The following is a 72,089-nucleotide window of genomic DNA, read 5'->3' on the forward strand; positions in this document are numbered from 1 at the left end:
ATTTCCTGAAAAGCTTATAACAGTGGCATAAGATTATCTAGAAGAGTGGAAAGAAATTTGTAAAAGTTTTATTAGTGGTCATCCAGATTGGTATGTACATATGCATAAGGAGAAAGTTAGGCATATAACTATGATCAATCAAGAGTCCTTTAGATTATCCTCTATCTCCCCACACAGATTGACTTCTTCATACAAAATTATTCTGACATTTTGAGAAATTCAAATGTTAGCTTTAAATGAGTTTGAAGATTTTAGGTATAACATGATATTAATAGCAGAAGAAGAAGAAATGTATATTTATAGCAAGACAAAAGTCTGTCATCAACCCTACTAGAAGCATCAGAATTTCAAAGGAGAAACATTAAATATGTATTACAAGATAAAAGAAGATAAAGAAAGAGAGGCATAGTTAGTAGAAGGATATAAACAATACTGGAACAATTTGACAAAAAAAGAGCTGCACAACATCAATAACATGAAGGAAGCATAAACAACTGGCATCAAATTAGCAAAAGACGAAAAGTAGCATAAGTAGTATCATGCAAAATAATGTATTTCAACCAAACAAAAATGTCAATATCATTGTAGACCCCACTATAATAATGATATAATGGCATAAAAGTAAATAAAGACAAAAAGTTTGACCCATTAAGAACTTTTCACGCTGAAAATGTCCTTAAGATTAAATTTGAATAGCATTAGGAGTATTTCATTAAGACTCATATATATATGGCTTTTTAGGCAAAATGGTCTCTGAGATTTACATAACACATCACTTTGGTTCTTGAGATTGAAAATCAATAGAAATAGTCCCTGAGATTGTTCACCATTCATTATTTTGGTCATTCTGTTAAAAACTCCGTTAAGTATCCAGGAACTCTTGACCGGAAGTTTAGGCAATTTTCAAAGTTTCGTAACTCAATCGTTTTTTAACCAAATTCAATCCATAATATATCAAAATGAAGATAGTCAAGTGTAGAATAAGATTATACCTATTTGGAAGCCCAATGTTTACCGGATATGGCTAGAAAATAGCCTGAAAGGTGATTGGTCGACTAGAAAACTGGAAAACTCGCCGGAAACTGGGTAAAATTTAAACGTTCATAACTTCTTCAATACTCAACAAAATCAAGTAATTCAAAAATGAAAATCATACTTCTCAATGAGACGAAGAGAATGGTACCTTTTTGACAGCTAATTCGTCATGGTTTGGCAGAAAAATGGCTCGAAAGTGGCTAACTTGAGACCAAGACAGCCACTTTTGAGCCATTTTCAGACCAAACTACGGCTTACATGGTTTTGTTTGGCCATCTTTATGTCTCTCGATACAGCTATTGAGTAGAATGGTTCTGTGTAGTGAAAAGGTTAATTTTCACAACAGTTGGGTGTCATGGGAAAACCAGAACAAAAATTATGCATGATATGAAAGAAAAAAAAAATATGACATTGATACCGAAAAAACGGGAGAAGAGCAAAAGTAACAGGGAGGGGGATGGATTTATAACAAAAAGAATTGTCCGTTGGCTGCGTTTCAAGAGACAAGATTCCGGAAAATGAGACATGAATTCCCCTGCATTTGCTGTGCTGCAAGGAACTTCTGCATAGCTTGGAGGGCAAGTTCACCAGCCCCAGCTTCAATGGCAACGACTGCAATGCTTGGGCACCTTAAGGAGAGTACAGAAATAACAGCCATAATCTGAACCATATGGGAAAGAATCAACGTGAAGATTAAGCAAAAGAACAAATGTTTGTATCAACAGCACATCACAATTAGAACTAGATGTTCGCAAAATCATTTCAACATTATTCTCTTCAAGGATCTCGTCAACAATAAATATTTTGTTCAGCATTCTTCCAAATTATACTTCAAACAACCACTCAATCTCATTAAACCCATCCAATCAACTTAGATTGACACCATTAAAACCTAACATGCATTGGAAAACAGGGACTGGAATTAACAGTTGAAGCATTCAGAAGAGTAAACAGCCAACATCTAAGGGCTTATTTGGAAGTGAAAGCACTTTTGGTGAAAGTGTTTTTGGGTTCCAAAAGCACTTGAAGTGCTTCCTGCAAGAAGTACAAGATTCACTTGCATCAAAAGTGCTTTCAGTAATTTTAAAAGCACTTCCAACCCTAACAAATACTGGCAGATGAACCGAGAATTTCACTTGAAAGGAAACCTTAGTCAGCTGATGTGTTCAAAGGTATGCAAATTCAATATGAAAGAATCATTGTTCCTCACCTCTTGTAGGACAGAAGAGTCATAATAAAACCTAGATGACAGCTTAATTAGCCTATCCATACCCTTGTTCTCAACAATGGCATTCTTATTTGCGTCACTTCCTGCCAACTAAAACACAATAATGCACGAGTAAATGACAACTAATGTAGCACTAAAATGTTTCATCAGAAAGTAGCACCAGTAATTCTCTATGTAGCACGAGTAAATGACAACTAATGTATTTAGTAAATGACAACTAATGTATTTACTCACAATAATTGTGGTCCAAGAGTTCTATATAAGACTTAATAAAAGTCAAATTTTAAAACCTTCAATTTTGGATTAAAGCTTAATAGAAAACAAATTCACCTCAAAATTGATAGACGTGATTTAGACCTTGCAGAGCAAAGAACAGCAAACTTTAGCAACAGTTTTGTTGCCTTGTTCACTACTGTTATCAATACATAGGAGAACTGCATCAATTCCACCATTTTGGGCAACGGATGTACATATTTCATCATGTAGAAAATCGAAGACCAATAAATAACAGAATTAGAATAAGAAAATATTCAGCGTACAATAGACACATTACTTGTTAGTAAATTTCCATATCTTTGAGACACATTTGCCTCAGTCACAAGTCATAACAATAAAAGAATAAAAAGGACTTTTCCCATATAGTGAGAGAATAATGAATTGATTAATTGTCTTTAACTAAGTCTAACTTACCTGAACATTAAACTATGAAGGCCAAATAGTTATTATTAAAACATCAACACTTAATTTGTATCCCATCAGATTACAAAATTCTTGCATTGACAGCGACAGCCTTTAAAGCAATGCTTGCTGAAACAAGACTAGATGAGCTAAGCCCCACTCGTATTGATTCAACCAGAGCTCCAACAATTTCAATCTTGGCAAATTTTCGCGCATAACCATAAACCTGAAATCTGCAGTTACAGCATTATTCTTCAAGGAATCTAATTTAAACTGTTTGGACCCGATTTTACACTATCAGCTCGTGCAATGAAGGCCGTTGATGAACATAGTTCTCAACCGTTGGATGGCAGCATTGCTAAGATAATTGGAGGATATATTGTGGTTTTAATCATGATATTATCTTTTAATGATGAATTATCTTGATATTTTCTTGTACAAGATGAGGTGCAAATTATATCTTCAACTTGAAAGTGAGTAGTACAGTTCAATTTGATTTGGGGTTCTTGGAATTTAAAAGTGTGGTGGATTAGAGCATCAGAGTATTTTATCAAGAGTCCTAATACATTGCGGCATTGGTTGGGAAAATGGATATTGGTTGGCAGAGAGATTACATTCATAAAGATGAGGATGCCAAATTGGAGTTGGTCAGCCACGTGTGCTTGGCTATATGAAAAAAGAAATTGATTGATGCAGTAACCAAGGCTCTCATGCATGTATTGGAATCTACCAAGAGTCTCATGCATATTGGAACCATCAAATATATTTAATTGAGTTTTAGAGCAACACAAATAGTTAAGTAGTCATTTAAGAACATTTTAAATATTTTTGGGGTAGACCAAAAGTCCAATTCGGACTAGAGTTTCATGGTGTTGTATTCCTTATAAATATATGTACTAAACCCTTGAGAAAGGGGACTTGAATGAATTAAAATATATTTTGTTTTGTGCAATTGAAGTGAGTGATTTCTCCTTCTAAAATCAAGCATTTGGTTTGGTCGTGTGAGCGAATCCACGATTAGCGACTTGAGTGAGCTCCGTTGCCCCTAGTTGAGCGAATCCCAAATTATCTATTCCCTTCTCCTCGATACCCTTGGTTCTGTCCTGCATCAAGTGGTATCAGAGCAAGTTTTCCGCTGCAGTTAGAAGATTATGGCTGATATTTTTCATCCGTTTGAACATCAAATGGTTGAAGAGATTAGCTTGGTTATTGGAATTCTCCACCAGTTTATGACAAGTATGTTGATGACGACATGGAAGAGATTAAGAGGATGCATCAACATCTCACCAATCAAATTTCTCGCATCAAAAATCGACGACGAGGCGTTGTGGTTTCCGAAGGGGAGGGAGGCATTTGTTTGCAATGTGTTGACCATTTTCATGATTACGCTCTGTGGTTTGAGTCCATTGAAGAAGGAGATTATTGTTCAGCAGTTTACAATGAATTGGCACAAGATACAGTTTGTGGAGCCAAAAATATTCACTAGGCGACACGTGGACTTTTGGACAAAAGAGGACAAAAATACCCTCGAGGCATACCGGGTTTCCTACACGCGAGCAGTAAAGAATCATTTTTTCAACCAAGTCAATAGTGCCCAAAATAGGTATCAACTTAAAACCTAATTTATTCATATATTTCCCATTTCATTATTTAGCTAATCAATTAGCTAAATAATATACTTATTCCTTTCATATTTCATAAAATCATAATAATTGACTAATTAAGGGATTAATTACCTAATCAATCCCTTAATTGTCAATTTGAAACATCCACTCAAACCTAAAAACACAAGAGGGCCGGCTATCCCATTCAAAACCTAATCCATTACCTTTTTTCTACCTTTTCCCACCATTTCTTCCTTTTTATTAGCCAATTATACAAAAAACCACCAAAACATTCATTTTATGTTTAATAGCCAAATAAATTGGCTAATTAAACCTAAAAACCCTAGCCACCTCCTATCCCTATAAATATACTCCCATTCTCACCAAAAAGCTAATTCCAACACTTTGGCAAAAATCCCAAAATTCTCTAAACACTCATTCTCTCTAAATTCTAACTTTGGCATCGGAGGTTCTTCGGCCAAAGCCCCCCCATTCATCGTGGGCGCGTAAGGCTCTTGGCCTTAACCTAAGGTGTTAATTGTTTTGTAGGTGCAAAATCGTCCAAGATCGAGGAGGAAGAAATTTGCATCCACAAATTGGTGCTTTCATTGAGAGTTGAAATCCATACTCGTAGAAGACTCTCGCACAAAAAGGTTTTTTTTTTTCTTTATTTTCTAGTCCATTTGAATATTTTTCATACGTTCTTATTATTAGAATTTTTTACTTGCAAAGGTTCTTTGATAAAACGTATAAGCAAAATATAATGGCTAGAAATTTAAAAATTTCCACAAGTGAAAATTCTAATGTTCAAGAAATGGGATTACGGAGATCCGTGAGGCTAAATGCGACAACAAGGGGAGCGGCATCATCATCACGAGCTTCCACCATGGGAACCACCGTGGTGGCTACCTCGGTAGCCACCCGCGGCGAGGTCCATGGTGCCTTCACCACGGCCACCATGGGAACCACCGCGGTGGCTACTTCGGTAGCCACTCGTGGCGAGGTCCATGGAGCCTTCACCACGACCCGGAGATCCGTGAGGCAAAATGCGACAATAAGGGGAGCGGCATCACCACAACGAGTTTCCACCATGGGAACCACCGCGGTGGCTACCTCGGTAGCCACCCACGGCGAGGTCCATGGTGCCTTCACCACGGCCACCATGGGAACCACTGCGGTGGCTACTTCGGTAGCCACTCGTGGCGAGGTCTATGGAGCCTTCACCACGGCCCGAGCCGTGCCATCCAAGGCTCACGGTACCAAGACCACAATCCAAGCCGTGCCATCCAAGTTTACGTGGACCCAGCCTGCTCTCGTGACCCAGCCTGCTCCCGACGAGCAGCCCACTCTCGTGGTCCAGCCTGCTCCCGCTAAGCAACTTGCTCTCGCGGCCTAGCCTGCTCCCGCCAAGCAACTTGCTCTCATAGCCCAGCCTGCTCCTGCCAAGCAGCTTGCTCTCGTGACCCAGCCTGCTCCCGACGAGCAGCCCACTCCCGTGGTCCAGCCTGTTTCCATCAAGCAGCCCAGTCCCGTGGCCCAGCCTGCTCCTGCCAAGCAGCCTGTTCTCGTGACCCAACCTGCTCCCGACGAGCAGCCTACTCTCGTGGTCCAGCCTGCTTCCGTCAAGCAGCCGACTCCTATGGCCCAACCTGCTTCCGTCGAGCAGCCCATTCCCGTGGCCCAGCCTGCTCCTGCCAAGCAGCCTGCTTTCATGACCCAGCCTGCTCCCGACGAGCAGCCCACTCTCACTGCCTATCCTGCTCCAGTGGCTTTCCAAGCAGCCCAAGTCGGCCCAAGACTATCTCAACCATCCGGACCTACCATCGAACCGGGGGCATTCTCACCACATTTTTTCGCGAGTTTGACATTTCCCAACTCAAATCTCGCGCTCGAAGTCTACCACCCTTTCACTGCCCAAGGAGGCGCATTCCTTCCAAGCTCTTCCAATCCAAATGGCGAACAACACTTGTCTCGACAAGTCATAGAGTTGACGAGCGCCCTTGCACAACAGACAACCTTGGTGAATCAACTTTTGCAACACATTGGGATCTAACGTGCCCCGGACGAGGTATCCCGAAGTAGGACAAGGGCAGACGGACATTTCCAGCAGCGTCTCGGCAAGCAGCCACGAGCCGAACGTTTGGGCAGTGTACATTCCCGTCTTAGAGCGTGAATGAGCATGCACTCTCGACTAGGCCCACGGAGGAGCATACATTCACGGTTGGGGTTATACTCCGATAGTCAACATGAACAACCTTCCGGGAAAAATGTCTATTCGCAGCTAAGCCCACAAGGAGCGTCCTCCACCTCACATCAGAGTAGGCAGCACGACGGACGGAGAGAAGCAGTCACTCAATCCAGCTCAAGTTCAACCAGCAGCATGCGAAGAACTCGCTCGCCTACTAGGAACGCATCAAATGCACTGCATCCGCGGCATAGACGAGCCAAACACATGGAAGAGCAGCCTAGACCAGCAAGTCATGACTGGGGGCAGCCGAGAGCTCCGCTACCCCAACAAAGGCAAATTCAGGAAGAAGTAGAGAGACTCTTGACCAAGCGATTGCATGATTTCCAACGCAACGAGGTCACCGACGAAGCACTACGACGGAACATAACCAACATAAGCAGGTCACCCTTCACGGAGGAGATTGAGCAGGCATAGCCTCCACGCGAGTTCAGCATGCCACATTTCACATCTTTCAAAGGGGATGAAGACCCGGAGAGACACTTAAAGCGCTACCGAAGCGCAATGATCCTTTATCGAAACAACGATGAGCTCATGTGCAAGATATTTGCCACCACTCTACAAGGCGAGGCGCAAGATTGGTTCTACACCCTGCCGCCACAATCCATCCGGAATTTCTACAAACTTTCTTTGGTTTTCACCAAAGAATATTCATCCTATCGCTCGATAAAAAAGAAGTCTGATCATTTGTTCAACGTCAAGAAGAACCCAAAAGAGTCGCTTCGCGACTATGTGAGGAGGTTCAAAGTAGAGAAGGCAAAAATAGTCGGATGCAACGACTCGATAGCTAGAGCAGCCTTCCAAAAAGGACTTCCAGCAGACCACCCGCTATTCGGAAAATTGATCATGAAAGAAGATCTAACTCTAGCAGACTCTTTTGCTTTGGCAGAGAAGTATGCACTTTGGGATGAGGCTCGCCAATGCACATTCAAGGACTTGAAGAAGTACCCGACATCACCTCCCTAGAAGCAGCAGAGGACTTATTCACATGTTTGACGGTATCTAAAGTAGCAATAAGCTTTACCATCATGCGAGAAGAGATGAGGGCCCGACTACCTGTATTCCACAGTTACCTGTATTCTACAGTTCAAAAGCTCTCCTCGATGTTATTAAAAATTCAAAAGCTAACTTTGGCGATAGTTGTTGCAACCCAGAAGCACAAGTTTTACTTTCAAACGCATGCAATCATCCTCATGACGTACTATTCTGCCCAATCCAGACGCGCGACGATAAAGGCGTAGACCTTGGCGGATGTAAAGTTTTCTGACGAACGCAACATTGGAAGGACACACTCGAAAGCAAGTTTTGTCCTCATCACCCTAAAAGATTCTACATATGAGCAACATGTACCGGTAGTTGAGTACCATTTCTTGCTGCGCATCACACGGCCCTAGCTGACCCTTGCTCAATGATTCAACTCTAGAGTGGCCCAATACCGACAGTTGAGCATCTCCTGCTGCGTATGACATGGCCCCATCTCCACAGCTCCCTACTGCGCCTTCACGCCGAGCCTAGGTGACGCAATAGAGCGACCCAACGATGCCTCAGAAGTAGCTGAGCACATTCTAGCTGCGCCTACTCCACCCGATGGAGACTTCTGGCATTTGCATGTCGACGGTGCAGAAAAGCCTTCATCACTGCCGGCAGAGAAGGCTCTAAAAAGATGGATCCCATCTGAGAAGGTCCGTACAAGATCAGCAGAGTATGGGGCAAGAGCAATTACACCCTCACCACCATGAAGCGGCAAAAAGATTGAAAAGCAATGGATAGCCTACAATCTGAAGAAGTACCATGTGTGACCTCCCGCTACATCAAAACCCGAAGACTCAATAAGCTCGACAGGCACCACCTCACAAGCTAAGGACTATCCAGTTGTTATGCAGTTCTTACCTTACAACTAAAGTTTTCGTTCGTTTCACTCGTTTTTCAATGAAGAATTTAGAAGTAATCACAACTTGGCTTGGCTGCATGCTTACAACAACTAATCACTCCTGCACTTCAAAAGAAGACTGCGCCCTTCTTAGGGACTCATCGCAGGAATTGCGCCCCCCGAGGGACCAACCATGCTCTCCAGTGCGAGAGGGTAAACCAATTCTCTGACACCCATATGGGTCAGCTCTCCAAGACGGGAGGATAAACTTTACACTCCGAATATCCAGACGTGGATGAACCTGGCTGCCCTAGTATAACTAGATGCACGATGGCTTGCGCCGGGATTCCTAGAAGTAGCCGCAATGGTCTTTTTCAAGGCTTAGCTAACTGAAGGATTTTGGGTCTCTTGGCCTAATCCGTGGGGAACCGGGCCTTAAAGACGGAGAGGGCACATTACGCAGTACATCCGATGGACGGCTGCCCTGGAATCCTAAAGCTGCTACCAAGTGCACTAAGGTAGCCTACGGATTTCGGAAGACTGCCTACGGCTTGCCCTTCGAGCAGTAAAGCCGCACTAGACTTATACAACCGCACATTCTTGTGAAAGGTTAAACAAGCTAGCGCGCATATACGAAGTTTTATCCACTGCCGACATGCTACGTAGTCGATAAGCTTCACCTCTGCCAAGCGCGGAACAACCTACACCAAGTCCTAAAGTGTTGTGATACTTGCTACGCAACCTACGGAATTGAAGAAAGTCAAAGTTAACAGCCTAGTGGTTACGCGGACTTGTCTGCTTCTGTAAGTAAGGCATCCGGCTGCCAACCCTATGGCTAACAACTTTGCAAAGTTCTACACCAACACCTACGGCTGCATAGGCTACGCGAGTTTGTCTGCTTATAAAAAAAGTAGCATGCCTGCCACTGGTCTATCAAGTCTAAAGGTTAGGGCATGAACAAAAGAAGTGAAGATGAAGAAAAACGAAGGAAAACATGTTTATAAACAACTAGCAAAGGTTGAAGGAGTTCAAGCAAAACAAAAGCTACAAGGAAAAACAAAGAAAATCCTAAAGGCTACCTAAAATACTACAATACAGCAGCTTGGACATTCCACGACTACTCGGTCGCCACACCTTCAATAGCCGTAACGCTCTTAGCAGCGGCATCATCCGGCGCTTCACCCCCGGCTGCCCCAGTCTGGGCACTAACTTCTCCAACTACTTCACCAATGGAAGCCTTAAAAGTAAAAGCAAGCAAGTCTTCCGGAGAAATAGAGAAGCTCATCCACTCTCTTCTTAGCATAAGTAGCGAAACGAAGCTCAGAAATTGCAAGCTTAAGATCTTGAATCTGAGGCGAATCAATCTCAGCAGCAAATGGAGCAGGCTTTGGCGCCACTTTAGCAGCAGAGTCCACCTTACCACTCTTCATAATAGCAAGTCTCTACAAAGGTGAACCGGACTTGGCTCCCAAAGAACGTCCTGGTACAGACTTCGGCACTGGGGGCATGATAAAACCTTTACGCTGAGTAATCTTATCCACAATTGTACTAGCCATTCTCAACATGGAAGACGCCACATGCTCAGATCTAGCAGCCTTACATTTCTTCCCATTGGAAAATCATGTCAATCACATACCTCTCGGTAGCAAGCGGACCCTCATGAGCAGCAGAAGAAGTCTTCAGTTTTTTCTTAACTGGCATCTCATGAGCAGGCGGGGAAGATCTTTTCTTTCCATCTTCATTCATAGTAAGCTCCACGACAGCGATCAGACGAGCCAATGCATCCGCCTTGATCCTCTTTACCTCCTCTTTCTGGAGCAGCCCACCTTTCTTTCAGCAAAGAGGACTAAGCAGCCAACCACATTCATGGTACTCAGCAGGGGAGCTCAACCCAGCATTCCAGCAGGCAGGAGGCCTGCATGCCCAACATTCCAGCAGCCTATGAGACCCGCAATCTCCTTATTTCTCTCAATCACCAGCCTGGCCCGAGTCAAGTCCAAGAGCCCAAAGGACATGAGCCATGCGGCTCGCCTAGCACTGTGCCCCAGCGCCACAATCCGCGACCCTAGTTGCACAAGCTGCCTTTTGGCTCAAGCCAAGCCAAGCTGCCCAAGCAGTGGTCCCTGCCACAACATCTCCTCGGCCCATGCCGAGCCAACTCCTGGCCCCTGCCAGCCGATGTGCCGCACCACCTCGACGGCTGCCCCGCAATAGCACTATCCAAGAATAAGGCAAGAAAAATTAAATTTTTCTTACATCGGTGCGGCACGAAGAAGACGAAGAAAGCAACGAAAGACGGTCCTTTGCACGGGCAAGATGTAGAAGATTGCTAGAGGAGGGGGAACAAATATCCTCTAAGCTATCTCTCTCTTGTAGGGTAGAATAAATCGCTCTCCAAAGTTGATTTAATAACCCACTTAAGGTGGACTTAAATAGGCTTTGAGAGAAATTTATTTCCCTTTCCTAGAAGGATCTAATTTCCTATTAAAGAGAGAATCAACATCAAAATAGGAAGCAGTCTTAAGTTTCCTAAAGCAAGAAGATCTCTACACCTGCTGCCCTTTTTTGCGAGCAGCCCAACAGGTGTGGGGGCATTTGTGGAGCCAAAAATATTCACTAGGCGACACGTGGACTTTTGGACAAAAGAGGACAAAAATACCCTCGAGGCATACCGGGTTTCCTACACGCGAGCAGTAGAGAATCATTTTTTCAACCAAGTCAAAAGTGCCCAAAATAGGTATCAACTTAAAACCTAATTTATTCATATATTTCCCATTTCATTATTTAGCTAATCAATTAGCTAAATAATATACTTATTCCTTTCATATTTCATAAAATCATAATAATTGACTAATTAAGGGATTAATTACCTAATCAATCCCTTAATTGTCAATTTGAAACATCCACTCAAACCTAAAAACACAAGAGGGCCGGCTATCCCATTCAAAACCTAATCCATTACCTTTTTTCTACCTTTTCCCACCATTTCTTCCTTTTTATTAGCCAATTATACAAAAAACCACCAAAACATTCATTTTATGTTTAATAGCCAAATAAATTGGCTAATTAAACCTAAAAACCCTAGCCACCTCCTATCCCTATAAATATACTCTCATTCTCACCAAAAAGCTAATTCCAACACTTTGGCAAAAATCTCAAAATTCTCTAAACACTCATTCTCTCTAAATTCTAACTTTGGCATCGGAGGTTTCTTCGGCCAAAGCCCCCCCCATTCATCGTGGGCGCGTGAGGCTCTTGGCCTTAACCTAAGGTGTTAATTGTTTTGTAGGTGCAAAATCGTCCAAGATCGAGGAGGAAGAAATTTGCATCCACACAGTTAGTTTGAAGTATCTTAGTTCAAATTATGGGTGTGAAAATATTGAGGCTTCGTGTTTGATTCATTTGAGTATGCCTCCCTTATTTGATCGTTGCTTGAGTAATTGTGAAATTTGTGATGGGTTTAGCTTGAGTAATAACAAAAGTTTCGGTGGGAGAGAAGAAGGGTTTTCATCTCACGAATCTTTGAAGGAAGTCGGTGACGTTGCTGAAGTGGGAGATATCAAATTTCAAGATATTGTTGATGTGAAAGAAGATACTAATGAATACATTGATTTTATTGGTTTTGATATTTTTAATTGGAAGGCTTCTCAAGTTTTAGTTGATTTAGTCAATCAAATGAAGATTGATATCAGTTGGATTGCAAGATTTTTCATGGATCATGAATGTAGCACTTCAAGAATAAGAAAATATTCCAAGTACTTATTCATGTGGAAAGCCAAAAATCAATTTCAAGATTATAACGGAGTCAACAAAGATTTAAACTCGAGGACGAGTTTCTTCAGAGAAGAGGAGAATGATGCAGTAACCAAAGCTCTCATGCATGTATTGGAATCTACCAAGAGTCTCATGCATATTGGAACCATCAAATATATTTAATTGAGTTTTAGAGCAACACAAATAGTTAAGTAGTCATTTAAGAACATTTTAAATATTTTTGGGGTAGAGCAAAAGTCCAATTCGGACTAGAGTTTCATGGTGTTGTATTCCTTATAAATACATGAACTAAACCCTTGAGAAGGACTTGAATGAATTAAAATATATTTTGCTTTGTGCAATTGAAGTGAGTGATTTCTCCTTCTAAAATCAAGCATTTGGCTTGGTCGTGTGAGCGAATCTACGATTACCGACGTGAGTGAGCTCCGTTGCCCCTGGTTGAGCGAATCCCAAGTTATCTATTCCCTTCTCCTCGATACCCTTGGTTTTGTCCTGCATCATTGATGACCTCCACGTGTGCTTAGATTTGGTCAACCATGCATGCTATAGTCGTAATCATTTTTTGGTTAATGTTCTTAGTCACTAGGAAGTTGCTGATAGGATTAGGTTTTTGGTTTGTTATTATCCATTTAAAAGTGGGTGATAAATGACGGATAGTCGTACGAAGGATAGATGACATGCAGATTACTCTTTCTCTTCCAAGAGGTTGAGTTGCAGTTGAATTCTACAAAATACCATCAGGCTGCGAGTAGATATGCAGCCACTATAAATACAAGAGGTCGTGGAACACAAAAGGGACCTCCAACTCAAAAAACAAATTGCCATGCGCAAACCCTCGCTCTATGCGAAACCTCTCAAACACCTTGAGATTTTTATTTTCTTTTTCGCCAGCACATCTTCAGTTTGGATAAACAGCACTGTTGTCATAGAATCAGTCAACTGCGGAGCACCTTCAATTTGGATAAACAGCACTACGTTGAGGCCGACTGGTTATCTATCCAAGTCTCAGTCGAGAAGGATTTTCGAATCCTTATTGGCAGAGGTCATCTCATTAGCCTTCTCGGCGAAGTGAGGTGTTACAAGTTACTACATTCGGCACATTGAAAGCCAAATTTGATATTGAACTTCGCAGAACTAGCAGCCTTGTCTTCAGGCTCTAGAACCCGAAGGTCGAGACGTGTTCCTTCCTCGGCCGCAGTCATAAGATTAAGAAGTCAGCAGTGCGCTCAATGCAACATCAACTCATTTTTCTCACCGGCTGAGCTCGGCCGACGAGTTAGCACGCCCCGCATACAACCGAAGGACGTAGTTAGCTTACTAATTACTTGGCCTACACGCTACGTAGGCTTGGTAGTTTTTAGGGTCAACAAAAACACTTGAATGAAAAGGTTCCCATAACTAAAGAAGCTGTTGGATATCCAATCATGAATTATGACTCACTCAACTCATGAACTTTCTTGCGAAGCCAAAACCCGATTATCATCAGGTGTTAAAGAGAACCTGTATAGCATCGTACAAACTCTCAATGCTGACCCCCTTTTTACACTCAATACTCGTAGAATAAGCTCATCAATCTTCAACTCCATGAATAGCTCTTTTATGACTTCATTTACTTGTTGCAGCCGCAACAACAACAGCAAAACCATTACTTAAAATGTCAATATTCTCAAATCCATTAGTTAAGATACCCACCAATATGCTTGGTCCACCTCTTATCCTAAATGCTTCTCTACTTTGCAAATCTACAACAAAACGCCAGAAAACTACTCACAACTACTCCGTAAGACTTAGAAAGACTTCACGAGAAACCAAATAAGCAAGATAGATTGTCCATCGTACCATGTTGCAATGAAGCCAATGCCCTCAAAGCCAAAACAACAGCTTGTTCGCACCTGACTTGAATCTTAAGACATATCGAACAAACGATTTCAACCTCCATTTCTAGAAGCTATTGCTGCATTCCCAGAACCTTTGGAATTACACAGCTCAGTAAATTTAACGAGTAAATCCACAAGTTCATCTTCTGTTTGACGGTTTTGACTGCAATTCAACTGACTCAATCTATCCAAACATTGTAACACAGGATTGTCCTTCACACTACCGTCTTCAGGGACACAGTCACTATCCCTGGCAAACACAAGAACTAAAATTTATAAAATAAAACGAAACAAATACTGCATTTATTAAATGGGTTCTCTTTGGCTTTCGAGAAAATGCAGGAAAATCAAGATTTCACTCAATCTCTCTATTTTCTTTTACTTTTTCTACAATTTTGCGAGAACCAAAACGAATCGTATTGAGGTAAGAAAGGAGTACCGGAGAGATCGAAGCCCTGGAGAGTTATGTTTGGATGGCGTCTTCGAGGGCTTCGGCGCGCTCCATGCTGAGATTGTCCATGTTCTCCTTCACCACCTCGTCAAAGGCTTCCTGCAAGATTGTACGAGCGGCTTTCAATTTTTTTAATAATTTTCAAATGGCCACATCTGCAATGAAAGGTAGGGTTTGGACCTGAAAAGAAGATGAAGCTCTTTTCAGGGCTTATAGATGGGTCTCGGAAGATAGTGTGAGGAGGAGTTCTCAAACAAGTGAGGAACGTCCAAAAAGTACTATGAGTTCTACGAAGGCACCACCCCACCAAATTCCCAAAACCACAAGAGTTGTTCTTCAAGATGGAAAAAACATCTTCAGCCAAGTTTGAATAATTAATTACTTTTGAGCAAATAATAAGACTTGGTATGCAATAAATTTTTGAGAGAATATAGTTGATAAGTCTAGCAGTGACATTAAGTATTGATCATGTCATTTATTTAATTCTTGTTGTTCTTTCTAGTGATGTTTTACAATGCAACCAAAGATTTGAATTCTTTTTGGAGGATTTGAGGTTGTTTTGGTCTCACCATCATGTTCATCACTAGGATCTTAGCATATGTGTCGTAAGGCTTTCCACATTAGTTTGAGTAAATGTGAATCTACATATGGAAATCAAGCAATCTGAGTTTGATACCGATAACACTACTATTACTAGTTTGAGTTTAATATTTTGTTATCACACTCATGAGTTTAATATATTGGTATATATCACACTCATGAGTCTAATGTATTGAACTCATGCATTCAATATATTGTTATCACACTGACTTTTTCAGGCTTACCGTGGAAGGCCTAATTAACACTGTAAAAATATTTGATTTCTTATGTTATACACCTCAAGATTATGATATCGATATAATCATTAATCAAGGCTCAAGATTATAAGTATATCTAAAGACATGAGGACGTTGGTGTAGGTAACCCTAAGGAGTACGCGCGTTGTTGCGTACCTTGGATGAGTAAGGTACCGTAGTGCCATTCCATATTATTGTAGTTGACTCATATGCACATTCGAATAGTAGTAGTCCAGCCAATATCCGACTGCCAGCATGCCATAAGCCGTTCTCAGCATTATATTATGACCTAAAATTTAGAGAGAGAGAGAGAGGGTGCGATTGAGAGAAGAGTAGGACTTGAGAAGTTGTGTGTTGGTATTTTTCATGCCTAGTGTCTTTAGTTATAGTAATAAAAGGGAGAGAATCACGTGTTCTCCAAGTAATACAAAGTCAAATAAGAAAAATCATTTAGACCCCAAAGAATTCCTAACTTATCTATACTTAAGATTTACACACACAATGTTAAATATTAATTACAGTACTCTCCCCTTGAGTGTACATGTAAATGCTCAAGCAGTAGACACAATAGGTCTTCAGGAAAATATGGAAGCAGTTGATGAAGTCTTCTCACAGACACTGATGTACGAATGCGAGTCTCAAAATAAACGGAAGAATGCATAACGAGTAAAACTAAAATGCCTTCAGGAAGCAAGTAAAACAAACACAACATAATGATTAGCCAAGGATATGTGCCTCTTTAAAACCTTGTTAGATAGCAACAACCCAGTGGAAAAAATTCTCCTAATCCAAGGGGAAAAGGGTACATTAAGATTAAGTGAGTATACTTCTGAATATTCCTCCTGAGTTTGACAAAACTTTCAAATGAAAACTACAAATATTACAAATCAAACAATTTACGCATACATTACCTTTGACAAGTTTTTAGAAAGTAGACTTTGGCAGTGACTTGGTGAAAAAGTCAACTAGGTTGTCTTCAAATAGGATTTGCTTGACTTAAATCTTCTAATGCTCATGCTGCTAAGATGTAGATGCAGTATGATGGTCTTGACTTCTTAGATGTATCATGTTATCATACGGTCAATACATGCGGTGTTGTGTTCATAGGTCGTCGTTGGGACTAAACAATTGATGAAAACCGCAAGTGCTTTGCATATGCTCCCATGCACACGTGTGGCATCCTGTATGGTGATGAGCTCGAAGACGTCGCAACTAAGAGGTTGGATGGACCTAAATTTGTTGTTGTCCTGTATGGTAACGATCTCGAAGACATCACAACTAAGAGGTTGGATGGACCTAAATTCGTTGTCAGAGGGGTGATTTCGATATGAAGTTAGTGTGTTTAGTAGAATATTCATCCATAAAACCAACTTCTCCACATGTATACGGTATACCTAATCACGTGCTAAATTGAATCCATGTATACAAGAAACATGATTCAATTAACTCATATTCAAGAACAATAATATTATCCAGAACAAAAACAACCAAATTTAAATCCAAGAACATAAAAAATTGTTCACAAAGGAAAATCATAACTAAAGAATTCATAAATCAAAATCATAAATCAAAATCATAACTCAAAATCATTAACAATTCAACAAAGAAAAGAGGAACCCAGTTAATGAGATAGCGCATTAGACCAAGTGAAACCCATGTTTTAGGCCATTGGGTGTTGAAGCTTACCCAAAGCCAATTTCGTGCGGCTATTACCCAAAACCAATTTGATGTGAGTGATTATGGCGGTGGACAACAATTATTTACCTTTTAGCAGGAAACTACCGTTCGGATTTCTAAAATCTCGTTGGAAAATTTTAAAGGTCAGGGTGTCCTTTGATTCACCTTAAAATGCACTGAAATCCAACATGCAATACCTGAATATTTCTCATGGGAGTGAGAGGAGTCGTTTCCAATTCGTGGCAAGGTCTAGTTCGACGACGATCTGCTGAAATTGCATTGTCAGAAGTGGGTCCGAAACCCTAACCCTGCTTACTAGAAAACGTCTATGAAATTCACAAAATTGGTGTGAGATTTTGACTAAGTAGAGCAACAAGGATCAATTGGTGGTGGTTTCGTGGACTACAGTCGCTGAAAACGACGAACTTGTTGCTGGCCACAGTGGTGAGTCGCATTTGAGGAGGAGCGAGAGGAAAGAGTGAAAAGGGAGAAGGAAGAAAAGGAAAGAAGAGAATAAAGAAAATATAGTATATATAAGATGGGGTTTCAAGGACACAGTCGGCATTAGGGTAAAAATGCAAGAACAATATCAAAAGCACATTGTGCTAATTAGTAACTCATTTAGATGTAATTTTAAAATGATTAAAAGCGTTTTTAGAGAAAATGATTTTAGATTTCAAAAATACTTAAAGTATTTTCTGCAAGAAGCATTAATTATATGCTTCTTCCAAGAAATACTTTAAGGGATTTTCTAAAATTTACTTACATTTTTATAAAGAATTAATTTTAAAAATATTTTCACTAAAAACATTTTCAGTTATTTTAAAAATATATTCAAATGAATTATAACAGTAAACTAGTTCATGTTGAGATTAGTTTGGATTGAATTTCCAATTGATGTTGCTTTCCGGCCAGCATGATCATTATGTGAGAGTGAAAAATATCAATTGAAATTACATCTAGTGTCAGCTTTTGTCTTTAAATTATTACGAAGTGTTCTACTTTGCTCCTTGAATTGGGAAAAGGATCCTTGTGGATCTTAAGGATTATATGATTTTGACTGTTCATTGTATATCGTACAGTCAGTTTTTATTAGGTACTATTTATATTTAATTTTAAATTTTAATTTTGAAATGATTTTTGACTACACAATGTAAAATGAACAATCACGATCACAGAATTCTTAAAATCCCCATAAAACAGATTCAGCGAGGATCATTTTCCCTTGAATTGTAAATCTTGTTACACTTTGTCCCTAAATTCGATTATTTAATTTGAGTAGCAGTACCCCTTGAATTCTATAGGCTTTGTTTTCCTTTTATCTTCTAAACTTTCAATTTAGTTTTGGTCCCTCCGTTCTAATGTCAATGTTCTGGTCTGTTTGAGGATTATTTTTGTCCACCTTACACAGTACGTCTTTGGATTTTTTGTAGATGTGTTGAGCTTCTTCCTCTTAAATTTTTCTCCTTACACGCAATGAAGTTAACGAAAAATTGTAACAATTGACGGTTGAGGAGAAGTGGACACTGAATTGAAAACTTAGTGAACTCAAAACAAATTAAAAGTTTAGTAGGGTTCGAAATCATAGTGAAAGTTTGAAAGAAAAAATAGAATAATGACCTAAATTCAAGGAACAATATTGCTATAGTTTTCTTCAAAATCCAAGTTCAACATGTTCTGCCCTTAAAGGATATATGAGTTAAATAAAGGTAAGTGATTTTTTTTTTCAAATGAATTTGGATATGATTTCAGAAGGAATTCAATATAATTTCAGAAGGAATTGATGATGGTTACAGGAGGAGTTAGATTCAAGGACATGAACTCAAAGCTTAAGTAGTTATTCATGCATGGTGGTGGTCCTGGTGGACTCAGTGGTAGTGGTTGTTTGCAGAAGGGGTTTCTAATTTCCTGGCTCACCATCAACATTAATGTTCATCATTTTCTTCAGTAGGACAGCAGTCTTTAATTAACTTGATGGGGTAAGGCTGCGTAGAGGTCAGAGCTCCGAACTGCAAAACTAGTCTAAAATCAACTTCAATGAGGTTGGTTATGACTGTGGAGAACCAGTGTACTTCAAGACGCTTTATTTCAGAATTTAAAAGTAAAAATTATTATCTAGGATGTTTTGGATTTAACAGATCTTTAAGTAGAGAGGGGTTTATCGCTCAGTTGATTAACAATATTCATTCATACGCTTGAGGTTTCAAGTTTGATTCTCCTATCCTCCAATACTGCTTGTAAAATAATAGGTCTCAAAAAATTTCACAGGAGAGATTTTAGAAAATAAAAAAATGAATCCAAATACTCACTATTCCATTATGAAGAAACAAAATTTGTTAATTTTTCCGATTGTTAAAAAGACATTATATAGAAATGTCTTTTACTTATTCGAATAATGATTCATATTAAGTACAAATAATTTGAACATTGAATTTCGTCGGTGGTTGAACATTAGAGACATTTTTGTTTTTTAGTGGACAACATTAGTACTATATTTTTTCCTTACAAGTGCATGAAATTTGTTTATGCGTAGTTAAAGTGGGTCTTAAGTTTGAGTAATATCAAAGGTGAGGATTGTATATTTGCAGTAAATTCAATACCTAATCGTGATTAGCCCACTACGATAGAGTATTTTGTTGTGCCACTACTGGTGCTTTGTAATATCCTATTGCTTGTCAACATATAAAAAATACAAATAATTAGTTATAATATAATGGGATGAATAATAATTCCTTAAACCTAAAGAAACTTTGTGTTTGTTTTAATACTTAAGTTTTTATTAGGGAACCAAACTTAATACTTTTGAAGTAGCTCAAATGGTTGAGTTGGAGAGACTTACATTTTGATATGCCACCTTAGCTTCTCAGGTTATTAATAGAATTTTATGTGATTAATTGGATACACGACATTTTATTATTGACCCAAAATGCCACAAGGCATTTTTAAGAATGTTTATAAGTCCGCCAAATTTGGATAAATGAAGAAATACTTCCCCATGTAAGTGGCCAACCATTTACCATAGTAGTGGAAAAGTGTTGAACCATTGTATGACGGCATAGGTTCAAACTTCGTCAATGACTAATCTAACATCTAATCTAACAAAATCTATCGTTTGACTTAAAAAACAATAAAATAAAAATAAAAATAAAAATAAAAATAAAAATAAAAAAACCTTCCCCATGGGGTTTGATTGTAATGGATTCCAATATTTTCCTGTGGACCAATCTCCCTTGGCATTGGTTAAAGATATGCTTCATAAATATTGGATAATATTTGGGCTATGACTAGTCAAAATACCATATGCTTATTATTTTCAATCCCCAAAATGGAATATCAACACCATATAACTTATTTCTTCTAATTTCCCTAACCTCTAAACCTTCCCTTCTTACTTGGACATAGGTACCTTGAATCTTATGATTTATCCACTCCAACCTAATCCTAAACATAGGTACCATGTCAGAATATACCAGTCGAATATAGAGAGATCGCAGAAGTAGGAGAAGATGAGATACCATGTAGAAAGCAGAGATTGAAGAATTGCAAATGAAGGCTCAAGAGTAACAGGAAGCACGTAGAGAGAGAGAGAGAGAGAAGTATGAAACTTAAAGACTCAGGTTTTTCACTTTGATTGCATACCCTTCAACTCAGGAATGCTTGTATTTATAATGCCAAACAGATTACATCATAGGGTTTGAAAACCCTATTTACAAGGAGCTTTGAAATTCAAAAGATACAAACAGAAATCAGCAAATTACAAATATTTGAATAATACATCCTATAAACAAGGAAGACAAAACAGATAAGTTATAAACACAGTTGAACTCCTCAAAGCACGTTGGCAGTAACTACATTTTGACTTCGTCTAACAGCTTTCTGCAAGCTGACAGGTTGTGGAACAACTGGAAGCTTGGACATAAGGAACTTAAACTGCGACAAAGACAACCCTTTAGTGAAAATATCAGCATGCTGGTCCTGGGAACAAACATAATTAACCAACAACTGACCAATATGACTTTCTCACGAACATAATGATAGTCAACCTCCAGATGCTTGGTTCTTGAGTGAAATACCGAATTAGAAGCAAGTGGGATAGATGAAACGTTGTCACACTAGATCGTGGGCTACACCATATGCAAGTGCAAGTCCTTATACAAAGACCTTAATCAGGATAATTCAGCGGCAGTATAAGCTAACTGGCTATACTCCATTTCTGCGCTGGATCTTGAAACTGTCTTTTGCTTATTCGAACTCCATGATACAATATTCGAACCCAAATAAATACAAAAGCCACCTGTGGAATGACGTGTATTAGGATTACCGGCATAATCGGCATCAGAATATGCAGTTAACATGGCAGTTCCAGGTTTGTACAATAAACCATAATTATGCGTGGCCTTCAAGTAACGGAGAATTCTCTTGACTGTCATCCAATGAGTGTTCTTCAGGGAGTGCATAAATTGACATGCCTGATTGACGGCATAAGATAAATCAATGATGCGATGAAATTTAAGCACTCAAATTAAACCCTCTTGTTGTCAAATTGTAGTATCAATGCAAGTAGGGATCGTTCTAAACCGGGGATTAGGAGGGCTTGCTAAAACCTTTAAACTGACTCAAAAACATAAAAACAAAATTAAAAACGTTTGAATAGACTCAAGGGACTCAAAACAGATTCTAAAGATTCAAAACAACTTAAAAACACTCAAAACTGCCTAAAAACACAAACTGGGCAGATTTGGACTCTAAATCAACTATGGACGAATTTAATGCTTTGGCTTGAATCAAAACACTCAAAAACACAAACAAAACAGAAATTTAACACTTTGAAACAAGAAAGTAAAATGGGGATTTTGGTTTTGATGAATTTGAAACAAACAAACAAGTTATAAAACTAGGCAGATTGTAAGACAAATTTGAGGAATACAATGATGGATGGATTAGTTAGAGATCCATTCTTCACACATGACACACTTGTACATGAATCGATTTCCAATTGCTTTTCAATAAACTATTATGCTCAACACCCCAAATTAACCGTGATGCACAAATTAACCCTTAGATTTTCCTTTACTCATTGAATTGGATGAATGCATGCGACAACCCAAATCATTCTCTAAAAGTCCCCTATATGAATGCATAATAGAGATACAATCAGAGATCATTACGTTCAATGAAAATCATAAGTGTTGACAAGACAATTATAACTATGAATGCATGATACAATTGCCAAGAATTCAATTAACGTGATTGTGATAAACAACCTTCACTACTCATGAATATAAACTTGTAACGATTAGGTGAAACTCATTTATATTCTAGCATCTAATTCATGCATGAAAATTAAGTATGCATCCTTAATAAACATACAAGAATCAGTTATGAATAAAATAGATAATTGAATTGCAATCACAACTTATCAAATCACAATTGGAAGAAATCAATTCATATCTCAAGCATGTTCATGGCTTTAAACTTCCCCCTAACTAAATGGGGGTTTAGCCACTCATAATTGCAACAAAATCAGAAAATGAATTTAACATTGGAAACAAAAGAAAGAAAACACCTAAACGCTCCAATGATCCAAGTTGACAGCACGCACGTCCAAGCACTTTTCTTTCCTTCCTTTGCTACGGCACAAGGTGTTGGTGAGTGTTTGAAGGTTTGTTTGTATGGAGGAATGGATGTAAATATGAATGGATGTGTTTGGATGAAGGTTGTATTGAAATGGGAGTGAATGATCTAAAAAAATATATGAACCCATTTATGTTACACACACTTCCTTTTATAGAGGAAGTGCAAGGCAAAGCATGGGTAAAATGGAGTAGTGTTGAAATGATTCAAAGGTGAAAGTGGAGTAATGATGCAAAGCATGGGTAAAAGGGAGTGGTGTTGAAATGATTCAAAGATGAAAGTGAAGTAATGATGCAAAGCATGGGTAAAATGGAGTGGTGTTGAAATGATTCAAAGGTGAAAGTGAAGTAATCATGCAAAACATTGGTAAAATGGAGTGGTGTTGAAATGATTCAAAGGTCAAAGTGGAGTAACGATGCAAAGCATGGGTAAAATGGAGTGGTGTTGAAATGATTCAAAGGTGAAAGTGGAGTAATGATGCAACGCATGGGTAAAATGGAGTGGTGATGAAATGATTCCAAGTAATAATGCATGAAATCTGAAATGATGGAGGGAACAAGGAATGGTGTAGCAATTAAGTGCAAGGAGGGAACATGGATGATGATAAGGTAATCTTGACTCATGTTTCTTCTTTGGTTCCTGAGCTCTTTGTCATTTTTACATTAATTCTTCTTTCTTTTTAACACATTCCAAGCCTCTTTAGTCTTCAATTTCGTCCATCCACCTTGCTCCATGCATGTGCTATCCATTCCAAGCCCAAAACTGCTCCAAAATGCACCAAAATGCACCTCATTGCTTTATAAGGCCTATGGACCTACAAACACACGAAAATAGCTTAAAATACATAATTAACTAAGAAATAACAACATAAATGCATGAGAACAAGCTAACTCAATCGCATAAATATGGTCCTATCAAATTCCCCCACACTTAGCTTTTGCTAGTCCTCGAGCAAAACAAAACAACGGAACGAACAAAACATAACCTATACCTACATTTGCCTCAGGAATTTTCAATAAAACATGACATGCCAAATATCACCACTCACATATATTTAAGCGATCCTTACCCTCGAGCATACTTGATCATAGTCACCATTTACTAGCTCACATTTAATCAATTAAAACAGCATTTCGAATGTAGTAACATGCCTTAGAGAATTCCCTCAATTTCTTACAAGATACTCTCTATTTTCACACACATTTTCTGACTACACACCCTACACTAGTATATATGAAAAGATTAATGTAAACACGAAAGACTAGGACTCACATATGTTATAACAAAGAAAGCAATTTTCTGGAGTTATTAAGCATGTTTAGATATGATCTCATTAATGGAATGCTACTACTTAGATACGAGAACCTGTGACACCATATGCTCATACCAATTTCGAACTCCACAAATTGAAACACACAACACTCAAGATTGAAGTCAAGGGTTGCAACAGGGCTTGGGGGTAATGGCTAATAAAGAAAGGATAGGAATAACAAACGTTCTTAAAGCGATAGCAAGCAAATCAATGAAATAGACACTTGGAATTCACTTTAGAATGCAGAATCAACTTTTAAATACAAAGGGAAGATTTATGCAACACTTAGGGCCGAATTCAATGTTTTGGATCCTTTTTTAACAAACTTTTTTTTTCTTTTTTTTTCTACCCGTGCCTTATTAAGGACTTTGGCACACACACACACAAGAATCACTTCCCCCACCCTTGCTTTTTGCAATGCAGTGATAAAAAAAAAAGTTCATTTTAAGTCATGCTTTACTATGCTTCAAGAACGAGGGTATGGATGGTCCTAAAACTAGGCTAGGTAAGGATAGTGTGGATTAACAAAGAACATAGGCTTAACAAAGCTCAACGGGGTTAAAATTAAACACATAATGAAATAGGGGCACGACAATTTGGCTTTGGTGGTCACTACACAACTTCATCTTGAATATGTGTTATGCAAATCAATAGCATGCTTTGAATGAAATAGGCATGAGTTCTAGCATTTGGAACTAAATGATGAAACGCCTTCTAAGTAGCAACCAAGCAAAGAGTAATGAGATCATGCAACGACATTAGGAAACAATGATGCACAGATTATTAACTCTCCAAATAAACATTTAGGCTTAAGTCTCACAAGGTTGTAGCGTTCATTTGAGTTTCTTCCTTCTAGCATGTTACAAAAACTGATTTTTCCTTTATGATTGCTGTGAATTCATAAATTATAACCACAACCAAGCATACACCAAAGAGTAAATCAAATTTTTATCCATGTTTATAACTCTCTTTAACAGTCATGTAATTAAAAACCAAATCCTCATCATTGTGTTGGAAGGTACCCTAAGACACAAATAAACACACAAAAACAACTCTTTTTGGGTTTTTCAAAGCAATTTTTCAAATTTTTATGAGATTTTCGGATTTTTATATCAAAACACACTAAAACACTCCAAAACAGCTTAAAAACACTTAAAAAAACAGCAAGGAACAACACTAGAAGTAATGGGTGATAAATTTCTACGAATTTCATGCAAAACAATAGTTACCCACCCACACTTAAATCAAACATTTTCCTCAATGTTTTAAGCATAAACTCACACAAAAACAAGCAAACAAACAAACAACGAATAAACATGACAAGTATAGCAAAGTAAAAACCAGACAGAGTAGAGTTTAAGAACGCAAATCTGGTTTTGGAAATAGATGATCTTGTTGACTTTCCATAGCGTTGATCTTGAACTGGTTTGGAATTCTGAGCGAGAAATATGAGAGTTCACTGATTTAATTGTGCAGTCTGCATTCTTCTCTGCTTGATTCTTCTACACGGCGGGCATGCACAAGGTAGAGGTGTTGGTCTGTTTCTTTCTTCAATCTTTCCAAGTGCCCACCTCTTGCTTTCTTTCTCCTTGTCCCTAGCTGAGGATGAATTGGTAAATTGTCTCCACATGCTTCAAGGTATCATTTTCACTTCCCTTATCTGTTCCCTAGGCAGATGTGGTAGACGAAGAGGAAGCATAAGATGATGAAGATGAGTACTCAAGAGCAAGGCTAGGTAAGCAATCAAGAAGGGGTTCCAGGCAGTCAGTTCCAGATCGGAAGATTGATACCAAGTGCTGGCTGATTGCTCTCTTTCTCCTTGTCCTAAAACAAAGACAAGGAGAAGGACAGGGAGAAAGCATGATATGAGATACTCTTACTTTCAACCTTCATGATATGAAATACTTTTGCTTTGGATGAGTTGTTTGCAAAGGTACCCCAAGGAATTAGGAACACTGAGTGACTCGAGAGGGTGTGTTGGAAAGGCATTTTCTGAGAAGAATGGGGGTTATGTATGTCTGCCTTGCAATTCAGGGTGAAGGATGACATTTATAGGAATTAATAACCGGTACTACTCTTTCACTCTTGTCAGCAACCGTTGGATGATTTAATAGTAAACTTCACGTGCTTTCTACTTCATAAGAGATCTTCGACAGATTGCCCGTAATTTTCGTAAAGCTAACTCTGCAAGTGAGAGATGTTGACACGTCGGGAAAAGCAGATGGTTGGAATCGGCGCTTCGACAAACTGCCCGTGATTTCCGCAAAGCTTACTCTGCATGTGACAGATGTTGACACGTCTGCAAAAGCAGATGGTTGGAATCGGCGCTTCGACAAACTGCCCGTGATTTCCGCAAAGCTTACTCTGCATGTGACAGATGTTGACACGTCTGCAAAAGCAGATGCCTCTCCAATATCTAGAATTGCCTTTTTGATCTCTGAAATCCCGTCGAGTTGCATGTGACAAGTGCGGACAAATTTGGAAAAGAAGATTGGCCGTGGTTTCTGAGCAAGCTCAACTTTTGAGAAAGCTAGCGCCTCTTTGATTTTTTTTAGTTGGCCTCTTCGATTTCTGAGCTTGCCTCTTCGATCTCTGAAATCCCATCGAGTGCTGATTTTTATAGAGGTATGCAGGACGTTCAAAGCACACTTGAATTTTTGCCTGTAAAAACTCTCTTCTTGCACTTCTACGATCTTGACTTGTTCGACCTCTTCTTTCTTTAACACCTGTGAAAATGTCTGGCCCCTCCGACCGTCGTTTTGACTTGAACCTTGGTGAAGAGGCAGTCCCGCCTTCTCCAGACAACATATGGCACCCATCCTTCATATCCCCTACTGGTCCCCTTACCGTTGGGGATTCGGTGATGAAGAATGATATGACAGCTGCGGTGGTGGCCAGGAACCTTGTCATTCCCAAAGATAATAGACTACTTGCCAAACGGTCTGATGAGTTGGCTGTAAAGGATTCTCTGGCTCTCAGTGTGTAGTGCGCAGGTTCCGTGTCTAATATGGCCCAACGCCTATTTGCCCGAACCCGTCAAGTTGAATCATTGGCGGTTGAAGTGATGAGTCTCAAGCAGGAGATTAGAGGGCTTAAGCATGAAAATAAACAATTGCACATGCTCGCACATAATTATGCTACAAACATGAAGAGGAAGATTGACCAGATGCAGGAATCTGATGGTCAGATTTTACTTGATCATCAGCGGTTTGTGGGTTTGTTCCAACAGCATTTGCCTTCGTCTTCTGGGGCTACACCGCGTACTGAAGCTCCAAATGATCAACCTCCGCTGCCTCCTTCTTCTGGGGCTCCGCCGACTACTGAGACTTCTCCTAAGCAGCCTTTGTGAAGGCTCCCTCTTGTAATTTCCTGCTTAATGTTCCTCTTTTTTTTCATGAAAATGAATGTAAGAATATCTTGCATATCTGTCAATGTTTCAAAAATAAACCCACACCCAAAAATAATTAAATAAACAACAAAAATAAAAAATGACAATCATGGCAAAATAGAAATGCAGAAAAGGGAAGGTTTTTAGAAACGCAAAACTGATTGTAGAGCGATTCATAGATCTTCATTTTTTGAATACATGGGTTGCCTCCCAAGAAATGTTTTCTTTAACGTCTTGCAGCCGGACGATACCTCCCGTCACATTCCCCTAGGTTCCATGGAAGTGATCTTCGAATGGAAGGTGATACTTGAAGTGATCCGACAATGGTGTAAATTCTAGTGTGGGTGCCTGAATCATCAAAATCAGCAAGTTAGTGGAAAACGTATGTAAAATTGGAGAAAATGACTTACTTGCTTTGTCCGACAAGAACTCAATGACAAACACCACTTTTTTGAAAGTTTCAGGGATATTGGACTTGGCCAGATTGAATGTGATGGTTGGGACTTGTCCCGTGTCATAAAATTCAACTTCTTTAGGAATGGTTGTCTCAAGCACATCCTCTTTGATGCATTCTACATCTTTTCCAGCCACTACTTTCTCTTGAATCATTCTTCTTGGTGTACAAAGTCCTTTGAACATTTCAACACAATTTGGAACTTGATTTGTTGCACCAAGAATTGGAATATCATTTTGCACCTTTGGGAAGGCTTCCACGATGTCTTTTTCACTCTCTTCTTTCTTGGGAATAAAAAACCTACGAGGAAAAGGGACGTTCGGAGGAATAACATTAGAATGAAATGAAATTAGGACATCCTTTCTTGTGGTGGGTGGTTTAGAGGGCTTAAGGGGCTGCGGCAAGGGTTGTTCTACCCTTTTCGTGTGTATATCTTCTTCCTCCTCCTCAATCAGCAGCTCCCCATCCACTTTTAGGCTATGTTTGGATGTTTTTAGGTTAGCTCCAACCTCCATAGCACTTCTCAAAGTGATAGCATCATGGATTTCAAAATCTTCCTTCGAATTTTCAATAGTTGAGTTGAGGAGTTCACTCTGCTCTTGAATTTGTGCCATGAACTCCATAATCTTCCCAGTTTGCTTCTCCAATTCACTCGTCTTCTTGGCTTGATTTTGTATCTCTTTGTTTTGATTTTCTACTTTCCGGCATATATTCTTCTTGTTGTGAGCCCTGCACCAAAGAGTTTAATTCATTAAGAATTTGATTGTAATCTATTGACGAGTCTGAGTTTGATTGGGCATATTGTATATGAGGTTGTGGTGGCTGCATAGGTCCTGAATAGAACTCCTCATATGGCTGCCAATATCCTTCATGTTGAACTTGTTGAGCTTCCCACCACATAGAGTTTGAATGATCACTCCAATCTCTTTGTGGGCATTGATTGGCTTGATATCCTTGCCTATAAGACGCACCAAATGTAGGGACACTTTGCATTGTGGTCCTTTCGGCATACTGTGACATTTGAGAAGTAAGATTTGCCAATTGAGTTTGAATGCTAGCAAAATCCATGTCTTACTTCACTAGTACCTAAAATCAAAGAAAGAAAACTAAATCAAATATCAAAAGTAAAAAAAAAAAAATAATAAATAAATAAATAAAATAAAATAAAATAAAATAAAACACAAATAGAAACAAAGTCAGTAACTAAAAACAAAAGACACGAAAATAAACAAAAAGAAATAACAAGGGATTAGCAAAGTTGATAATCCCCGGCAACGGTGCCAAAATTTGATGCGATAAAATTTAAGCACTCAAATTAAACCCTCTTGTTGTCAAATTGTAGTATCAATGCAAGTAAGGTTCTTTCTAAACCGGGGATGAGGAGGGCTTGCTAAAACCTTTAAACTAACTCAAAAACGTAAAAACAAAATTAAAAATGTTTGAATAGACTCAAGGGACTCAAAACAGATTCTAAAGATTCAAAACAACTTAAAAACACTCAAAACTGCCTAAAAACACAAACTGGGCAGATTTGGACTCTAAATCAACTATGGACGAATTTAGTGTTTTGGCTTGAATCAAAACACTAAAAAACACAAACAAAACTGAAATTTAACACTTTGAAACAAGAAAGTAAAATGGGGATTTTGGTTTTGATGAATTTGAAACAAACAAACAAGTTATAAAACTAGGCAGATAGTAAGACAAATTTAAGGAATACGATGATGGATGGATTAGTTAGAGGCCCATTCTTCACACATGACACACTTGTACATGAATCGATTTCTGATTGCTTTTCAATAAACTATTATGCTCAACACCCCAAATTAACCGTGATGCATAAATTAACCCTCAGATTTTCCTTTACTCATTGAATTGGATGAATGCATGCGACAACCCAAATCATTCTCTAAAAGTCCCCTGTATGAATGCATAATAGAGATACAATCAGAGATCATTACGTTCAATGAAAATCATAAGTGTTGACGAGACAATTATAACTATGAATGCATGATACAATTGCCAAGAATTCAATTAACGCGATTGTGATAAACAACCTTCACTACTCACGAATATAAACTTGTAACGATTAGGTGAAACTCATTTATATTCTAGCATCTAATTCATGCATGAAAATTAAGTATGCATCCTTAATAAACATACAAGAATCAGTTATGAATAAAATAGATAATTGAATTGCAATCACAACTTATCAAATCACAATTGGAAGAAATCAATTCATATCTCAAGCATGTTCATGGCTTCAAACTTCCCCCTAACTAAATGGGGGTTTAGCCACTCATAATTGCAACAAAATCAGAAAATGAATTTAACATTGGAAACAAAAGAAAGAAAACACCTAAACGCTCCAATGATCCAAGTTGACAGCACGCACGTCCAAGCACTTTTCTTTCCTTCCTTTGCTACGGCACAAGGTGTTGGTGAGTGTTTGAAGGTTTGTTTGTATGGAGGAATGGATGTAAATATGAATGGATGTGTTTGGATGAAGGTTGTATTGAAATGGGAGTGAATGATCTAAAAAATTATATGAACCCATTTATGTTACACACACTTCCTTTTATAGAGGAAGTGCAAGGCAAAGCATGGGTAAAATGGAGTAGTGTTGAAATGTTTCAAAGGTGAAAGTGGAGTAATGATGCAAAGCATGGGTAAAATGGAGTGGTGTTGAAATGATTCAAAGGTGAAAGTGAAGTAATGGAGTGGTGTTGAAATGATTCAAAGGTGAAAGTGAAGTAATGATGCAAAGCATGGGTAAAATGGAGTGGTGTTGAAATGATTCAAAGGTGAAAGTGGAGTAATGATGCAAAGCATGGGTAAAATTGAGTGGTGTTGAAATGATTCAAAGGTGAAAGTGAAGTAATGATGCAAAGCATGGGTAAAATGGAGTGGTGTTGAAATGATTCAAAGGTCAAAGTGGAGTAATGATGCAAAGCATGGGTAAAATGGAGTGGTGTTGAAATGATTCAAAGGTGAAAGTGGAGTAATGATGCAAAGCATGGGTAAAATGGAGTGGTGATGAAATGATTCAAAGTAATGATGCATGAAATCTGAAATGATGGAGGGAACAAGGAATGGTGTAGCAATTAAGTGCAAGAAGGGAACATGGATGATGATAAGGTAATCTTGACTCATGTTTCTTCTTTGGTTCCTGAGCTCTTTGTCATTTTTACATTAATTCTTCTTTCTTTTTAACACATTCCAAGCCTCTTTAGTCTTCAATTTCGTCCATCCACCTTGCTCCATGCATGTGCTATCCATTCCAAGCCCAAAACTGCTTCAAAATGCACCAAAATGCACCTTATTGCTTTATAAGGCCTATGGACCTACAAACACACGAAAATAGCTTAAAATACATAATTAACTAAGAAATAACAACATAAATGCGTGAGAACAAGCTAACTCGGTCGCATAAATATGCTCCTATCAATCAAGCCAGGTAATTGTTAGATATTGTAGTGCACCGACAACACTACGGTAAATTTCTGGATTTTCATATGGATCACTAATATAGGCACTCAGCTTTTGACCAAAGGAAACATGAGTTGAAATTGGCTTTGCCTCTGTGAATTTTGTATGGGTTAGTAAATCCAAGGCATACTTAGACTGACTAAGATGCATGGAATCACCATTATACTTGACCTCAATACCCAAAAAATAACTTAGTGGCCCCAAATCCTTCATTGAAAACAAGCTGCCAAGTTTCTAAATCAAATGAGCCATTTGACGAGGGCTGTTCCCAGTGATTAAAATGTCATCTACATAGATCAGCAGAATAAGATACACACTTCGTTGATTAAAAACAAATAAACTGTAATCACATGTACACTATTTGAATCCCAGTTGAAGTAAGAAATCTGAGAAACGTGAACCAAGCCCTAGGTGCTTGTTTTAAACCATAAATGGAACGTTGCAACTTACAAGCATGATTGGGAAACTGCTTATCAACAAACCCCAAGGGTTGATGCATGAAAACCTGTTCATGCAGATAGCCATGCAAGAACGCATTTTGAACATCTAGTTGCCTCACATGCCACTTCTTCGATACTGCTAGGCTAAGAACAAGTTTGATGGTGCCATGCTTAAGTACAGGACTAAAGGTCTTAGTGTAATCCACACTAGCCTTTTGATGAAAGCCATTAGCCACTAATCAAGCTTTATGACGCTCAATAATGCCATTTGATCGTTTCTTTAGTTTGAACACCCACTTATTTGTAAGCAAATTCATATTATGATGATATGGAACTAGAGTCCAGGTTCCACACCATTGTAAAGCATTAAATTCATGCACCATAGAATCCCTCTACTCCGGATGCTTAACAGCCTGACTAAAACAGGTAGGTTCAATAGGAGAGTTATCAATCGTAACATAGGTTCTATATGATGTCCAGTGGCATTGGGAATATTTGTAGGCCCTGGCAATGGTTCTGGACTTACTAATGCTTGCTCATTTGATGTTGGTAGGAATCCTATGGGCAATATAGGTTCTATATGTGGGATGGGATTAGTTATTGTAGGAGACGTATGGGTCACATTAGGAGAAGTAATAGTATTAAGTTGGGAGTCTTGGGGATTTAAGGAATTAAAGGCAGAAGAGGTCTCTTGGTCCATAGGTATATTAGTTGGACTAGGATTGGATGATGGAGGCAATGGATGAAATGTAAAAAGTAATTGAGGTAAATGATTGTTAACCAGTGATTCAACACTTTCAGAAGAATATGTGAGTCCTTGGAAAGGGAAGAAGTCCTCATCGAATAAGACGTGGCGAGACAAATAAACTCGTCTCGTGGACGAATCCAAGCATTTGTATCCTTGATGGTTCAGTGATGGGTGAAGATGTCATTGCCGAGAGACGTTTGGCAAGAATTCTACCTTCAAAGGCAACATTCATGCACTAGTAGCAGTCAACTGCAGGATGCCCAGGTTTGCCGCAAACAATTCTATCACCACAAGAAAAAAACCTTTCTCCATTGCCTGAAACATTGCGCTGATAATTGTTGTTACGGGGGTTGTGGCCTCTTCGAGCAGCGCCACGATTTGATGGAGAAGTACCTCGTCCTCCACCACGAGAACGACCACTACCACAGCCTCTCAAAGCAACGAACGCATTAACAGTAGCACCATCCACCAAAGGAACAGTTTGATCCATCATTCTTCTTTCTATAGTTAGTAGGAGTGATTCAAGAGTGGGATACAATATAGGATTATCACGGGCTTATGCAGCACTCACAGTCATCTCAAAAGCTGGTCCAAGATTATTCAACACAATTTGGACAAGTTCTTTATCATTCATAGGTTGCCCAGCAAGAGCAAGTTCTTCATCATTCATGCGATCTAGTTAATCCGCCACAGATAGATCACCCTTTTTGGTCTGCAACAACTCATTTCTCAAAAACAAAATTCTATTTGAGAAGTGGATGCATACCTTTGCTTGAGAACTTCCCAGGTAGCTTGAGCAGTTCATTTACTTGCCACCAAAGACAAGACAGAAGTAGTCAGAGATCCATTTATCCAACTGAGGATCATTTGATCATGTTGTACCCAAGTAGTGTACGCTGGGTCGACAGTAGTTGAGCCAGTCGCATGTTTTGGAGGACACAACAGCATGCCATCAACGTATTCCATCAGGTCCCTACTTTTTAGGATAGGGAGTATTTGAGCCAACCACAGTGGGTAGTTGTCCTATCAAGCTTGATATTAATGATAGTGGAAAAGTGATGAAGTGTGTTGTTTTGGGTGGGTGTACTAGCAAGAACATTATTTTCATCCATGGAAACGATTGTGGGAAGAATAAGAAACTAGGATCGTTGTTGTCATTAGACAAAAAATTCTCTAGAAACCATATGAAACTTGATGCACAAAATCAGCGAGGACTTTGGTACAACAGAAAGTGTTAAGTTTGTGACCTTCGCTAGATTGCTTCGGCCACTAGTGTGGATAAGTATGTAAATGGATAGAGACAAGGAAGCAAACACAAGATGTACGTGGTTCACCCAGATTGGCTACGTCCACGGAGTAGAGGTGTTCTCATTAATTGTGAAGGGTTTACACAAGTACATAAGTTCAAGCTCTCCTTTAGTGAGTACTAGTGAATGATTTAGTACAAATGACATTAGGAAATATTGTGAGATAATGATCTTTATTTCCACCGGTTTATTCTTAAACTAGGCTGGAGGGTTTTCTGGTTTCTTCCAGAGTATAAGGCCGACTCAAAAATTTGAGGGTCAAAACAAGTCCATCAAATCTAGAGTACGTTCGACCCTGATGATATGAGATACTGTTGTTGTTGACAAAGTAGTGGATGTATCGGCACGTGTTCTGTTACACTTGTCTCCATATGCTTCCTTGTATCCTTCTCACTTGCCCTATATGTTCCTCAAGCAGATGTGGTATCTTCTCTAGAAGCATAAGATGTTGAAGATGAGTACTCGAGAGTAATGCTAGGTAAGTAGTCAGGCAAGGGGTTCCAGGCAGTCAGTTCCTGACTGGAAGCTTAATTCCAAGTGCTGACTGATTGCTCTCTTTCTCCTTGTCAAGCAGGTAAGAACAAGGCCAAAGGAAAAGACAAGGAAAAAGCATGATATGGGATACTCTTACTTTTAACCCTGATGATATGAGATACTCTTGCTCTGGTGTAGCTTGTTTGCAGAGGTATTATCGGGGGGAAAAGAAGCTGAGTATTTCGAGAGACTCTACTGAGAGTGCCCTCTCGGATGTGAAGAAAAGTTGAGCATTTTTTTTTATTTGCAGGTCTGCCTGGTTATAGAGGATAAAGGTCTACATATATAAGAATTGTCCCAACAGCAAGTGGTAACGCTGTTCCTTTACCCTTCTCGGTCATAGCAATGTAGTGGGAACTACAAGATTCACGTGTTTTAACTTTGTCAGAGCACTTTGAAAAAATGGTATGTGGTATCTGGAAAGCTGATGTTGCGTGTGAAGATTGCAGACAAGCAATATTGTCGGGGATCTGGCTCTCGAGATTCGAAGAACGGTGCCTCTTCGATTTTTGAGAAAGCAATCCTAGTGGGAGTTTGGCTCTCGAGATTTGGGGAGCGGTGCCTCTTCGATTTTTGAGCAAGTAATCATGTTGGGCATGTTTTCTCGATGTGAGTAAAGGTTGGGCATTTTTGCCAGTCTGCCTTGCCACGGAGCACGGAGGTTGACACACACAGAGACTTTCCAGTTATCAAGCAGTGGACCCTTATGGGTAATGGTAGGGTAGCTGAACCTTCAAAATTTATGTGTCTAAACTTTGTCAGAGATCTTTGGCAAAGTTATCTGGGGCACCTGAGGAGCTGCTGTTATATGTGGAAAGTGGTGCTTTTTCGAAATTCGGAGAGTGATGCCTCTTCGATTTTTGAACCAACGACCTTGTTGCCCTTTCTTTTATAAGGGCACCAATTGTGTGTAAGAAGTACATTCAAAGAGTTATTGCTTGTAGGAATTTTCCCCTTACTTCAGAGATTTATTGTACCTCATTTCTCCTTCATCATTTCTGAGAATGTTTGGCCCATCCGACCGTCGTTTTGACTTGAACTTTGGGGAAGAGGCAGCAATGCCTTCTCAAGACAACATATAGCGCTCATCCTTCTTATCCCCTACTAGTCCTCTTACCGTTGGGGACTCTGTGATGAAGAACGATATGATCGCTGTGGTGGTGGCTAGGAACCTTTTCGCTCCCAAAGATAACAGACTACTTTCCAAACGGTCTAATGAGTTGGCTATAAGGATTCTCTAGCCCTCAGTGTTCAGTGTGCAAGTTCTGTGTCTAATATGGCCCAACGCCTATTTGCTCGAACCCGTCAAATTGAATCATTGGCGGCTGAAGTGATAAGTCTCAAATAGGAGATCAGAGGGCTCAAGCATGAGAATAAATAGTTGCACAGGCTCGCACATGACTATGCTACAAACATGAAGAGGAAGCTCGACCAACTTCAGGAATCTGATGATCAGATTTTACTTGACCATCAGATGTTTGTGGGTTTGTTCCAAAGGCATTTATTGTCTTCGCCTTTTGGGGCTGTACCGCATAATGAAGCTCCAAATGATCAACCTTTGGTGCCTCTTCCTTCTGGGGTTCTGCCTAGTACTGAGGCTCCAAATAATCATCCTCTGGTGCCTCTTCTTTCTGGGGCTCTGCCGACTGCTCAGACTTCTCTTGAGCAACCTTTGTGAAGGCTCTCTCTTGTTTGTTTATTTTGATTCATGTATATGTTAAATACACCAAGGCCTTCTTCACTAAGTTCTTTGAATTTTTCCTTTTGTTGAAACTTGTATGTTGAAGCTTTGTGAGTGAAGCATGTAGGTTAAAGGTAGTTCTCCCTTAATTTCCTGAGTGAGGAAAACTTCTCGGTTTGAGACTTGAAAAAATCCAAGTCATTGAGTGGTCGTGAGACTTCCGAATATCAAGGTACAGTAGCATATGGTAGAAGTCCCCAAGCCTCCGGTCGAGGGAGTTGACGAAGAATGTGTCTTGCTAGCAGCCAAGTTTCCAAAGTAACAAAACTTCACCATTTTCCTTGCTAAGTGGTAGCCCAAAACTCTTCATTCATATATATTTGTTATGAAAGTTGTTAGGCCCAAAGAAGATGAGGGTTTGGCTTTTTTTTTTTTTTTTTTTTGAATTTTGTATTTTTTTTTTTTTTGAATTTTCGATATAGGTGAAGTTTTGTAGGTGAAGCTTTGTTGGGTACCATGAATTGATTTTGCTTCACACTATGTTGATTAAGATAGTGTGAAGCTTTTTTAGGTGAAGCTTTTGTGTTGAAGCTTTGTAGGTGAAGCTTTTGTGGGTGAAACTTTTGTAGTGGGTGAAGCTTTTGTGGTGGGGGAAGCTTTTGTGGGTGAAGCTTTTATGGTGGGGGAAACTTTTGTGGGTGAAGCTTTTATGGGTGAAGCTTTTATGGATGAAGCTTTTGTAGGTGAAGCTTTTGTGGTGGGTGAAGCTTTTGTGGGTGAAGCTTTTGTTGGTGAAGATTTTATGGGTGAAGCTTTTGTAGGTGAAGCTATTGTGGGTGAAGCTTTTGTAGGTGAAGCTTTGGAGTTGAAACTTTGTAGGTGACGCTTTGGAGTTGAAGCTTTTGTTGGGTACCATGAACTGATTTTACTTCACACTATCTTGATCAAGATAGTGTGAAGCTTTTGAGAATTTGTAGTTGTCCTCCATTGATGAAGCTTTTGTAGGTGAAGCTTTGGAGTTGAAGCTTTTGTTGGGTACCATGAATTGATTTTGCTTCACACTATCTTGATCAAGATAGTGTGAAGCTTTTGAGAATTTGTAGTTGTCCTCCATTGATGAAGCTTTTGTTGGTGAAGCTTTTGGGGTGAAGCTTTGTTGGGTACCACGAATTGATTTTGATTCACACTATCTTGATTAAGATAGTGTGAAGCTTTTGATAATTTGTAGTTATCTTCTATTGATGAAGCTTTGTTGAATTTCCCAATTTTTTTTTAATTTTTTTTTTTTGGGAAACTAGAAATTTTAAAATGTGGGAGAGACAACATATACAAATTTTGCTTCCACACTGTTGAGCAAGAGATTGTGATGCAAGCCACACCTTGTAGTAGTCGAAGGTTTGGATGAACCATATAAATTGAATTTGCTTCGAACAGTCTTGAATTTACTTCGAATGTTTGAGAATTGTAGTTGCCCTCCATTCATAAAGCTCTTGTTGGCACCATAAATTGGTTTTGCTTCACACTGTCTTGATCAAGAGTGTGTGAAGCTTTTGAGAATTGTGGTTGAACTCCTTTGATCAAGCTTTTGTTGGCACCATAAATTGTTTTTGCTTCACACTGTCTTGATCAAGAGTGTGTGAAGCTTTTGAGAATTGTGGTTGCCCTCCATTGATGAAGCTTTTGTTGGCACCATAAATTGGTTTTTCTTCACACTGTCTTGATCAAGAGTGTGTGAAGCTTTTGAGAATTGTGGTTGACCTTCATTGATGAAGCTCTTATTGCCACTATAAATTGGTTTTGCTTCACACCGTCTTGATCAAGAGTGTGTGAAGCTTTTGAGAATTTGTAGTGTTTGTATTGTTACAGAGGGGAAATGTCTGAAGTAGATGCAATAGGGCTGAATAGCTTGATCTTCATATGCCATGCACTGAAGTTGTTGTTGGCTTGCAATAAGACTTTGTTGGTGACTATAACTCTTGTTGGTCATAAGTGCTCCCCTAATTGAGTTGTCAAGCTTGAAGGTTTTGATTATTTGTGAATGCTAGGAGTTCACATGTACAAGTTGTACCACTCGTCTTCTGGTAGGTGGAATGAATGGTGAGTTGTTTTCATCACTTGGTTGGTGGTACGAAGATGGGTTCCTTTTTCACCTGGTTGGTGGTATGAATGACAAGTTGCCAAATGATATTAGAGTACAGGTTATACATTTCATCACTTGGTTGGTGGCATTAAGGAGAGTACGGGTTGTACATTTCATCACTTGGTTGGTGGCATGAAGATGAGTTCCTTCTTCACCTGGTTAGTGGCATGAGTGGCAAGTTGCCAAATGATATTAGAGTACTGGTTGTATATTTCATCACTTAGTAGGTGGCATGAAGGAAAGTACGGGTTGTACATTTCATCACCTGGTTGGTGGCATGAATGATAAGTTGCCAAATGATATTAGAGTACGGGTTGTACATTTCATCACCTGGTTGGTGGCATGAATGACAAGTTGCCAAATGATATTAGAGTACGGGTTGTCCTGGTTGGTGGCATGAAGGAGAGTACGGGTTATATATTTCATCACCTGGTTGGTGGCATGAAGATGAGTTCCTTCTTCACTTGGTTAGTGGCATGAGTGGCAAGTTGCCAAATGATATTAGAGTACGGGTTGTACATTTCATCACCTGCTTGGTGGCATGAAGGAGAGTACGGGTTGTACATTTCATCACCTGGTTGGTGGCATGAAGATGAGTTCCTTCTTCACATTTCATCACCTGGTTAGTCAGAATAAGGGCAAGGTCTCTAGGCACATTATAGTAAGTGTCGAATGACACAAAGTATATTGAACCCTTTCAAAGCACAGTTGGCTTATGCATGAATGTGTTGGAATGTATGATTGAACGAATATACTGTGAATCTGTTCATTTATTTGTATAGTCTTGTTGACATATACTTAGACTTTGTTTCATGTTGGAAGCATTCATGTTGAAGCTTTGAACATGAGTGTTTCATTGCTAGGAATGTAAGAGGATTAGGACCGAGTTGTCTAAATCACCTCTTTATTGAATTCATGCCACATAGTCTTCGTTACATAGGATGCCGAACGGCTGAAGCTTAATACTTGTACAATGTGAGTTTACTTGTAATAGTACTTCAAGTGATCAGCGTTTCATGGATGGCCAAGGGTTTTGCCATCAGAGCTTCTAAGCTTGTAGGAGTCAAGACGACTGATGCCAACAACTTCAAATGGTCCATCCCAGTTTGGACTAAGTGTTCCTTCACTCAAGACTCTATCGTAGAGTAATCTTTTCTTCAATACCCAGTCCCCCACTTTGAAAGAACGAGGTTTGACCCTTGAGTCATAGTAGTTGGAGATGCGCTGCTTGTAGGTGACATTGCTCAAGTGAGCTTGGTTTCTGTTTTCCTCGACTAGATCTAAGGTCAGGGTAAGTTGTTTGTCATTTTTGCTTTGCATGTAGTTCTAGACTCGGAACGTTACTTGCTCAAGCTCAACTGGGACAACTGCCTCTGTACCAAAGGCAAGTGAGAATGTGGTTTCTCCTGTTGATGTCTGATACGAAGTGCAGTATGACCAAAGAACTTAGGGTACAAATTCTAGCCAACAACCTTTAGCCTTGTCCAAGCTGGTTTTCAAAGTTCGCTTGATTATTTTGTTGATGTCTTCAACTTGTCCATTAAACTGAGGATGAGCTGGGGAGGCAAAACATAAGTTGATGTTGAACTTAGAGCAGAACATCCTGAACTTATTGTTGTTGAACTGTCGCCCGTTGTCAGTGACTATCGCATTGGGAATGTCGAATCTGTAAATGATGTTCTTGCATACGAAGTCTTCTATTTTTGCCTCAGTAATGGTTGCCAAGGGTTCTACTTCGGCCCACTTTGTGAAGTAGTCAACTACAACGATTGCATAGCGAACCTTGCCTTTCCCTACAGGTACTGGGCCGATCAAGTCAAGTTCTCATTGACTAAAGGGCCAAGGGCTGATTATAGGAGTGCGCGGCTCGGAAGGGAAGTGAGGAATAGTTACGTAGCGTTGACACTTATCACATGAGCGGGATATTCTGATGGCATTTTGGTAGAATGTTGGCCAGTAATATCCTTGGTGAAAATCTTGTGTGCTAGGGATCGAGATCCAGCATGATCTTCGCAGACTCCTTCATGTATTTCTCGAATGACAGTTTCCACCTCTACGGGCGTAAGGCATTTTAGGTAGGGGTGGGCAAACGGGTACAAGAACCGCGGGTCAGGATGGGTAATGGCGGTTCGGGACGAGTACGGCCCGGTTCTTAATTTTGTAAAAACAGATCGGGACGGGGCGGGGCGGGTCAGGTAATTGAAGTATTCGATTCAGGCCGGTTCCAAAATTATAGGAACCGCGGGTACTCGGACCGGCCCGTTTGTGTTACAATGGATGGACGAGATTTAAGATATCATCTCTCCATCCAATCTCAACCGTCAGTTTCAACCCTAGCCAATTCTTTCCATCTCTTAGGTTCCAGTCTCCAGAAGCACCCTCATCAGTCTCACTCACTCAGATCTCCCTCGACTCCAACTCTCATACTCTCTCTCATACTTTCACACACTTACTCTCACAGTGCTCTCACCGCCGTCGGGACCAACACAACAGCACCACCACCAACTCCACCATCGCGACCACCATCACGCACCCCATCACCACCATCGAGCTCCAACTCTCAAGATTCTCACAGCGCTGTCGCGACCAACACAACGGCACCACATCCGCCGTCGCGACCACCATCATCACCCTATCACCACCGTCGAGGACACTGCTACTACCAGTACCAACCATCATCATCCCTCTAAAATTTAGGTAATTTTGAATTAGGTTTTATTATTAATGTGAATTTCTAATGTAGGGATTTTAGGGGTTTTAAGTTAGAATTTGTAGATTGATGATTGAGGATTGAGCTGTAAAAAATATTCCTCTTTTGGTTTTGGCAGTGGTAGTTAGTTAAGTTATATGCAAGTTTGCAGCACGAACAGCAACAGAAACCAAAGTCTTTTAAGAAGTTCTCCCAACTGCGAGGGTGCTACCAAAGCCATATTTATAGTCATTAAGCTTTAAAGGTTATAAATACATTGAATTTCCTTATGCCGATATTTTGGATTTCATGTGGTCTCTGACTCTCTAAACCACCATTTCATTGTTCATCATACAGTTATTTATTTACCATTCTTCTGTCTTTTTTGTATGAAGATGATCTGTTTATAACACAAGAATTGTTTATAGTAGTTCTTAACCATTTCATTGTACTTTTTGTTGGTATTTGCTTCGATTGACTTGGGAATGACACGCTTTTACCTAAGTGCAAGGCATTTCTTCAGTGTTTCTTTCTTGGAGTTTGTTGTGGCGGTTTGATCACCATTCCCCTCTAGGTCAGTTTAGTTCTGATCAAATTGACACCGGGAATGTCAAAAATAAAGCATAATCTTAAGCTCATATTCTCAGTTTTCCTTTGTGCAGATTTGATTCTTCATGCAAATGTTTATTTGTTTATAGTTATTAGTTATTAACCTATTACAGGCTTAACAAATGTTTGTTTGTTTATAGTTATTAACCTATTCTTCATGCAAATGTTTGTTTGTTTGTTCCTTTCTTCGCAGTCAGATTTTCAGCATGTTGTTGTTTATTTACTTTGTTCACTTGGTTCAAGTGGTTTTTAACAAGAAGAAGGAGTTCCAGTGGCAGAGGCTCTCTCTTTTCTTAAAAGTAGGTGCAACTAGGTATGTTAACTTGTATCTCTTAAAGTTAATTTCCTACAGTACAAGTTAATTTCCTTGTATCTCTAATCTGTGTGTTGTGTATAACGCTAAGTCATATTACATAATATGTATAACGCTACGTATAAACAGGTGATTTTTAATAAGAATGTTGTCACTAAATAATTATCATATTACATAATTGTCATGCTAACTCCCTAGCTAGCTTTTAACTTGTACAAACTTTTCCATGGAAACTTTTGTATGGATGGCTGCTCATGATGAGGTTTTGAGAGGGGATATATTATTACTTAATTTATTCTAACATTTCAATCTGATTCTCCTAAACTCAGTTGAGGTTAAGGCTAGACATTTTTGGTTACAGATTCAATGAGGATTGTTGTTGGAACTTGAGCGTTGGATGTTAATTTGAAATTTATTGCGGATGTGGTCTTGGACTCTCGGTTTCGGATGTTTTTTATGTTGATTTAATCTTTAGATGTTGGACGATGCAATGTTATTTTGGATATATTGAATTTGTGCAATTGCAATCTGTGCAATACTGCAGTCTGTGCTTTTTTTTTTTTCAATCTGTGCACTGCAAAATGCAAACTGCAAACTGCAATCTGTGCACTCTGTTTTATGCAAACTACAATCTGTGTAAACTGCAATCTGTGCAATCTGTGCAAACTGTGTAAACTGCAATCTATGTAAACTGGAATTTGTGCAGTTTTTTCAAACTGCAATTGTGCAATTTGTGCAATTTTTTTCAAACTGCAATTTGTGATTTTTCCCATACTGGACTCTATGTAAACTGTAAACTGGAATCTGTGCAGTTTTTTCAAACTGCAATCTGTGCAGCAAACATTTTTAAACAGCAAAAAAAAAAAAGAACTTGTGTATCCGGACCGAACCGGCCCATTTCAATCGGGCCGGGTAAGGTCCGGTTCCTATTTTCAGAATTGTAATGCCTGGCCCGGCCTGCCCCGTCTCCTTTAATTCAGGGTCTGGTCCGGTCCCTTCAAAAATGGGCCTGGCCCGACCCGTGCCCAGCCCTAATTTTAGGTGTGGTAGGTTAAAACCCCTCTTGTAAAGTTGGTCATTAATGATCAAGTAATGGGTAACCTTGTATTAAATCTGCTTAGCTTGGACTTTGTCATTTAGAAGGGTGCCATGAGCAAGTAATCTATAAATTGGGGTAATCCAACTATCCCCTTGTTGTAAGTTGCACACTTCTGCAACCATGGTGCTTGGTGCTGCCAACAATTCGACCTGAATTTTTCTCCCAATCTTGTCTTTCACCGCTGAGGTGAGGCGAGCCAAAGCATCTGCATGACTGTTTGCCGCTTGAGGAATTTGGGTGATTTGGCAGTGGAAATGCTTGAGCAACAATTGTGTTTGTGCCAGATATGCTGCCATGGAGCTATCCTTAGCGTCAAAGTTGTTGGTGACCTGGTTACCCACCAATTGGGAGTCACTGAAGATATCAATTCGTTTAACCCCAAGGTGTTTGGCTAAACGTAAGCCTGCTAAGAGGGCTTTATATTCGGCCTCATAGTTCGACACCTTGAATTTGAAACGAATAGCATACTTCATTGCCACTTTGTCAGGGGTCGTAAGGACTAGTCCTGCTCCATAACCATGTTGGTTGGACGAGCCATCAACATATAGACTCCATGTTGGGGCTGTTGGTTCTATTTTCTGAGTTTCCGAGGGTAATGAAACCACTTCTTTAGGCGTAGAAACAATGTCAACAGGATATGTGAAGTCGGCGATGAAGTCTGCCACTGCTTGGCCGAGATGTCAAACTCACCCAATGCTATCGCCCATTTGATCATTCGCCCGGAAGTGTCAGGACTTTAGAGTATCTGTCGAAGATGTTGATTGGTAAGCACGATGATGGAGTGTGCTTGGAAGTAAGGGTGAAGTTTTTCGAGCAGACATGACCAATGCTAGAGCCAATTTCTTAATGTTGGAGTATCGTGTCTCCGCATCTTGTAAGGCCTTGCTAGCGTAGTAAACAAGTCGTTCGACATTATCATCATTTCAAATGAGAACGGAACTTACTGTTGAAGCTGATACCGACAGATAAATAATGAGAGTGTCACCAACCTTGGGTTTGGAAAGCAGATGGGCTTTACTCATGTAGTCTTTGAGGTTCTTGAATGCCTCAGCACATTCATCAGTCCATGTAATGTACTTCTTACTTCCCTTAAGTGCTTTGAAGAAATGAGCACATCTGTCTGTGGCCTTAGAAATGAACCTAGTTAAGGCTGCCACCTTGCCAGTAAGGCTCTGGATGTCTTTTGAAGTTACCAGTTCTTTCATGTTGAGGATTGCTTTGATCTTCTCGGGATTAGCCTCAATGCCTCGTTAGCTTATCATGAAGCCTAAGAATACGCCGAAGGCACATTTTTTGGGGTTCAACCTCATTTGATACCTCTTCAAAATGGTGAAAGTTTCAGATAGGTTGGTGATGTGTTTGTCAGCATGTTTACTCTTGACTAACATATCATCAACGTAAACTTCCATGCTCTTCCCAATCTGTTCGACAAACATTAAATTGACCAGTCTCTGATAAGTTGCTCCTGCATTCTTTAGGCCGAAGGGCATGACTTTATAGCAATATAGTCCCCTGTCAGTAGTGAAGGCTGTGTGTTCTTCGTCCGGAGGGTTCATGAGGATTTGGTTGTATCCTGAGTAAGCATCCATAAAGCTCAGAAGTTCACACCCTACCGTAGAGTCTATAAGTCTGTCTATGAGAGGAAGAGGAAAGTTATCCTTCGGGCATCATTTGTTTAGGTCGGTGTAATCGACACACATTCTCTACAAGACCTTTTAGAGCAGGAGACTTTTCTTGGTTGGATTCTTCTTAACAAAGACAACATTTGCTACCCAAGTTGGATAATTAACTTCGCGTACGAAGCCTATGCCTTTGAGTTTTTCAATTTCTGCCTTCATTGCCTCGTACCGTTCAGCATCATAAAATCTTTGCTTGTCTCACTGGCTTGGTCTTGGGGTCAATACTTAAGCGATGATAGATGATATTGGGAGAGATGCCTAGCATGTCGTCATATGACCAGGCGAAGACCTCAGTGTTCTCTTGCAAAAAAGAGATCAATGCCAATCGAATAGGTGGTGACAAGGTGGTGCCAATCTTCACCATGCGATCTGGATAATCTTTTGAGATAGAGATCTTCTCCAACTGTTCAGCGGGTTGTGCTTGCTAGGTGAAAGAGTCATCTCAAGGATCGTCGGGTTGACTGTTGCCACCGTGAAGATCCAAGTTGGCTTCGTCTGGGCTGGTCTTTATGACTTGGTCATGTATAGAAAGGGTTTCCTTGGGCACAAGCAGGTGCTGTTGCTTGACCGAAGTGTTGTAACATGATCGTGCACTAAGTTAATCTCCTATGATGTAACCATTGCCATAGAGGGTTGGAAATTTCATCAACAACATATTTGTGGATACCATGGCCTTGAGATCATTGATGTCTATGCGTCCGAAGATGACATTGCATGCCGTTGGGCAATTAACCACCAGGAAGTTAGTGGTAATGATAGCTGTGTAAGGGTCTGTACCAATGGTGAAAGGTAAGTGTATGCTCCCTAAAGGTTGCACGATATCACCGGAGAAGCTTATCAAAGGGGAAATCGAGCGATCGAGCAAGTGTTTAGCTACATTAAGTGTCCTGAAAGCTTCAGCAAACATGATATTGATCGAAGCCCCAGTGTCTGCCAGGATTCGTCGTACTTCAAAGTTGGCTATGTGAGCTTCCACGATCAGTGGTCGTTGTGAGGGTAGATGATACCTCTTTCTTCCTCAGGGTAGAAACATAATGGATCCTAGTTAGGCTTTTGATACTTACCTCCCATAATGTCTTCCATATGAAACACTTTGTGGCCAGACCTTAAAGCTCGTTCACTATTTTTCATGCCCTGTTGGAAGATTTAGATATGGGTGTGCCACCACTTATGGAATATATCACATTCACCTGGCGTTGGTTACAGTTACCCCTTGGAGGGTGAAGGAGGAATTGATCAATTTTTCCTTCACGTGCCAAAACTTCAATATGATCACGAAAGGTGATACACTTCTCACCGTTATGGCCGTTATGCTCGTGGTAGTAGCAAAATGTACCCGTGTTCTTCATGGGCTTGTAATCCGGGTGCCTCGGCTTTGGCTTCAGTATCAAGTGTGCTATGCTAGGGTAAATGGCCACGCATGTGGCGTTCAAAGGTGTGTATGCCTTATACCTCGGGGTAGAGGTTGTCCTAACACGTGCTTGAACCACTGTGTTGACTGCCTGAGGTCGGGGATTATCATGGCGATACCCTTGGTTATCGTAGTAGTGTCCCTTACTCCTTTTACTAAAATGAGACTGGTGATGATGGAAATCTTTCCTTTTGCCCTGAGATTGATATGTCTGTTGACTTGGCAAAGTATTAAGTAAGGTAGTGGGAGGCACCGCTGCCGTTTGAAAGGTCGAAGTCTTCTCATTTGGTTGAATCTGGCTTCCATTCCCTACTTGCTGATAAGGGATGGTTGTGGGGGGTTTCTCTTGATATGTCATTGCCTCGGCGGAGGCATGGTTGTAAGCCTGTGCCATCACCTTAGAGTAAGTCTTCCAAGTGTTGGCATTGATCATGTACTTGAAGAAACAATCAAGTAGGCATACCGTGAAGGCCTTGAGGGCGGTCTTGTGATCTACCTCAGCGCAGCGAGAATAATCATGGCTGAAACAACTGGCATACTCTCGTAGTTACTCATCCGGCTTCTGGCGAACAGTGCACAAGTCATCTGCAGAATGCAAACGATCAGTCTGGAAGATGTGTTGAGAGACAAACAGTTTCCTCAGTTCCTCAAATGAGTCTACTGTCTCAGGTGGAAGACAGCAATACCAATTTAGAGCTCCGCCAGAGAGGGTGGAGGGGAAGAGAAGACATCGTTATTCGTCAGTGTGCATCCGATATACCATGGTGGACTCAAAGAGGTTAAGGTGTTTAATTGGGTCATCCCTTCCAGTATAGAGTTGTAAACCAAGTTTTTGTTTTGTCTTCGCTTGAAGGGGGTGTCGATGATCCTCCTTGTGAGAGGGCCAGGCCTGGGTTGGTTCCAGTCAGGTATCTCGGCCTAACGTTCGGCCTTCAACTTGTTTACTTCCTCAAGGAGCTGTAGGATAAGGGGGTCCTGAGTGGAGTCATGTACCACTGAGATTTTCTTTCGTATGTCTCCATCGCCTCTTGGAAGTAGGAAAGTTTGAGCAATGGTGTGTGATTTTTCCTTGGACTCGCCGTACTGACTTCTAGGGCGAGTCTGTCGGAATACCTCAGAGTCCTCTGTACCTTCATGTTCCTCTGGGACTAATCGTTCCTTCCCTAGATTGGTAGTTGGCCTGGGTCGTGAAAGGGGACCAAGTCTTTCAGAAACCCTTGGGTTATTGATCTTCGAGCATATATGGAGGGGATTCTCTCGACGTTGCTTTAGGAAGTCTCGGCAGTCACAATAAACAGCTTTTGATCCTTCCAACCCTTCTGCAATGAGGTGTCTTCCTCCACTTCTCCTGCTTCGGGGCGAAGCAGCTGGGTTGAGAGAAGTCTCATGTTGATCAATGTTTTGATGATTAGCTCGCTCCTCATCAGGGATACCCATGTCGAAAGAAGGTGACCCTCCGTGTTGGGGGGGCACCCAAATGATGGTTGATGTCCACAGGGGCAACGAGCTCGCGTGTTTGAGTACCCCTAGTTTTGTGGAGCGTCTCAAAAAGCTTCTCATACTGCTCCTGGAGGACCTCATTCTTCATTGCTATCTTGTTGTTTTGAGCTTCTAGCTCATCGACTTTAGCTTGAAGAGCAACCCTCTTTCCTTCATTCTTTCTTTGCTTCGCACTAGGTGCAAGAAGGGTGTCATTCTGTGTGTTGTGGCTTCCTTCACTCCCCATGTTGGAGAAGGATGCCTGGTCAAAAGAGAGTGTACGAATGGTGGAAAGTAGCTTGACAAAGCTGAAAAGAGTGTGAATAAGTGTCGTTCCCACAGACGGCGCCAAATGTTGATGCACAAAATCAACGAGGACTTTGGTACAACAGAAAGTGTTAAGTTTGTGACCTTCGCTAGATTGCTTCAGTCACTAGTGTGAATAAGTATGTAAATGGATAGAGACAGGGAAGCAAACACAAGATGTACGTGGTTCACCCAGATTGGCTACGTCCACGGAGTAGAGAAGTTCTCATTAATTGTGAAGGGTTTACACAAGTACATAGGTTCAAGCTCTCCTTTAGTGAGTACTAGTGAATGATTTAGTACAAATGACATTAGAAAATATTGTGAGAGAATGATTTCTATTTATAGAAGAGAGTTTCTAGTTTCATTTTGACATTGACACGTGTCGTGTTGTGATTGGCTTCTGATGTTGACACGTGTCGCGTTGTGATTGGCTTCTAATGTCGACACATGTCGTGCTGTGATTGGCCTCCTAGTTGGAGGGAAACTCTTCTGGGTCCTTAACAGTATAACGTTGACCAGTGCTCAGTAGTTTCGGGATTGGTCAAGTATGGTATAAACAAAACTTAAAGACTCAAGTTTTTCACTTTGATTGCATACCCTTCAACTGAGGAATGCTTGTATTTATAACGTCAAACATATTACATCAGAGGGTTTGAAAACCCTATTTACAAGGAGCTTTGAAATTCAAACGATACAAACAAAAATCAGCAGATAACAAATATTTGAAAAATACATCCTATAAACAAGGAAGACAAAACAGATAGAAGTTCTAAACACAGTTGGAACTCCTCAAAGCATGCTGGCAGTAACTGCCTTTTGACTTCCTCTAACAAGAAGGAATAGCAAGATTTCTGTATTTCTCATTAGTTGAACAAATGAATCTTCAGCAGCTTTTAAAGCTTTCCCTAAGTTAGCTAACTGTTCAAACAATATAACAACTAACAGACCAGCTTCATCTTTTGACACTTGGCAGCATCTCAAACCTTGATATCCTTGATATCTTTACACAAACGAGCCCTTATTACTCGAAAATGTTATCTTATTACTTCCTCTCATGGAAGAGGTGAAGCTCTTCAGTCTTCATGTTTGATAGAAAGAAGTAGATGATCTCTTTTTCACCTAAGGTGAATGTATGAACCAAACATGTACGCGATTGATGCTTTCGTGGGAAGCAATCTGAGGTGGATTCAATACAAGAAGCATTTACATATCCTATGATTCTACCTAAAGTATACAACCAAAAAGAAAACAACTATTTAGCAAACAATCACAGCTTCGTGTACAAGTACTCCCAAACATGCATGTATTTACAAATCCAAAAGGATGATTAATCAAAGTTGTTAATCCATAACTGGTTTCATCTGCAGGTAGGTAAACTCCTTTCATTTAATTAAGTGGGATTGATTAAGCGCGAAAATGTTAGTTTAGTGGAGTTCAAATGCGTGTCCCTTGTCAAAAAACATGTTGATGGGAAAGAGAGGTTGTAATTTGTTTATTCCTAACAAAGCAATGTAGCGGGGAACCCACTGATTGAAGGAGTACCACAAATGGGATAATGGGGGAAGAAATTTTAAAGTCGTTTTGACTTGGAATGAGTAATTTGAGGACCCTTTAAGAAACAACAATGTTTTATGGGGGAGAAAAGAAAAAGGAAACAAAAGGCATAAAGGAAAGTGGCAAGTTCCATGAGATATTGGGAACCACTTTGGCACTACTGCCAAAGAATAGATGCAATCTAGCCTCCAGATTGAACTCAGTCAGAACCATTATGCTTTGGACTTTAGCTTTTTTACTTTTGGATGGACAGTAGTAGTACATCACTTGGTGGGAAAAAATGTTATGAAAATCGAACCTACTAAATTATAATACTAAGTGGCCATTTTTAATGACTTGTTAATTGCTTAAGAATTGCAGTTGTAATTAATCAGTGTTGGTTACATACCTAAATGACACTTGATGTAATCCTATATGTTGTACATGATTTACACAATTCAATCAATGAAAACCGTACACTTTACATGGTATCAATAGTTTAAGTTGCCCTACATTTCTGGGAACCCTAACCCTAGCCCTTCCTGCCCTAGGTTTTCCTTCTTCCTCAGCCGACCTTCCTCTCTCTCCCATGGCATCCAGATGTTATTATTGTTAGTGTTTTTCATTTTCATAACTCATATGGTTGAACCCAATAATTGAAAGGGAACCGACAGTAGGGCAAGCTATATAACGTATGGTCCTTTGGCCCTGCTCTCTCAATTAAGCATATATAAGTGAGCAAGTAAATGACTTGCCATTATGGACAATGCTCGTCTTTTTCTCTTGACCCTTTGATAGTTAACGCGATATTGAGACCACTCTCATACAAAATTATAAAAGACTTATATCGATAAGAATATATTGCTAGACTAAATCTGATAACACCTTAAACTTTTGAACCTAAATCTAATTAGAGCTTTGTTTTCCTCACTTAAATCAAGATTAATGAGTCTTAAACTATCACTTATCCTTGCCAGTACTTCCTTCAAGATTCATGCATATATAGGTCCTATTACTTGGAGAAGAATTCCCATGTAATGCTGTGTATGTCTCTTTCTCTTTATCACATATGTAAACACAATACGGATTATGAGGGAAAGTGCTCAAATAGTACATGATTAACGAGAATCATTTCCATAGCACATGTAGTGGCGGAGCATGATTTTACAAAAATGAAGTTAAGAAGAAAAAACACAGAATGTAATTCAGTATTGTCTACTCACTCTTTAGTTTTTCTTTTCAACTTTTTATAGTGGTTAGAGACAAAAATATACATGGGTTGTCGGGGTTATGTGCAACCGGTGCCTCATCGTAGTCTATTGATATATATATATATATATATATATATATATATATATATATATATATATATATATATATTTATAATGTTGTGTTACTAACACAAAACGCTACTGCAACAGTGTACATGTGTCAATATGAATTGAGTTGCTCTCCATAGTTGGTTAGTAGTATTCTCCATAAAACATGGTACGATTCAAACACATAAGACGACTCAAATAATTGCTTTCTCTCATTATATGACAAGTACATGATTGAAACAATACCAATTATAGTTCAATTAATTGCAATTGACTATGAGAACCACTACCTAAACACTAGATTACATGCAAGTTGATCAGTTGGATGCTACTATACATCCACAATTGGTAGATAATCGCATGACAAATAAGGCCACTTATTGTGAGTACGAATCCTGTATAGGGGAAAGAAATGACCTTGAATGTGCTTATAAGTAACTAGGCTACTCTTCATATTTCCAATTGGTTTTTTGGTATAACCTCAACTTTCTTCACATGCTCCACATCACTCAATTTGTGTTGTCCACGTGCTAGGCTTAAAAATTTGTCTCACTTGAAGGGGCGTGCTGAGAGTATGAATCCCACATCAGAGAAAAAAGGGATGTTGTATGTACTTATAAGTAATTGTGCTACTACCTATATTGCCAATTAAGTTTATGATAGAACCTCAACTTTCTTCACCATGAAAAGAGTGTGGTTGAGATAAAACTTGACTAATTAGACAACTATCCAACATGAAAAACCATACTAAAGAGTACCAAATCTTGCAGAGTACCACGAGGAAAGAACCACACCACTCTCTAATAATTTTGCAATCATTGGCTAAGAAGCCGTGCTCTGAGTCACCTCCAACAAAAATAAAGCTTTTTCCTCATAGTCCTTTACCAAGCGCACACACAAACGCCATGGACAAAAGGCTCTCCTCAACATAGAAAAAGAGAGCAACTACAACCACGAAGACTCTCATCAACAAAGTGAGATAGTGGCCATAGAAACAAGAAGGGAAGATATTAAGAAGGATTGAACTCCAAGGCCAAAGACAAGGGTCGACGATGGTAGGTTTTTTCTTCATTTTTCTCTGTAGCGGCAAGGGATTTTAATAAATAGGAAATAAACACTTCTATGGCTATCTCTCTCTCACCATCACCGCCGCCACCCCGCCCCATTACCATCTCTACAACCACCACCCGATCACCATCATCGTTGTCACTACCTACTATCACACTGTCGCCACCACCATCCCTAGCATTTGTCTACTACATAGCTCATTCATACGTTGATGCCTTTTTAAAAAAATTACAATCTATATTACTACATAGGTGGGCATTAGATGGTTCGATCTTGCTAAGTAGTTGACTTTAGATGTACATAAAGTTCCTTCTTATTCATAGGTTAAACAAATAAGAAACTTCTCAAATGAAAGTAGATTTCATCATTGAGGTCATTACCTAAACATGGAAGAAGACAAATACAATAAAAGAAAATTTGATAAATTAATCAGGCAAGTTACACTTTACAGTCTGTACTCCTTTAATTAATTTCTACCCTTTTTTTTTTTTTTTGGTAAAGCACTTTCAAATATTGTTTATCCAGTAGTATATAGCCTGGTTTTGTTTACTTAGGTCGTGTAAGTTTTGCAAACTTCCTTTGTTTCTTCTCAAATCTCACTTGTTCTCTCCGGACAAAATTAAATAAACAAATGTTCACTGCTTTAGGAATTAGGACTAAACGAGATCATGGCCACATAAAAAATTGAGATACGGATCAATTTTTCATTGTCCTCTAAATCTTAATCTGTGGTTCCCTGTTTCCTGTATTTCTCTTCTCAATAATTGTGCTATCATTTTAAAATAAAATCATTGATTTGCATTAATTAAGATGTGCGTTATTTAACTGCCAATTTAATAGATTAAATAATTCTGCTAATATATCATCATAAAGTTTTTTGGTTGAAAAAGGCATGCTCTAATTAGCAAATAATGTCAGCATTTAGATATCATAAAGTGGCAGTGGGATCATGTTTTACAACTGCTTTCCCTGACATTATACCAAATATTGAATCGGGTTGCTCTCTTCGAACTTTCCTGGAAAATGACAGTCTGTTTGAACTTTCTTCAAAAATGAAAATCTCCAGACATTATTCATTCTTTAAATTGCATGGTAATTGCAGATTGGAAGGGCTGATTTTGTGAGAGGAGAGTGAGGGTTGGTTTCTAATTAAACATTTACCTTTGAAGATTTCTTTTATTAAAGAAATATTATATTTGTTATACAAGAAGAAAACATACATAGAAAAGAGGATATGGTGCATACATGAGCAACATGAAAATTTTGTTGGAACTTTTAACCTTGTAGAAGGAAAAAGAGTATTACACACAAATACATTAGAGAACGTGCATGGTAATTGCAGATTGGAAGGATTGATTTTGTGAGAGTGAGCGAGGGCTGGTTTCTAATTAAACATATACCTTTGAAGATTTCTTTCATTAAAGAAAATATTATATTTGTTATTCAAGAAGAAAACATACATAGAAAACGGGGATATGGTGCAGAAATGCTGCAACATGAAAATATTGTTGAAACCTTTAACCTCGTTGAAAGAAAAAGAGTATCACACACATATACATTAGAGAATCTCCAATGAGCTCAGCTTAAGTTTTTTTATTTGATAAGATTTTGGATAAAGTAATGCTAGAGAGACTAAATTTGTAGACAAAGTTTTGAAAATTAAAAGACATGGAAGTTGATGATTGATTTATTACTTACACGTTGATAAATATGTTTATTTTTAATGGTGACACATCATTTAGTTTGCAAATTTAGTCTCCAAATTTGGTCTCCCTACAATTGCTAACTAGACTATTTTTTCAGACCGAATACGTAAACTATATGATGTGTCATCAATAAAAAAATAAGCATGATAATCAAAACCTCAATCATTCTCACTTTGATTCTAAATTTTGACCTCTCGAATTTTGAGTTTTAAACCAAAATGTTAAACCCAAAATCTAATCTCAAGAGTTAAAACAAAACATCTGGTCGTGCCATTATAGACCTTAAAAAGATAAGATGTCAAAAACGGAATCAACATATAAATGAAAATGATATAATGGATGATGGTTAAAGTTGCGATTGACACTCTCAAATATAATTAGGGCACATTTACATAAAGGCAATCGGAATTAAAACGCATAATTGAATTCCAATTACAGAATATTCCAATGTTTACTGAATATTGGAGAGCCAAAAAGGTTATGAGACTCACACAAATTTTGGAATTCAACCCAAAATGTGGAAGAATTAGATTCTGTACATTTAGGTGGTAGTTGAATTCCGCTTTGTTGAGGGGACTCAGATGGATTTTTCCTCCCCATTATACCCTCACTTATTTCTAAATTTCAAGATTGACCTTTGCATTAACCCAACACCACCAACATTTGTCCATTTTAACCAAAAAATTAGTAAATAAAATAATTTATTTCAACTCAAGGCATTTTAGTAATTATATTGATTTTCATTTTGGTTCATTAAACAGTTTATATGGAATCTATCTCAATTCGACGATTCCAGAAGGTTTTAACAAACAACTTCAACATGAATCTAATTCTGACTCCTCTCATTCCAACACCTCATCAATTCAATTCCTCTTATTTGATTATGAATTAGTAAACGAGTCATTAGTTAGTCAATCAACATACAGAGTCGGACGTTTAGCTACGAATTTGAGCAAAACCTATAAATTAAAATCCAAACATGAAAAGTTTTTAAGTGCAATGTTGACAACACTATTCACACCATTTCAATATCTAAGCAAAGTACAATGGAAGTACTCTTGTCACTTTTCTTTTTGATGCTTTATCAATGGCAATGGATTTTTTTTAACAATGGTAAATTTCAATACCAACACAAATAATCTCCATAAATAGAGGTCCGAATACAAGTGAAGTACAAAGCATAATAATGAACCATTCAAGAAGCACAAAAAAGAGCTCAACCCAACACAAGAATTGGAGACCAAAATAGCAAAAACCTAGCAACCTACTGCCCTAGCCGCCACTGTAGCACCTCCAACCCAGCACGAGACCCCAAAATAAAAAAAGAAAGCTTCATCATCCTCCAACAACCACCACAAAGATCTAAACCACAAAGCAAAGGAAGACAGCAAGAAAATACATCCCACAAGCAACAATGCTGAGATTGGCAAACACAAGGAAGGTGGTGGTGTGGACACCCAAGCTAAAGCTCTACACACCTTCCAACTAAGTCGCAAAAAATATCTTAAAGTGACAACCCCGATGGTTTTTCACCTTTGGATATCATGTCACAAGTCCATACATGTGTCCTTTTTGTGATTTTGTGACATATTCTTTATAAGGGTCACGAAAGTAATTTTTCTATCATATGTAGAAATACTTTCTCAAATCTTCAACGTTTGGGATTCAATTTCCCTATATAACATTCTTGAGATAGACTTACTGTATCATTAAGTCTATTTTTATGTGCAGCCGAAAGAGGTGGTTGCAGATTAAGATAGTTGTGGAATGGAGGGATGAGAAAGCCAATTAGGGCTCTATGATCTTAGGCTAGAATGAAGAAATTGGGCAGTAGAACATGGAGAAAAACAAGCTGACAGAGATGGAAGAAATGGAAAACGAAAAGGAAAAGGGACAACCATCGACCCTAGCCAAGACTAGGCCCGCGGCTGAACTACTTGACGAAATTTAAAGCTCATATAATACGATGAGAAGGGCTGTCACGAAACGGAGAGAAAGGCTCATGGCAATGGGAATTAGGCATCGACTATACCATTTCTACAACTTTCATTGTCTTTTGCGTCAACTTTCATTGTCCTTGCGCACCATCACCCAAAGTGCCAAAACACCTAATCCCAAGTTCCCCCCAGCCCCCAAAATTCCCAATTGCGTGAGAAAAATGATATACACGCATTGATTTTAATCTCTCAAACATCCTTACTTAATTTTGTCTGCTTTTTTATGTTTATTTATTTTGATAGCAAGAAACAAAAATAATAGTGTAAAATTTTTATTTTGTATGCTTTTCTTGTTTATTTAATTTGATGATAAAAAACAAATCAAGCGAAAAATTTAAAAATTGTGTGAAAATCACGTTTTTACTGTGAATTCATTCACAAACAAAATTACCAAAAAACAATAAAACAATCCAAAGAGTCATGTGCTTGCCATGTGGCTACTGAGATCACAGAAGACTACAATCTACAGCTCACTCCCACACTGCAATCTCCCTCAGTCACCCCCATCGTCCTCGTCCCCAACAAATTCCCACTCTCTCTCTCTCTCTCTCTCTCTCTCTCTGTGCACATTTACACCTTTTCCTGCCTTTTATTATTAACTCCAACAGCTCCACCATCCCCTGCTCTCTCTCTCCTCTTTCTCTCTCTAGACACCACAAGAAAAGTGGAGCAACAACAACAACTACAAGCATTCACAAACAAAGAAACCTAGAGCTTGATCTAGAGCTAGAGCTACACTCTCACACATTTCACAATGCCACAACCATAACCATTGAATTAAGCAGCTTTTCAACCTTAAAGCTTCAATCTTTCACCCATTTTCTCTCACTCCTTCTCAAATCCGCCATGGGAACCTGCACTTCGAAACCTCCAAAGCAGAACCCATATTCCCCCAGAGACCCAATTGACCCAAACAATCCTTCCCAAACCCCCAAATCACTCCCATCCCACACCCCTCACCACAAAGACGACGTCGCTTCACGGCAGTCCCACTCCCAGTCCCCCTTCTACCCCTTCTACAGTCCCAGCCCCGCCCATTACCTCAAGAAGTCGTCACCGGCGCGGAGCAAGAGCGCAACTTCCACTCCCAGCCGGTTTTTCCGGCGACCCTTTCCGCCTCCGTCGCCGGCGAAGCACATCAAGGCCGTGCTGGCACGGCGTCTGGGCAAAAAGGCATCGGCCTCGGTGGCGATACCGGAGGACGGAGAGGAGGAAGATGGGGTTGAGCTGGACAAGAGGTTTGGGTTCTCCAAGGAGGTTACGAGTCGATTGGAGGTTGGGGACGAATTGGGTCGAGGGCATTTTGGGTATACTTGCTCTGCTAGGTACAAAAAGGGGGAGTTTAAGGGTCAACAGGTCGCTGTGAAAGTCATCCCTAAAACAAAGGTTTGGCCTAATGCTCTTATTTGCATGTATGATTTTTGGTTAATCTATATTTTGTTTGTAAAGATTGGTTTTTGTTGCTCTCATTTGCTTAATCTTGGTTGATAAAATGTGGGTTTTTTTATTTATTGTATTTTAGTCATTCTTCAAGGTAAAAGTAAAACCTGAGACCTTAGGCCAATGTTGAATCTTTGTTATTGTTGTTGTTTTTTGTGTTGTGGGTGGGAGCCAGGGAGTGGTGGTTTTACAGTGTGACTGTGTTAAACTTAATTCTTGGCTGATTAAGGTCGAAGACGTCCTTTGAGGTTGAATGCGGCACAAGGAAGATCTTTGCAAGATCTCGTCAGGTATTCATATCAATTGACTGTGGTGGAGTTGTTCTAGATAGGAAATATTATTCATTATTTAAATGAAAGAAATATATACTAAGACAAGTAGTTTGTGTGAAAGGGTTGTAAAGTGACCAAGTTGTTTGTTTATTGCTTTACTTTGGTCAATAATAGGTATTGATCTCTTGGCCTACTTGGGGCTGGTTTGGTATTGCTGTTCTTTGAAAAAAAGGTGCTGTGAGAATAAGCGGCTGTGCTGTGAGAATAAGCGGCTGTGAAATAAATCAGCAGAGTGTTTGGTAAACTTTTTTGTAAAAGTGCTTTTGGAAAAAAAAAGCAGTCTAATAGTAAGTCTTTTCATTAAAGAAGCATTGTAGCTCCGTGTGCTTTGAAAAAAAAGCCAGTTTTCCAAAGCTGCAAATAGCAGCTTCAGCTTTTTCCTTTGATTTCAGCTTATTCTCACAGCAGCTTCCAAAATAAGCCCTTTTTTTTCAGTTTACCAAACACCTAAAACCCTCACAGCTTTTTTTCATGGGTGCTTTTTTTTTAAGCACCTCACTCCCAAACTAGGTCTTGATCCACCTGAATAGTTTACACCAGGTTTTGCCTACTCAAGTTGGGATATTTTATGTTCAAATCACATTTTGGAATGGAAGTACGTTTTTCCTTTCAAAAATGCAGATCTTTGGTGACCGATTGAATTCCATGTAGTGGGAATAGGAATAATAGACTTTTTTGTTTGTTTTGTTTTGTGTGATGGCTTCTCAGCCATATAATACTTAGTCGATACCTAAGATGTGACAGTTCGTTCTGAATGATAAACAAAGCATACAGTCCAATGGTTGAGAGTGGACCTAATCTTTGACAAAAGTCATGGTCCAAATTGTGGTCTTGGCCTTCCCACGGGTATATAATTGAACTAGATCATACAGCAGCCGGTCGATAATGGCCAGTAGTAACCATGCTTATAGTCATCCAAACTACCGAAAGCTTTTGGTGGGTCACATTTCACAATCTTGACCCTCTAGATGGTTAACCATCAGAAGCCTCAGCAGATTGTAAGACGCTTATTGCAAGAGGCAAGAAACATTGAACTTAATCTTGTATTGTTTTGTGTCTGATGATCATGTAGCATGAGGTGGTTCACCAATAATTGAAGCTATATGATTGGCAGTATATTCTTTTGAACAAAGTTATAAATATCTATGTCCAACCAGTGGTAAGGGTTTAAGGGACTCAACACTAATCCAGGGAGGTTGACTCAATCTACCCACTCTCTCATCAAAGAATAAAAGATGACGACTTCTAGTTCTGGACTACGCTTTCTTCCCTAAAGTCCCCTGTAAAAGAAAGAGGGGGAATAAGTAAATTTTTAGGGACACAAGGTGACAACTTTGTAGTTTTATTAAACATCAAGCATGCCTCATATGCTGGGAATTTTCTTTGTAAACAATAGTGTGTGGATTTATTCATGTAAAGTTGTTTGTACCATACTTGACCAATCCCGAAACTACCAAGCATCGGTCAACTTCATACCTTCAGGGATCCACTGAGGGGTTCTGCTGAGGCACCCCGCCGAAGCACAAGAGTTTCCCCCAACCAGGAGGCTAATCACAACACGACACATGTCAACGTCAGAATAAAGCTCATAGAGTCCCACATCAACTGCGAACAAAAGCTGGAGACTCCTCAACTATAAAAGAAGACCATTCTCCTACAATGAATCCCTAATGTCATTATTGTTCTTAAAATGGTCATTAGAACCCACCAATGATGTTTATGCTTAAACTTATGTGTTTGTGTAAACCCTTCACTATTAATGAGAACTCCTCTACTCCGTGGACATAGCTAGACTTAGGGTGAACCACGTACATCTTGTGTTTGCTTCCCTATCTCTCTTTACACATTATCATCAGTAAGTGACTGAAGCAACCGAGCGAAGGTCACAAACTTGACATTTTATGTTGTTCCAAAGTCTCAATGATTTTGTGCATCAACAAAAGTAAATTGAGTATTATAAATGTTGAACAATGTAAATTGGATGAGGTAAATACTCGAGTTGCCTTTAAAATAAGTACAAGATCACAAGTAGTGATGTTATACCGGTATACAATTGACTTTCTTGTTCCCTGAGTAAATTTGGAGGGGAAACATAAGATATGAAGCACTTAAAGAAATGTATAGAGGGTCACAATAATGTATTGCTGTGAGATGTTGTGTTACATGTGGTGGCTTTGGTAGTTGATTTGACTTCTAATGCTTTTTTTTTTTTTTTTTTTTTGTCTTTTTGTTATGATTTCTTCTAACAGCAATGTATTGTTTGTTGTTAGATGACAACTGCTATTGCAATCGAGGATGTGAGAAGGGAGGTCAAGATCTTGCAAGCCTTGACTGGACATAGCAATCTAGTTAAGTTCTATGATGCATTTGAAGACAGTGATAATGTCTACATAGTAATGGAGTAAGTTCAAAAATTGAATTCCTATTTAAGTCTACATCTCATTTTACTTTTTCATAAGTAATAGTGATTCACCGGGTAAAAAGTTATAATTTTGCTAAGCTTGGTATGGTTGTGTGGTCCGGTTGTTTGTTTTTAATATTTTTTTTCTTATGTAATTCACCTCTCCCAGACCTTGCGTAAAGCGGGAGCCTTGTGCACTGGGTACGACCTTTATGTAATTTACAGGAGGATTTCTTACCTCTCTTAAAGATCTAACTTTATGGTATTCATCTTTTTTAACATTTCAGGTTGTGTGAAGGTGGAGAGCTTTTAGATAGAATACTTTCAAGGTATATAAATTAGATATCTTCAATAAGGACTTTCAGATGCTGATATTTTTTGCTACTAACTTAATAATCTGTTACTTCTGAAGGGGCGGGAAATACTCAGAAGATGATGCGAAGACTGTCATGGTGCAAATACTGAATGTTGTCGCATTTTGTCATCTCCAGGGCGTGGTGCACCGGGATCTTAAGCCAGAGGTGAAAAACATTTCTCTACTTTTCTTCTCATCTAATTAGCAGATGAGATGTTTGTTTGAAGCTTACATTTTTAATGAAGATCCAGGTGTGGGCAATGTGGACAAAGATACCCCTTTGAGTGATACTTCGAGTGACAAAATGAAGGGGTTGCTCAAAATTTCTAGTACTGAATGAGGCTGGTTAAACTTGCGTGCACTATTCTGTTTAGAAGGGAAACAAACTCAATTTAAATTTAAGTGTGTCCCTGCACATTCGGTAACCCCCAATACTGTATACAAGTAATTGAACAACATGACCAATGGTTACTTTTATACGGCAGACAGACTGCAATAGAAACCCGACTGTTTAAAATGATTGGTATGTATACATGGTTGATGTCTCCTGGACTAAGATTAAACATCATCATGTAGCAGGACAAAACCTATTTGTCTTCTGGACAAAAATCTTTTTACTTTAGTATATTTAGTACTATTAGGCGCCTCCAATCTCATACAATCTATCAATAGATTGTTGCTGGGTGTCATTACTACTCAGTTCACCCCTTAGGTTCCCAGATTCCCAGATTCTAACAAGGGAAAGAAATTGGCACTTTGTTCCAGGCTAGGTGAAATGAAAACTTCACACACAAAATGGTTATCTAAATCCGATAAATTTTAGTTTAATCATATAGGTGGCATTATGTTCTGTTTGGCTTGAAAGGGAAATATTTTAGTGACAGTTGAATTAGTAGTCCACACTGGCTGTTTCTACAGCAGGTGTTTTTGAACAATTGAAGAAATAACCTGACTCCTGAACCACATTTCCTTGTTCAATATTTTATCTTATGTGCTAGTTGAAGTGGCGTTCATGTGGGAAGTGTAGGGATTCCACCTAAAAATTCAAAACTAGTTAATTGGCTTATATTTCCACTCATATTACTCCATCAGATACCTTGATATGTATTTATCATCATGAAAGCTAGAAGTTCATGGAAGTTTTTTATTATCTTATACTTGATGGACTTGTTATTGTCGGTTGCGCTTTCTAAATCTAATTCTCTTTATGTTAACCTAATGCTATTTTTCCTTTTTTGTTATCAGAACTTTTTGTATACCACCAAAGATGAGAATTCCCAGTTGAAAGCCATTGACTTTGGCTTGTCAGATTTTGCCAGACCAGGTTTGTCCTTTCTTATTTTAACTTGTTTTATTATTGATCTGGGTCTTTTGATTTTGGATAGGTTTTAATACTCTGTCTTACAGACGAGAGGCTGAATGATATTGTTGGAAGTGCATACTATGTTGCACCCGAAGTTCTACATAGAGCTTATAGTACAGAGGCTGATGTGTGGAGTATTGGTGTAATAGCATATATTCTCTTATGTGGTAGCCGTCCATTTTGGTCCCGGACTGAGTCTGGGATTTTTCGGGCGGTCTTGAAAGCTGATCCCAGTTTTGATGAAGCACCTTGGCCCTCTTTATCTCTTGAAGCAAAGGACTTTGTCAAACGCTTATTGAACAAGGACCCTCGGAAACGAATGACAGCAGCTCAGGCTCTAAGTGAGTTTTCTATGTCTATAGTCTGTTAAGTTTCTGCCATCTTTTTCCTGAGTCATTGCCTTAAATTCTTATATTTTTTGCAGGTCATCCTTGGATCCGGAATTATAATGACGTGAAAGTGCCACTTGATATTTTAGTATTTAGACTCATGAAGGTTTATATGAGATCATCATCCCTTCGGAAGGCTGCTTTAAGGGTGTGTATATGTTTTCACCAACGAGAGTGAGAACTTTTTCTCGAATTTTGCATGCTGAATCAGATTCTTGGTCTTAAGAACTTTGTATATCAAGTCAAATGATGGGGTTAGTTTTCTTGATGAATTAGATTTTGGTTTGTACCTCCTAAAAAATATATAATTGAAAGGTAATTATTAGTATTCCATTTTAAATAATAATGACTCAATAAAAGCATCGATTATCTGTTCTCATATTTTCTCTACACGGTCATGTGTATAATTACAGGAAATAAGAGGGGCTTCTGAGATTTTATCAGTTAATGCTTGATGATTGTTTCGTCCAAATTATTCTTCTATACGTTTGCATAGTTGTGTTTTGAATTATTTATGTATGTGTGTTTTGTATATTTTTTTAAACGTTATATTTTGGGATATAGTTAATCAGTCTTTTAACGTTTCATTTCTGTAAATTGATGTGACAGGCCTTGTCTAAGACATTGACTGTGGATGAACTGTTTTATCTCAAGGAACAGTTTGCTCTATTGGAGCCAAACAAAAATGGCACTATAACTCTTGACAATATTAGAATGGTTGCTATCTCTCTCTCTCTCTCTCTCTCTCTCTCTCTCACAGAGAGATAAGCTAATATTTAGTGTGTTTTTTTTTTTTTGTTATTTTCCTGGACAGGTCCTGATGAAAAATGCTACAGACGCAATGAAGGAGTCCCGCATTCCTGATCTCATTTCATCAGTAATAACTTGGTTACTTTCGTGAATATTTCTATGGTATTAGGCTCAATAGGTTATAAAAGTACTTACTGGTTAGTACTTCTCCCATGACAGTTAAATGCACTTCAATACAGAAGAATGGATTTTGATGAGTTCTGTGCAGCTGCATTAAGTGTCCATCAGCTTGAGGCACTTGATCGTTGGGAACAACATGCTCAATGTGCATATGAACTATTCGAGAAGGATGGCAACAGGGCGATTGTCATTGAAGAACTTGCTTCGGTAAGTTGAAATTTTAATGCCACATTTTGCAGACTTGTATATATTAACTTGAAGCTTAGTAATCATAAGGTCGATTTCTTAGTATATAGTATTTTACTTATGAACTGGACTTGCTGACATTTCTTAAACTTTCTGTTTTACTAGTTACATTTCATAAGTAACATACTTTTGGTTAAAAGAATACTGTAGGGAGGGAGAAGTAGAGTTCTGGCCAAACTGTACTTTTGGTGCTTAAATTTTGATTCAAATTACACTTTGGTCTTGTTTTTTTACATTTGTTTTGGGCAAGTCCTATTATTTTGAATTGAAGCAATGTGGTCAGCTCAACTGCATATGTTCTATGACTGACTTTTGTTATCATATCAGCAGTCAATGCATTATGTCAGTAAACCATGGACCGCAATAACTTTTGATAACAAAAGCATGATTATGGTGCACGAAAGATCATATTACTTCACTTAAAAAATTTGAAAGATCGAACTGAAACAATGGAAAAGGGACCAAACTAAAGTTGAGCTGAAATTGAATGGTCATACTCCCATAGCATATTTATTCCTAGATTTTTTAATTTCTAAGATATTAGCACATCCTATGCATCTGCATTCTCATAGCATCCGCCCTTTATGCCAGGATTTTGATATTGATTTGGTTTTTAATTTACGCACTCTAGAAACGAAAGATTTGCAAGGCTCTGTATTATCAGTAATGTACTGGACTGAGACTACTGTTGTTCATACTCTCTCCAAATTGTGATTCAGGAACTTGGGCTTGGTCCTTCCATTCCACTTCATGTGGTTCTCCATGACTGGATTAAGCACACAGATGGGAAGCTAAGCTTCCTCGGGTTTGTGAAATTGTTGCATGGTGTGTCCAGCCGGACGTTTGTAAAAGCATAATGAAGATATAAAGCATTATTTATGGACGTGTTTTAGCCAAATGATATGTGCGATATGTGGAATAGACGTGGTGCACCCGATGATTGATTTTCAAGATTTGGATGTTCGGAAAGATGGCCATTTACAATCCGTTTGGCGCACACGTTAAGTGACCCATCCGGCCAATTCGTGAAGAGGGGTTGAAACATCCCGGACAATGCAGGTGCGAAATCTTGGTTACCGGTTGGAATGCTGTGTAGCTATTCAAGTGTAAAGTTGTAGTTAGTTTTGCCTAAATGGGCGGTTACGATATTCTTCAACTCCTTAGATGCGTTGTATCTGTCTAGTTACTTTGAAACATGCTTGATTTGCCTTAGTGTTGTGAAACTCCGCAATGGTATCAATTGAAAACCAAGATTTACCATTCGGTGTTTTCCAATTTCTGAAAATACCTACACTCGTAGGTTTTTATCTCATCTTTTTCATGCAATGAGCAGTCTAATCATTTTCCAACATCTCACCACTTGGGCCAACCTGTAGGGCATATGCTCACCGTCTTATTGATTCGGGAAGTGATTTCGACACTCGTTTCTCTCTCTCATCCCTTATTTATTTTTGGCTTTTTATCAAGTAAATTAAAGGAGAATCAACAGACAGAAAATAAACAGTGTACGGAAGGAGTGCAGAAATCATTTTCCTCTTTGTATTTAAAAAGAGTTGTTTAGCATGGCCCATCAAAAACTAAAAAGAAAGGAAAAAAGAGTTGCTTGTATGCAATAGCATGAAGAAGTAACTGTCAATTGATTTTGATTTTCTTTTCTTATCCACTTAATTGTCAACCTTGCGTCACATCCACTCAGGTGCTTAGGCCGTGGACTTTTGCCTGACTTCTTCCTTGAGCTTGCCTGACTAAACTAGGGGGGGGGGGGATGCGAATATTTTTCGCTGCTACTTTCTATTAGGGGTGGTTTTTAAAGATACTTGCCTTTAATAAGCACTACCCTAAAACCAAGTGTATGAAGCACTAGGGTTTATCTGTCACCATTAACACTCTTACGTAGTCTTGTCAATTACTTATGAGTTAACACATACAAGTTTTGAAGGTTAGGTTTTCCTTATGCATATTCAACTTGTGATATTCAAGCTAGAATATATATCTAACATGCAATCTCTATGACATTCAAATTAAATATAAACATCCAAAACTCATTAAGTTTTGTGAAATCACTTTGGAAAACCATGGAATACTTAAGAGTGTGATATTCTCCTTAAGTGAACTTACAACTTCCAAACCACAAGAAGCATTAACCAATTTCAGGGTGACATTCAAACATAAATTGCATTCAATTACTTGTCTAAACCTCCTAACGGTGATTAAGCATCGACATATATAGATAGTTTTAAATCAGTGGTTGAAAATTCAAAGCAAGCATACATAACATCATAAGTAGAGGTTTTAGGTTTGATTCTCGCCAAAGACGAATTTGTACATTAATGATTATGAATTTTATTTATTTTGAAACTCACTTAAAAATACTATTTATGAGGGTTTGTGTGGGTTTAAAAATTCAAACGACGATATACCCATACTCATAGCGTAGCGGATGCAATCATGAGCCTTTACATATTTTTTTTTCACATTTTTCGCACTTATAAATTAATTACTATAATTTTTAATGTGTTTGGTATTTTTAAATTACTTGATACTTTTATTTTTAATGTGTTCTATAGTTTTTTAATCTCACTCTTTACCTATAAAAAGAAATAAATAAATAAAACTTAATTTTTTTAAATTGTCATAGAATAATAATACATGTTTAATATACAATATATACATATACACTATGCCTATTGTATTTTATAGTAAGTTTTTTTAGTGGTTTAAAAAATTAAAATCATCAAAATAACTTTTTTCTTAACATGTCGAAACAGATTACCCACGTGTTACCTTCGTGTAAACCTGTTAAGGACCCATTATTAACGAATTCTTATTGTGACTAGATGACAACTCAATTAGTTATCATGTTGACCCGAAACCTGTTATTTTGTGTTGTTTACGTGTCGTGTTATCGCCAAAAGCTCTTAAGCCAAAAACGTTCAGCCTCCCTTAAAGACTCTAAACTTGACATATAAATAGGCCTAAAAATATGAATTCTATTTAAATTAAGTGGATAGGCTTGTCCTAGGCATGCTTGTGGACCCACGGCTATGGAGTCCAATGACGTTTGTTTTCCAAATAGCTCGTCTAGTTCACTAGCATGTCAAAGATGAGTTTCTGCGGTGAGTAAATTCCACGTACGTTGGAGTCCAATGACGTTTGTTTTCCAAATGGCTCGCCTAGTTCACTAGCATATCAAGGATGAGTTTCTGCGGCATGTGAACTCCACGTACGTGAGAGATGTAACGGACAACGTTGTAACTAAATGTGGTACAAATTATTTTGTTATATTCAACTGGCTAGCTACGTTATGGACTGAACATCTTCCAGTACATCAGACACTAAACCACTAATGATCATTATTATGAGATTTAAATAAAGGATACGAACGACTTGAACATAAATCAAGCAAAACTCTTCTTTCAACGCTCAAATACATTAAGTATGCCACAGCCACAATTTGCAGCAGACAAAAATCTGTGTAAAGGACATGCTACTCCTAAACTAGCTAGGCTTTGATGGGTTGTGCTCGAGGCCTCCAAAGTCCTAGCCGATACTTGTGAGTGTATTTCAAGATCAGCTTCCTCTGCAAAACAGAAACCGGCTATCAATTTCTTTAAGCTGAGTGCAATGACATTTTAGGATTCATATAACCAACCCCACTTAGTGGGATAAGGCTATGTTGTTGTTGTTGTTGAAACGTGAGTTAATGAAAATGAACTGACAAATTTACACATTCCTCATAATCGTTTTCTCTCTTTTAAAAAAATGACGCACAATACTCATTCCACACTAGGCCTGGAAAACGGGTCGTGTCTGTCGTGTTCGTATTGTTTTCGTGTAACACCTGTTATCTTAACAGATTGTGTCGTGTCATACCCGTTATCTTAACGGGTCCTTAACAAATCGGGTCACTTTACCCAACAGGTAAAGTGACCCGACCCGTTATGACCCATTATGACTCGTTAAGAAAAAAATATTTTTTTTCTTAAATTTGCACATACCACACATTGCCACATAAATATTACTTCAAAACATTAAAACACATTTTTCGTTTAAATACTACATCTACCTAAAAAATAAGAGCCTAATAAACAAACATCCATACACTACTATTCTATTACAAAATATTAAATGTGCAAGGATATGCAAAATGACGTAGTTTTTATTTTCAAGGTTGTGAAGCCTTTCTCAAAAGTTTAAACCTTGCTAATAGAACTCAAAGTTTGCATGTTATTCCTTTTACAAAATCCTCAATTTTCATTGATTATCATTACATAAGATTTTGTGGTATCCACTAGTGTAAATATTTTAAATTGAAGATCGAATTCATTCATTGTATTCATATAGAGTCAATGAGTGTAGCTGTAAAAAAATTATCAAAATCGAAGTTAAAATAACCGTTAAATCATGATTTTTCGTTGATAATCGTCGAAAAATTTTGTCCTATTACTTGATCTCTGAATGTTTGTTTTTTGCAATTTTTGGCGTATGCGATCTTGAAGCATATACAAACAAGTATGACAGTTTAATCTTTGAAATTAGTTTCGTAGAATTCGTATCATTTCAAAATGATAGATTCACTAACACTTAGAGTTTATTTATACTTTCATTAAGTATAACATAAGATTTTGTGGCATCCACTAGTGTAAATATTTTAAATTAAAGTTCGAATTCATTCATTGTATTCATATAGGGTCAAAGAGTATAGCTATAAAAACTCATCAAAATCGGAGTTAATATAACCGTTAAATCATGATTTTTCGTTAATAACCGTTGAAAAGTTTTGTCCCGTTACTTGATCTCTGAAAATTTGTTTTTTGCAATTTTTGGCGTATGCGATCTCGAAGCATATACAAACATGTTTGATGGTTGGATAGTTAAAACTAGTTTTGTAGAATGCGTATCCCATTAAAACAATAGATTCACTGACACTTAAGAGTTTATTCATATTTTCATTAAGTATAACATAAGATTTTATGGTATCCACTAGTGTAAATATTTTAAATTGAAGATCGAATTCATTCATTGTATTCATATAAGATCAAGGAGTGTACAACAACAACAACATAGCTGTAAAAAAATCATCAAAATCGAAGTTAATAACTGTTAAATCATGATTTTTCGTTGATAACGGTCGAAAAGTTTTGTTTTGTTACTTGATCTCTGAATGTTTGTTTTTTGCGATTTTTGGCGTATGCGATCTTGAAGCATATACAAACAAGTTTGACGATTGGATATGTGAAATTAATTTCGTAGAATTCGTATTACTTCAAAACGATAGATTCACTAATACTTAGAGTTTATTTATACTTTCATTAAGTATAATATAAGATTTTGTAGTATCCACTATTGTAAATATTTTAAATTGAAGATCGAATTCATTCATTGTATTCATATAGGGTCAAGGATATAATTGTAAAAACTCATCAAAATCGGAGTTAATATAACCATTAAATCATGATTTTTCGTTGATAACCGTTGAAAAATTTTGTCCCGTTACTTGATATCTGAATATTTGTTTTTTGCAATTTTTGGCGTATGCGATGTCGAAGCATATACAAACATGTTTGACGGTTAGATAGTTGAAACTAGTTTCGTAGAATGCGTATCTCATTAAAACAATAGATTCACTAACACTTAAAAGTTTATTCATACTTTCATTAAGTATAAAAGGTCGTACCCAGTGCACAAGGCTCCCGCTTTACGCAGGGTCTGGGAGAGGTGAATGTCGGCTAGCCTTACCCCCATTTATGGAGAGGCTGCTCTCAAGTCTCGAACCCGAGACCTACCGTTCATGGGCGAAGGCACTTGCCATCGCACAGTTTATTCATACTTTCATTAAGTATAACATAAGATTTTGTGGTATCCACTAGTGTAAATATTTTAAATTAAAAATCGAGTTCATTCATTGTATTCATATAGGGTCAAGTAGTGTAGCTGTAAAAAATCATCAAAATCGGAGTTAAAATAACCATTAAATCGTGATTTTTCATTGATAACCGTCGAAAAGTTTTGTCTCGTTACTTGATATCTAAATGTTTGTTTTTTGCGATTTTTAGTGTATGCGATCTCGAAGCATATACAAACAAGTTTGACACTTGAATCGTTGAAGTTAGTTTCATAGAATGTGTATCCCATCAAAACGATAGATTTATTAACACTTAAGAGTTTATTTATACTTTCATTAAGAATAACATAAGATTTTATGGTATCCACTAGTGTCAATATTTTAAATTGAAGATCGAGTTCATTGATTGTATTCATATATGGTCAAAGTGTGTAGCTGTAAAAAATCATCAAAATCGAAGTTAAAATAACCGTTAAATGATGACTTTTCTTTATAATCGTCAAAAAAATTTGTCCTGTTACTTGATCTCTGAATGTTTGTTTTTTGCAATTTTTGGCGTATGCGATCTTGAAGTATATACAAACATATTTGACTGTTGGATCGTTGAAACTAGTTTCGTAGAATGCGTATCGCATCAAAACAATAGATTCACTAACACTTAAGAGTTTATTCATACTTTCATCAAGTATAACATAAGATTTTGTGGTATCCACTAGTATAAATATTTTAAATTGAAGATCAAGTTCATTGATTGTATTCATATAAGGTCAATGAGTGTAGCAGTAAAAAAATCATCAAAATCAAAGTTAAAATAACCGTTAAATCGTAATTTTTCGTTGATAGCCGTCGAAAAGTTTTATCTCGTTACTTGATATCTGAATGTTTGTATTTTGCAATTTTTGGCGTATGCGATCTTGAAGTATATACAAACATGTTTGACGATTGGATCGTTGAAACTAGTTTCGTAGAATGCGTGTCCCATCAAAACAATAGATTCACTAATACTTAAGAGTTTATTCATATTTTCATTAAGTATAACATAAGATTTTGTGGTATCTACTGGTGTAAATATTTTAAATTGAAGATAGAGTTCATTTATTGTATTCATATAATGTCAAGGAGTGTAACTGTAAAAAATCATCAAAATATGAGTTAAAATAACCGTTAAATTGTGATTTTTCGTTGATAACCGTTGAAATTTTTTGTCCCATTACTTAATCTCTGAATGTTTGTTTTTTACGATTTTTTGCTGATGCGATCTTGAAGCATATACAAAAAGTTTGACGGTTGGATTGTTGAAATTAGTTTCGTAGAATTCGTATCCCATCAAGTTCAATGGTGTGTGTGTATATATATATATTTATTAAGTAGATTTAAATTTATTTATTTTGTACGCATTTGAGAAATTAAATGGTATGTATATTTAAGCCGATCTAATGGTCACCAATTTTTAATATTATATATATATATATATAATTATAGTTTTTGTTAAATTAATATATATAATTATTATAGTATTTTTTTAGGTTATAAAATTATAAAATTAATATTTTGCTTATCGTGTATCGTGTTAGTGTATACCTGAACCAACCCGTTATCTTAACAGGTGCTTATCGGGTTTCCCGATAACGACCCGATTCGTTATCGTGTCGACCCGAACACCTGTTAATTTCGTATCGTGCCGTATCAGGTTATCGAGTCGTGTCAGGAATTGCCAGGCCTATTCCACACTCATTCATCAACAATGCTTAAAGGATTACTCAGGCAGATACCAAGCAAGAATTAAACAACAGAAACTCTCTATCTTTATAATAAGTCATAGACACGAGATTGCTTACGTGCTTGCAAGGAACGCCAAGTTTCTTCAGCCTGAGAGTACGAGTGACAAGCAGCTTTTGGAAGTCACCGATCTCAGATTCAAGCTTGGCTACATGTGACTCCACGCCATTGCCAATCCCATTCAAAAACTCTGGTATCCCAACTTTCACTGCAAGAAAAACAGCCACGCAATTTCATTACAAATGTTTGATATTCTGAAATAAGAAAACGTAGACCACCCAATTTAGCCCAAAACAGGGCTAAGCCATGCACACAAAATATTCACTTTTCATTCCCTTCAAGATTCTAAATCTTTTAGCACCAGAGAAGAGCAAAGCAAATAAACAAATACAGCAGCAATAATTGCAAAGAAAAGGCACGGAACAGAACCCGAGTTTGATTTCCAGTAGTGGAAAAAAGTTCCTCACCAAAAATAGATAGTTACATACAAGAAGCATCGAACAACAAAACCCAATATTTGACTTGCCACTGTTTAGATCCCCCAACTTTCTTAAAAATCAAACAAACGAGGCAACACAGGCAAGACCAACCTCATTAACCATTCCTTCTTCACTGCCCAAGAAAGTTTTCATTTCCATCTATCAAAACCTGAATATACAGCATGACAGAAACCCTAAATTAATTTCCCGTTTCTTTCCACTTCACTTTTTTCAGCTTCCAAAATTCGTCTCATGCCTAGATTTGGGACGGCTTGGATAACTCCTATCGTTCAAGGTATATTAAAGGTCGAGGTGATGATTAAAAGAGCATTATGCATGCAAGGATGGAGGTAGCCTATGTTGGATATAACTCAACTTCTTCTGCCATGAAAAATGATCGAACTAGAAATATAATTTCCTATATACTAAAAAAATGAAGTCGCAATCTAACACCCAACTCAAAATCCCTCCCACGTTCTATACTTTTCCTACCCTCTCTCCCTTCTTGGCCATGTAACTTTTCCCATTAGCTAATGGTTTACAATTTTACCTTTATAAACACCAGTTACCAAAAATCATGCTGTTGGACAATAAATTGATAGCATTGTATCAAATTGTTAATTTAATTTCATCATTCCAAGTTTCCCCCACCAAAAAATGTTCCTGGCTCCGTCCATGAACACAAAGCAGACTTCTCCCTTCTAATCCAATCCCAGATACCAAACGAGACTAGAAACAAAATTGGATCTATTATACTTCAAGAAATGCAAATCAGCGAATTCGAAAAACCCAGAAAAAAAAATCCAGAACTTTCCTGGATACCAAAGAAAAATGGAAAATTCAACCATGGGCAACAATCCCTGAAAGCCAAAATCTTAGGGTTACCTAGGTAGGGGTTTGATTTGGTGGAGAACCTG

At 38.5% G+C, this 72,089-nt stretch overlaps 2 protein-coding genes, 1 long non-coding RNA gene and 1 pseudogene across 12 annotated transcripts in view; 2 read left to right on the forward strand and 2 right to left on the reverse strand.

Moving 5' to 3' along the window:
• Nucleotides 1–1,531: 1,531 nt before the first annotated feature.
• On the reverse strand, nucleotides 1,532–15,343 carry LOC126622579 (uncharacterized; annotated as a pseudogene).
• A 7,691-nt stretch (nucleotides 15,344–23,034) lies between these two features.
• LOC126623559 (uncharacterized) lies at nucleotides 23,035–31,105 on the forward strand. Of its 6 annotated transcripts, XR_007623801.1 has the most exons (5): nucleotides 23,327–23,369; nucleotides 30,703–30,764; nucleotides 30,806–30,867; nucleotides 30,930–30,991; nucleotides 31,054–31,075. It is a non-coding gene; the product is annotated as an uncharacterized LOC126623559 (long non-coding RNA). The 6 variants fall into 6 exon arrangements; XR_007623800.1 differs by having other exon boundaries at nucleotides 30,930–31,105; XR_007623799.1 differs by lacking the exons at nucleotides 23,327–23,369; nucleotides 30,930–30,991; nucleotides 31,054–31,075 and adding an exon at nucleotides 23,035–23,121 and having other exon boundaries at nucleotides 30,806–30,922.
• Nucleotides 31,106–56,086: 24,981 nt separating this feature from the next.
• On the forward strand, nucleotides 56,087–64,329 carry LOC126622048 (CDPK-related protein kinase). 2 transcript variants are annotated; one of them, XM_050290697.1, is made up of 12 exons: nucleotides 56,860–56,999; nucleotides 57,283–57,343; nucleotides 59,656–59,786; nucleotides 60,074–60,115; nucleotides 60,199–60,307; nucleotides 61,387–61,465; nucleotides 61,549–61,845; nucleotides 61,929–62,041; nucleotides 62,503–62,610; nucleotides 62,708–62,770; nucleotides 62,863–63,030; nucleotides 63,789–64,329. In XM_050290697.1, the coding sequence occupies exons 3-12, from the start codon at nucleotides 59,656–59,658 to the stop codon at nucleotides 63,924–63,926; spliced, it is 1,248 nt and encodes a 415-aa protein (XP_050146654.1). In that variant the 5' UTR covers nucleotides 56,860–56,999; nucleotides 57,283–57,343; the 3' UTR covers nucleotides 63,927–64,329. The 2 variants fall into 2 exon arrangements, with proteins under 2 accessions (XP_050146653.1, XP_050146654.1); XM_050290696.1 differs by lacking the exon at nucleotides 57,283–57,343 and having other exon boundaries at nucleotides 56,087–56,999.
• A 2,002-nt stretch (nucleotides 64,330–66,331) lies between these two features.
• The window catches only part of LOC126622051 (uncharacterized), a 6,118-nt gene continuing 360 nt past the window's right edge, over nucleotides 66,332–72,089 (reverse strand). For 3 of the 4 annotated variants that reach the window (XM_050290700.1, XM_050290701.1, XM_050290703.1), the window contains exons 2-4: nucleotides 72,058–72,089; nucleotides 70,753–70,901; nucleotides 66,332–66,649 (exon numbers count right to left, since the gene is read on the reverse strand). The exon at nucleotides 72,058–72,089 is cut by the window's right edge. In XM_050290700.1, the coding sequence (XP_050146657.1) occupies nucleotides 66,572–66,649; nucleotides 70,753–70,901; nucleotides 72,058–72,089 (259 nt within the window). In that variant the 3' untranslated portion in view covers nucleotides 66,332–66,571. The remainder of the gene's footprint in view (nucleotides 66,650–70,752; nucleotides 70,902–72,057) is intronic. The other variant, XM_050290699.1, reaches the window with a different exon arrangement.

Source organism: Malus sylvestris, chromosome 5 (assembly GCF_916048215.2).
Source record: "Malus sylvestris chromosome 5, drMalSylv7.2, whole genome shotgun sequence".
In the NCBI taxonomy this organism is placed as follows: Eukaryota; Viridiplantae; Streptophyta; class Magnoliopsida; order Rosales; family Rosaceae; genus Malus; species Malus sylvestris.

What these genes read in the sequence shown, in the direction of transcription:
- LOC126622048 (XM_050290696.1), top strand. Translation starts at nt 56,460, where the DNA reads ATGGGAACCTGCACTTCGAAACCTCCAAAGCAGAACCCATATTCCCCC. An exon ending in ACCGGGATCTTAAGCCAGAG is followed by an intron (nt 60,308 to 61,386) that starts GTGAAAAACATT and finishes TTTTGTTATCAG; the next exon opens with AACTTTTTGTATACCACCAA. An exon ending in TTCGGAAGGCTGCTTTAAGG is followed by an intron (nt 62,042 to 62,502) that starts GTGTGTATATGT and finishes TTGATGTGACAG; the next exon opens with GCCTTGTCTAAGACATTGAC.